The sequence below is a fragment of the Vigna unguiculata genome, chromosome 1 (genome assembly GCF_004118075.2).
Source record: "Vigna unguiculata cultivar IT97K-499-35 chromosome 1, ASM411807v1, whole genome shotgun sequence".
NCBI classification, from domain to species: domain Eukaryota; kingdom Viridiplantae; phylum Streptophyta; class Magnoliopsida; order Fabales; family Fabaceae; genus Vigna; species Vigna unguiculata.
Genome location: NC_040279.1, coordinates 27,494,886 through 27,566,368, shown reverse-complemented (window position 1 = coordinate 27,566,368; position 71,483 = coordinate 27,494,886). Strand labels below are relative to the sequence as shown.

The 71,483-nt window shown below is 31.3% G+C and overlaps 6 protein-coding genes across 9 annotated transcripts; 2 read left to right on the top strand and 4 right to left on the bottom strand.

The window, feature by feature from the left end:
• Nucleotides 1-1,464: 1,464 nt before the first annotated feature.
• On the top strand, nucleotides 1,465-9,594 carry LOC114191544 (hydroxymethylglutaryl-CoA lyase, mitochondrial-like). 2 transcript variants are annotated; one of them, XM_028080773.1, is made up of 8 exons: nucleotides 1,465-1,710; nucleotides 4,385-4,559; nucleotides 4,876-5,055; nucleotides 7,276-7,356; nucleotides 7,438-7,601; nucleotides 8,163-8,299; nucleotides 8,538-8,653; nucleotides 9,089-9,594. In XM_028080773.1, exons 1-8 carry the CDS (start codon nucleotides 1,586-1,588, stop codon nucleotides 9,335-9,337), a joined length of 1,227 nt encoding a protein of 408 aa, XP_027936574.1. In that variant the 5' UTR covers nucleotides 1,465-1,585; the 3' UTR covers nucleotides 9,338-9,594. The 2 variants fall into 2 exon arrangements, with proteins under 2 accessions (XP_027936574.1, XP_027936583.1); XM_028080782.1 differs by having other exon boundaries at nucleotides 1,512-1,723.
• A 33,312-nt stretch (nucleotides 9,595-42,906) lies between these two features.
• On the top strand, nucleotides 42,907-44,982 carry LOC114185264 (10 kDa chaperonin, mitochondrial-like). Its single transcript, XM_028072895.1, has 3 exons — nucleotides 42,907-43,167; nucleotides 43,644-43,783; nucleotides 44,673-44,982. The coding sequence occupies exons 1-3, from the start codon at nucleotides 43,063-43,065 to the stop codon at nucleotides 44,719-44,721; spliced, it is 294 nt and encodes a 97-aa protein (XP_027928696.1). The 5' UTR covers nucleotides 42,907-43,062; the 3' UTR covers nucleotides 44,722-44,982.
• A 253-nt stretch (nucleotides 44,983-45,235) lies between these two features.
• LOC114185257 (serine carboxypeptidase-like 45) lies at nucleotides 45,236-47,805 on the bottom strand. The gene is made up of 9 exons (XM_028072882.1): nucleotides 47,414-47,805; nucleotides 47,172-47,276; nucleotides 46,908-47,096; nucleotides 46,760-46,830; nucleotides 46,374-46,655; nucleotides 46,147-46,271; nucleotides 45,891-45,983; nucleotides 45,667-45,784; nucleotides 45,236-45,487 (listed from the first exon to the last, which is right to left on the bottom strand). The coding sequence occupies exons 1-9, from the start codon at nucleotides 47,658-47,660 to the stop codon at nucleotides 45,338-45,340; spliced, it is 1,380 nt and encodes a 459-aa protein (XP_027928683.1). The 5' UTR covers nucleotides 47,661-47,805; the 3' UTR covers nucleotides 45,236-45,337.
• A 2,005-nt stretch (nucleotides 47,806-49,810) lies between these two features.
• On the bottom strand, nucleotides 49,811-52,430 carry LOC114185241 (serine carboxypeptidase-like 45). 2 transcript variants are annotated; one of them, XM_028072863.1, is made up of 10 exons: nucleotides 52,099-52,429; nucleotides 51,899-52,003; nucleotides 51,727-51,822; nucleotides 51,486-51,578; nucleotides 51,327-51,397; nucleotides 50,949-51,230; nucleotides 50,707-50,831; nucleotides 50,407-50,499; nucleotides 50,207-50,324; nucleotides 49,811-50,105 (listed from the first exon to the last, which is right to left on the bottom strand). In XM_028072863.1, the coding sequence occupies exons 1-10, from the start codon at nucleotides 52,343-52,345 to the stop codon at nucleotides 49,956-49,958; spliced, it is 1,380 nt and encodes a 459-aa protein (XP_027928664.1). In that variant the 5' UTR covers nucleotides 52,346-52,429; the 3' UTR covers nucleotides 49,811-49,955. The 2 variants fall into 2 exon arrangements, with proteins under 2 accessions (XP_027928664.1, XP_027928672.1); XM_028072871.1 differs by lacking the exon at nucleotides 51,727-51,822 and having other exon boundaries at nucleotides 52,099-52,430.
• A 3,218-nt stretch (nucleotides 52,431-55,648) lies between these two features.
• Nucleotides 55,649-59,967, bottom strand: LOC114162904 (mitotic-spindle organizing protein 1B-like). Of its 2 annotated transcripts, XM_028046901.1 has the most exons (3): nucleotides 59,574-59,966; nucleotides 59,377-59,455; nucleotides 55,649-56,286 (listed from the first exon to the last, which is right to left on the bottom strand). In XM_028046901.1, the coding sequence occupies exon 3, from the start codon at nucleotides 56,274-56,276 to the stop codon at nucleotides 56,055-56,057; it is 222 nt and encodes a 73-aa protein (XP_027902702.1). In that variant the 5' UTR covers nucleotides 56,277-56,286; nucleotides 59,377-59,455; nucleotides 59,574-59,966; the 3' UTR covers nucleotides 55,649-56,054. The 2 variants fall into 2 exon arrangements, with proteins under 2 accessions (XP_027902702.1, XP_027902709.1); XM_028046908.1 differs by lacking the exon at nucleotides 59,377-59,455 and having other exon boundaries at nucleotides 59,574-59,967.
• A 1,490-nt stretch (nucleotides 59,968-61,457) lies between these two features.
• Nucleotides 61,458-64,525, bottom strand: LOC114173691 (serine carboxypeptidase-like 45). Its single transcript, XM_028058229.1, has 10 exons — nucleotides 64,036-64,525; nucleotides 63,785-63,889; nucleotides 63,601-63,696; nucleotides 63,334-63,426; nucleotides 63,038-63,108; nucleotides 62,582-62,938; nucleotides 62,342-62,454; nucleotides 62,136-62,234; nucleotides 61,935-62,052; nucleotides 61,458-61,864 (listed from the first exon to the last, which is right to left on the bottom strand). The coding sequence occupies exons 1-10, from the start codon at nucleotides 64,280-64,282 to the stop codon at nucleotides 61,718-61,720; spliced, it is 1,446 nt and encodes a 481-aa protein (XP_027914030.1). The 5' UTR covers nucleotides 64,283-64,525; the 3' UTR covers nucleotides 61,458-61,717.
• Nucleotides 64,526-71,483: the final 6,958 nt, after the last annotated feature.

Below are 71,483 nucleotides of genomic sequence, written 5' to 3'. Positions count from 1 at the left end.
GACTAAATCGAAATCATCACAATGGCATCTGATAGTGACACTGACACGTGGCATTACAATGCCACGTGGCATTGACAATGCCACGTGTCACACACAGGGACTTGACACGTGGCATTTTTAATTTTTTTTTTAAAAATTTAAAAATTAAAAAAAATTAAATTTTTTTTTAAAAAAATAAAAAAAACCACAGATTGACACGTGGCACTTTGACTAACAACGTTAGTCAACTTTGTCTGAAAGGTACCTAACTGAAGCAATTTTCAAAAGTTGGGATGCAATTGACACTTTTTTAAAACCGGGTACCTATTTGACACACTAGCCCCAAACTGGATACTATAGGATTAATTAAACCTATAATAAAATATTCCCAGTCTAAGATTCTTGAAAAACTTAAAAGAATTTATGTTCTAAAACTTGGTAGGCAAGATTACTACACTCATGCGAGAAGAGATTGATTGGTAGCACTTATTTCTATTTGTATGATGATAATTTTGGGTATGAGTTAATATATTCGCTTAAGTGATATATATATATATATATATATATATATATATATATATATATATATATATATATATATAACATATAATATATCAAAATTATCAATATTAATGAAAGTAAAATTATGCTATTTTCTTTTTCATACACTTCACATTTTTTTATATTTAATTAATATAATCAATTATTTAAAACAAATAGTTTTTCTATTTTTTTGTTGTTGCATAGGAATAATTTGTTGTGAATTTATATCATTGTTTCATTAGTTAAATGAAATATCTTATTTTTTTATTTAACATTAACAAAATATTACTTTTATTTTAAAATATTAAACAATTTAAAGTAAATAAATTAAAAAAGTAAAAAATATATATATTAAGAGTTAATTAGAAATAAAAAAATTAAGAGATGTACATGAAAAATTTTCCTAATTAAACATGATGTATTTACATGAAAAGGTTAAATAAATAGAAAATACATTATAACATATGATGACAATTCAAATTATCAATACTAGCGAACACACAGCTGCGACAATGTATGTGTGTATATATTTTTTAAATATGTGTGATATTATATTAGTATGTGATAATATTATAAGATTATTAAGTTAATATATATTAAAATTATATTTATTAAAAATAAAGTGAAATATAACAGAACAGGTAAAAGAGTAACCATTGATAAACAAAGAAAAAGAGAAGAAACAGACACATATGATTTTATAAAAAGTTTGTAAAAATAACGGTCAATCTTTAAAAATTTAATAAATTATATTTAAAAGATAAAATCGGTATCTTAAAAAGTAGACAAAAAAAAATCCCTTCGTATATTTTTTATGGATAGATAATATTAAAACTAAATTAATAAAACTGAAAAAGATCGAATCAGTTATATAATTTAATCTAACTAAAAATGCCACAGATTTGAAAGTGATTATTATAATGTTTGTCCTTATCCAATTACAAGTTCTAAGTTGTTGAATGTTTAGTTTCCTCTTGCAATAATCCAACAACGTGTTCTCATAGCCCAACTAAACCAAGTCATTGATCCAATTTCCTTCCTCTACTGCAATTCTTTCCTTTCCATGGCTATGCATAAGATCCTGCAAAGGGGTCGTCCATTCCTCAATACCCCTCTGCAACTTGCCTCTTCACCTGCTTCAGCTTCTCACACATTTCCCTCTTGTGGTGATGAATCTCTTCATGTTCGGTAATTTTTTATGGTAACCCATTTGCTTGTATTCTCTATTATGTATGCGGAAATTGTTTCACGAATTATCCTCTCACAGCAAAGTTCAAATTTTGGGTCTTGATATAATTGCTCGGATTTCGGGTTCTCTTGAATCGGACTGAGTTTGCTCTTTCCGGGTTTATTGTGTTAGTGTTGAAAGGGAAACCATTGTTTGATTATTGCTTTCTGTTTAATTAATTCTTACTGAGTTCGACTTGAATATTGTTTGGATGGTGAATGCAAAAAGTTCAGAAGCCCCTCAGGAAATTTTAGCCCATCTTAGTATACAGAAACTGATGTTGTAATTTGAAGATGTTTTGGCTAGAATTAGGATAGGTTGGTTGTTTTGTGCTTCTTCACTTGGATTGGAGTATGAACTTCATAGAAAATGGATCAGAAACTCTTACAAAAACGAATTCTCAAATGAAAAAAAAAAAAAAAGTTCTGTATTTCTTTCAATTGCACCAAATGTTCACAATACATCCACTGGCACTTCGAGGGTCCAGCAACCTCCCACAACAAAACTATTTCTATCCCCCTTTCCCCAGACCGAAAACACCTATTTATACATAACCTCCCTTCAAACCACAACTATAACTACTAACAGATTTTACAGCTATTTTAATTAAAACAAACAGCTTTATTTTCCTTTTCCTTGTTTCTTCTTTAATAGACCTTTGTAATAAGAGATTGTGTCCTAACAATACCCGGCCCACCAAGATTCACCGTGTCCTCAAGGTGGAATCGGGAAAAGTTCATCAATTATAAAAACTTCATTCATTTTTGTGCTCTTTTTCCTCATGCCCTTCTATTAAGATCATGGTGGAGAGTTGTTTGTTCTTGAAAACATGATTCACACTATATTTTTCTTCACAGCGAAAACATTCTCCTCTACTGATCTTTTCTTGAAGCTGTGATTGTATCAACCTTTTAAAGTGGCCACTGTGGTGGCCATTACTATTAGCCTTTTCCTTGTTATTGTCCTTGCTGGTAACAGATTCAGAAAAAGTATTTGCTTCCCCCGATGGTAGAGCTGCATTATCTGCTGCCAGTGATCTTGGAGGTGCCGTTGTCAATTCCTTTGTTCCTATTTGAATAAGAAAACTCCTCCCCCCTCCCGTGTCTCTATAATCCTATGCTACCTTTGCTATCGTTATATTTTTCCCTTCAATAACATGAGCTATATTCATTATTTCTGAAAGATTTATTGTTTTATACAATTTCAATTCTGCTCTAATCTCCTACTGCAACCCATTCTAGAAAATCTTCATCAAATTCATCCAATCCCTTAATGACTCAGTAAATCTTTCAAATTGAGTGATGAATTCACTCACATATTTCTCCTGCTTAAGAGCCAGCAACGACTCAAAAGGATCTCCCATCAAGACTGGTTGAAACCTTTGGGTAAGTGCGTTCTTGAAACCAACCCAAGACTAGTTTGGGTTGTACGTTTCCCACCACTGAAACTAAGATAGTGCATTAATTTCTATTGCCACCATAACAACTTCCATTTTTTCCTGTTCTTGTACCCCTCTTAGCTGAAAATAGCGCTCAACTTTTCCTATCCCACCCATAGCATCCTCTCTTTCAAAATCAGGAATACCTAGTTGCTTCCATTTATCACAATTCTTGTTTCCCAAGAATGCTGTCTCCGCATAGTCTTCTTGGTTACCTTCATCAATTGCTCTTTGATTCCCAGAATTTGCTGCACTTGCATTCTTCCCACCTCTCTCTTGCACAAATCTTTCCACAATCATTTCCAACCGAGCTATGTGAGAATCTTGTTGTAAAAATCTGGCTTCCAAATCTGCATGCCTTTCGGATAATCTTGCATGCAATCTTTCTTCAAAACATACCGGTAGCTGAAATCCTGTGGCTAAGGTTTTCTCCAAAGTCTTCAATCTTGATTCTGTCATCCTTCACCATATGTAATAACCCACATAGCCCAAATCGAGCTCTTATACCAGTTGATAGAAATTGGATCAGAAACTATTATAAAAGGAATTCTCAAATGGAAAAGTGAATGTTCTGTATATTTTTCTTTTAGATGCATCAAATGTTCATAATACATCCACTGGTACTTTGGGGTTCAACAACCTCCCACAACAAAATTATTTCTATCCCCTTTCCCCATACCAAAAACACCTATTTATACATAACCTCCCTTCAACCTATTTTAATTAAAACAAACAGCTGTATTTTCCTTTTTCTTGGTTTCTTCTTTAATAGACCTTTATAATAAGAGGTTTTGTCCTAACAGAACTGTTTGTGTGAATTGTGATCATCATGCATGCATGTTTGTGGATTGTGAGTGTTATGACTATTGATATATGTGTTGTGTTATGTCACTGGGTAATAGAAATTGGTGGTAGATGATGACAAGTTGTAGCTTTATTCATGAATCATGTTTGGGGCTGATAAAGGTCTAATGAAATATATGCTGCAGAAGGAAATGTTAATATTGATACATTATTAATGTTCGGGACAAGTGTAAAATATGTGTGTACACGCTGCAGAAAGTCTATAATATTATTATGTATTGTTTGGTTATACTCCTTGCTGATTTAATCATGTTAAATTATTAACTTTTTAAAGAAATAATGGTCATTACTTTAGATGATGTTCTTTACTTCCCCAATTTTGAATGCACTAGGGAAATCACAAACACAAGAGAAGTCAGGAATGAATTTGGCAAATATCATATAAAAGATTTATCTCAATGCCTCAACTGGACTTCAAGTCCAAATTACTGTAGTCATGGCTATGTGGTAAATCGTCATTTTGCATCTGAACGCAATGATATATGTACAAAGGGGTTCTCAAGTAAGGTGCAGTTGATCTTAATTATACTATTTTTCCTGTTTGTTATGTATTTTAACTTAAATATGTTGTTAAACAAGGAAGATAGCACATACTTACCTTAATGCATAATTATAGCTGTCATGTTGAACCTATTTTTTCTTTTTCATGAAAAGTGCAAGTCCGTTATTTGAAATTTTAATTTCATACATTCAACATTGAATAATATGATGTTTTTTTTGGTAGTTATATCTAGTTAAGCATTTCCTTTGTTCTTAAACGTTTTTTTTTTGTTATGATTGTCTTGTTGTTGGAGAGTATATGACTGACACTACAATGCTTCAGCTTCTTAAAACTATTCCATACCATGTAAAGATTGTGGAGGTTGGCGCAAGGGATGGATTGCAAAACGAGAAGGCTATTATTCCTACTAATATAAAAGTTGAGTTAATAGAACTACTGGTTTCTTCTGGGTTGTCTGTTGTTGAGGCAACAAGTTTTGTCTCACCAAAATGGGTACCCCAGGTGAGAGAATCTATTATGGAAACAATCATTTGTAATGTTCCCCTTAATATTGTCATATAATCTTTAATATTACTCATCTTTACTTTTTTGTTTGGGGACTTTTTTTAACCATATTTGCATTATGTTTATTACATTGATCTGTTATTTGTCAATTTAATGTATCCAGTCCAGAGGTCTCTGATTAATCTCACTACATTTCTCTGATAATTTTGTTTCTGGGGTATAATGAATAATGGTTCAGCCTTTTCTTTGCTTGATATATGACCTGGTGTTATTTTCTTTGTATAAATGTACCTCATCTTTAAAATTGTTCTGAAACCATTCAACAATTTGTTTGAAAAGTTGTTGGAAATGGGTGATCACGATGGTCCCAGAGTTAGTAGCTTATATCAAATTAGGGAGGGTAGTTATATTTTTTTAATATATGAATACAAAGTTGGGGAAAATGTGTCTCTTTTGTCAATTAGTGATGTCCATCTACTGGATATTTGTTAATGAATGATATTGCAATTAAAATGTGTTATTTTTTGTGAGTTTCTGTCAGCTAAAAGTTCATTTTTGAGCACTATTTATTCAATGTCTCTAAGCATGTGAGTAATAATGACCTTTTAGATATAATAAGCAATTGATTTGCTGGTTCATGGATAAGGAAAATGGACACTTGTAGATAGTGAGACATGATTTGGACTACATGGCTTGCTTGCCTCATGTAAAAAAAAAAAAATTGGTGCTAGATGATAACATGAACTCTCTCTCTCCATATGTTTATCTGGAAGAGTATACCGTCTAGCTGGGTAGACGGTTTGGTGGCTAACAACAATCTGTTATTGTTGTTTTTTAGTTAGTTAGGTTTTTATTTTCAGTTCTAACTAACTTTATACCGTTATGTCTCACTTGTATATGGGTGAGCTGTATACAGTAGAGGGTGACTGGTGACATAACCATCATATTGATTGTATCACTAGAATTAATTATATCTTGTGAATATATAAGACTTGCTTCGTCTCCTAATCGTGTGTCTGTTGTTTTGTTTCTTTCTTTCTGTTCGCTTCATTGTTGGTTTCAGTCGTTTGCATAACAGTTGGGTATCGGTGTCATTTTTATTAATATATGTATGTGTAGGTATATGTGTGTGTGACAACATGTATGTTCATGCTTGGACTGCTAGCAAATATTATTGTTTGTTGAAAGCTTGGAGAAATTATCATTTTTTCTTCAAAAGAGATTTACTAACTGCATATTCATTCAAATAGTGATTAACTTGACTAAGTTTTTGACAAGGAAAGACGTTTTGTCTTCAAGCCTTTTTTTCATTCATATAGTTGACCATTCAATTTGCACAAAAATGGACAAGCTAGCATTTCATATCAGAATCATGTTTGATTTGGGGGGTACATGCATGAATTGCTGCAATTCAATATCACCATTATGAATTGCTTAATTTAGTAATCTGTCTTTTTCTTTTTTGCTTTTCTTTCACCAGTTCTCATAAGAAACTGAAAACTTTAGATAAGTTTACATGGTTAAAATGGAAAGGAACTAAAGGAGCACTAAACCACCCTATTTGTTCATTACACAGCTCTGTTTTTTCATTCTTCTGAAATAGGGATTCACTTAGTCACTCGCATGCCTCTGCAACCTTTTTGGTTGTTCTATTGCTTTATTTTCATTCTTTTTGAAAAAGAGGCTTCTCATGATCACACACTTACTCTATCTGTACCTCACTTGGAAGACACAATGCTTTGTGACTAATGATTTCATTTGGCTATTTGCGATATGGTATTTTTATCTTTTAGCTTCCAGACTAATTGTGACTTAGTTGTGAATTATTATTTGTTTTTTGAGATGTATGGTTCTATTGAGCTTTTCCAGACAAATTGTGTATTGGTTCATTGTGTTTTTTAGTGTCTTGGTCCTAAGATTTGTGGTTCAGGACCCATTGTGTTTCTGCTATTTTTCATTGTGTTTTTGAGTGCCTTGGTTCTATAATTTTGTGATTTTCAATTCAAAAATTAGTGTGGCAAATGATGATTTGAATTGCATTTTGATAACTTATTCCCCATTTCAATTCTTCACATGGCCTGTGGCTGAAGGTTGAAGTGTAAGTTATGTATTTGTCGTGCTTTCAAAATTTTTCAATTAAACATCTTTTTTTAAAATATTTAATGAATAATGGGATCTCCTGAACAACTAATTTCTCAAATTTTTAATTGAATTTAGTTGGCAGATGCAAAGGATGTGTTGGCAGCAATTCAAAATGTTGAAGGTGCTAGGTTTCCTGTCTTGACTCCAAACCTTAAAGTAAGAGTTATATTGAATGGTAAAATATAAAACTTAAATATGTCATGGATGGACATGGTTATCTGAACCCCTCTCATCCAGGGTTTTGAGGCAGCTGTTGCTGCTGGAGCTAAAGAAGTGGCTGTTTTTCCTGCAGCTTCTGAATCATTCTCAAAAGCAAATCTAAATTGTGGCATTGAAGATAATCTTGCTCGTTGCCGTGATATTGCTTCAGCTGCTGGAAGTCTCTCGATCCCAGTTCGCGGGTATACTTTTCAATTGATACTTGTCAATCTCTACTGTAAACAATGGACAGAAAGGATCTTTGAAATATTTGGTCAATTTCTTTTATTTCAAATGTTTCCACTTTGACCCGGATTGATATGGCTCCCTAATGGCATGTTCATTTACATCTGTTACTATTAGTGAGAAATATAATTCTTGGGCTGAAAAACTACTGCCATGTTGACAGATTCATTTAGCTGTAGGATTTAATTGATTTAGTGGCATCAAATAAAATAATAGGTTTTGATTTCTATTTTATTTGAAATTGAAATAGATGCTGATTTGTTTTGTTGATGACAATATATGGTGGTATTCTCACTATCAGATTGTGGTCCCATAATATCTCCATATTGAACTTACAGAAATGGTTTTTGCAGTTAGTAGAATGTGTCCTGGACTCCTACTTGGCCTTATAATCTACTAGTTATTTCTTTAAATGATTTGAATAGTCTTCAAGCAGTCTCATCTTAATCTTCAAGTTAAAATTAAAATTCATCGTATTAAATTTTATGACCAATCACACAACCTAATGTGTATTTCAGATATATATCATGTGTTGTGGGATGTCCCCTGGAAGGAAGTATTGCCCCAGAGAAAGTAGCATATGTGGCAAAATCACTGTATGAGATGGGTTGCGCAGAGATTTCACTGGGTGATACAATTGGTGTTGGCACACCGGGTAATGTCTCGCGTTGCTGTCTCTTATGTTGTGTAAGCAAGTTTAGCTTTGATTGCAGTGCTGGCTGGTGTATCTATCTGACTTGTTAAAAGGCCATGGATCAGTTTTAACCGACTTGACTCTTATATTGTAATGTTGTCTCAACTGTTTAGATGATGGACTGCACATAGATGGTCCTCATTAGTTCTTGCGTATTATCATATTTTTTGAATTTGACTTAGTTTTACTTTCCTTACAGGTACCGTAATTCCGATGCTTGAAGCTGTTTTTGACGTTGTTCCAACTGACATGCTTGCTGTCCATTTTCACGATACTTACGGTCAGGCACTTTCAAATATTTTAATTTCACTTCAGGTGAGCTACATGTTGGGATGCTGACATCTAAGTGGTACAGTCTGTAGGATTTTGCATGTTTTTACATTTGACCCTCCCACAATCACCACAGCAAAATCAACAACTTGGCCAATTTTTTATTTAGCTTCTCTAAAAAGATGGTTAACCTGAACTGCACTCATGTCCCTTGGTATAAAAATTTGTCATGTTCATTCTGAGTTGAATAAATTGGATTAACAACCATGATAAAGCCCTGGTCCTTTTCTTCAGCCAAGCAAGAAACTATTTGTTTTTGCAGCCTAAGAAATAACTGTTCATGGTTAAACATGGAGATGCACGTACAAGTATCTTATTACAGCATGGCAGAAAGAAGTATAACTGAGGATTCACAACTTCTGTGTATCTTCCAAAACAACACCTAATTGGTTAAATCTGGTCTGGTCATTTATTTTACAGATGGGTATCAGCACAGTGGATTCATCTGTTGCTGGTCTTGGAGGTTGTCCATATGCAAAGGGTGCAACTGGGAATGTAGCCACTGAGGATGTCGTTTACATGCTGAATGGACTTGGAGTGAAAACAAATGTGGACCTTGGAAAGCTTATGCTAGCCGGGGATTTCATTTGCAAGCATTTAGGACGTGCATCTGGTTCCAAAGCAGCTACTGCTTTGAGTAAAGTTACTAGTCATGCCTCCAAACTATGAGTAACTAAAGCTAGTCATGCACCTGCATGATAGCTGCATTGTTTGCCCACTGTTGCGTATGCATTTATGTTGGTATTCCTGTCCAGTGGGCCCTGCCATTAGAAAGAGTGAGCCAGCAAAACACAGTGTAAATGAAATGCTGTTCACTTCTGCTTTGTTCTGAGCCCGTTGAGTCGCTTTGATTGTTGAGAGAGACATCACATGTTGAACATAACAAATAATAAAATGCATAGAATGTCCAAGTTCAGCTATTGTCATCTTTCACGCATTTTTTCACAATGAAGTAGTTGAAGTCACTATTTCTTCTTCTGGTTGGACATTTTTTTCTTGCAATTCCTTCTGGAATACATTACAAGGTCTGTGATCCTAATTTTATTTTCTTGCATCCTTGATTTGGAAGCTTCTAATGAAGCTTAGGTGGCACTTATCACAATCTATGATGCCCCCAGATACAATGTGCATAGTGATAAGATTATGATCAAAATATATTGAACATGATACATGCAGATACATGTCTATGTATAGAAGTGTAATTTTGTAAATCCAAATGAAGAAAGAACATCTTTTTGGACATTACTAAGACAAAAAACCATAAAATTAAGTCATCATAAATTACTTTTTTTATCACTTATAAATAGGGGATTATACTGTCTATCTCATGTCTCTTTTGAGATTATCTTTAGTTCATGCATATGAATAGACAGTGCTTCCATGCTTCTACAAGTTGATATGTCTCGTGTATTGATTTTTCACAATTTGTTTTGTAAGTTTTGGATATTACTCTTGTACTTATCCAAAAATATTGGTATGAATTTCATATTTGATGCAGATTCAAACCATATTGAAATATAGGTGTTTGATATGTTATAATGAATTGAAGTGAACTTCATAGTATCCAATTCACCACATGAAGTGCATGTTCCTAGTTTTGGCAGTTGGTGATGGCATGTGGAAGCAAAGAATTATCAGGATCCTGTTTTACTATGACACTAGTAAATTGTTTCTTCCTTTCTGTGCATCTGCTTTTACTATTGTGTATAGTGTGTTTTTGCAAGAGATATATTGATGTCATCTGTACACCTTACTTCTGGTGCACATAAAGAATCTCATTAACAGGAGTAGCTACTCACAAGTAAAGGACTAAATTAGTAAGTAACAAACTAGAAAGCTGAATATCCCATATCCCATGTCTGTCCCAAAAAATCTTAGCCCTCACCCTGCTTTTAAGCAATCCTTTTACAACTGACACAGTAATATCCATTTAAGAGAGATGTTCTGTGTTGTCTGCTTCCTCCCTTGATTTTCTCCCAAACAAAGGATCTCTGTACTGTGACAGCTGAAAATTATTAGTAGTTGAGAGTTGTTGATGACATAAGTCAGGCACTTATTATTGCACTTTTACATTAACTTCAATTCAATCTATGCTCTTTCATTAAAACCACCTTTAATGCACTCAGGACTTTGTCTCCTTAGTATGTTTGACTTGCTTACACCTCACCCTCACAAACACAGATATAGTACATGGTGAAAATTTATTTGCTGAACCAAATACCGAATTCAATTACAAAAAGAGAATTCCTGTGCTTCTAAATGTTCTTTGGGTACAATAGTTGAATGACTTTGAACAAGGAAAGGAAGAGAGAATGAAGGGAAAGAAAGTTTCTCAACAACTGTACCAAAATTCTTAAATTTTTTAGGGGTTCCGTAGAATTAAGAGAAAAAGTTCACAGGAAAAGTAGAAGAACTTTGCCTACAATACAAATTTGTTCCCTTTTCAATTTCTGATATCTTATTTCACTCCTCTATTCTTTTATAATTTTAGTTGTTACACGTTAAAAACAACTGTAATTTTAGTTAAAATTTCAATTTTGCATATGTTTATATTTTGTTTTAATTAATGGAACTATTTTTTACTGTACCTTAAATACATATGCTAAACATAGGTTTAACTGAATCATATATATATATATATATATATATATATATATATTGTTAGACAGATAGGTGCAATATTTTTTTACACCATTCAATAAAAATTTAAAAATCAAACTAAATTGAATATATTCTTTTTATTATATTTAAATATAATATTATTTACAATTTATTAATAGCTAACAAATATACATAACCATATTTTTTATGTTATTTTATGTTTTACTGTATTTTATTATAATATATTTATATTTATTAGAATAAAATAACTAATTTGTATGGTAATTTTTAACTATAAAATCATACAATTTATTTATTAATGAAAACAAAGGTTGAATTTACATCATAATAATCTTACAAAAATAGTTTACACTATATGTCTTTCAAATTTTATATTAAATTTAAATTGAATGAAACGAAATCTTCTTTAACTTTAATCAGAATCAGAAAACTAGAAAAAGTTTTTAAACTAGGAACTTTTATATTGCAATTCCAATCCACAAGTAGGTAATGTTTTCTCTTGAAAAAATCTATCTATCCCAAACTCACATACACAGCACTCACATGATTAAAATCATTCTCTGTTTTGGACAAAATATCATTATTCTAATGTAATAGCGAATGAACAGCATGTCAGTATCAAACTGTTTGTACTATTTCTTTTTAAATGGTCAGAACTCAGGGATCCAATCTTAGGAAAAATAGACTCTTATCTCAATGAAATTCTTTTTTTTGTTAACTTTAATTTCACCATCAGGTGAATACCATTCAATTCATTAAACCATGATATCAGAAATTAAGTAGCTGCACCTAATTCCTCACCCCTTTTTTTCACATTTTGTTGAATGCAGAATAAATTTCTTCTGCATAATGTGCATCAAAGTACTTTCCTGTCCCCAGCTACAAATCCATCATGCAAATACCATAAGGAGAAATTTAAGATCTCATTACTATTTTTGTGATATAGAGTTGGACCCTTCTCTCTTTTCCTTTGGGGCAGTGCATTGGGTAAAAGGGTAATCCATTTTCCACTGCTACAAGCATTGCAAAAAATTTTTGCTCTTGTGTGTCCTAATTGTCCTGAAACATGAGCCACTTTACCCAAGTAGCCTTGAAAATGAGAGTGAAATTCAACTCTAGATTCAAATGAAATGGAAAATCTCTTGTCCTCTCTCTTTTCACCATCATCAATGTTTTCTGCTTCATTTCATTAAAGATACTCAAATGAGTCTCTCTTAACGTGAAACCTTACTTTAAATGCCAGCCTTGTCGTGTGCATTTATGCTTACTGTGACATTCTGTTGCCCGGAAAATGACTTGACATGCTCGTGAGCTCTTATGATATTGCTTTCCTCACATTTGTTTTTCTTTTCTCTTTCTCTTTCAACCACACCACTCATTAGCAACGGTTAACCAAATTCCCATCTTTTCTCCACATTTAAAAAAATCTCTCTCTTGTCCCATGCATTTTTATATGCAGGTCCTATGTAACGTATATATTTCTAGATTTTTAGCCTAAGTTTAAAAGTGTCACAATTGTTCACTGACGTATCAGTTTTAACCACAGATATTATCATCGTTTAACTTTGTAACATTAGTAAAAAATTTTGAAAAAATGTTCACTACTTTTTTTAGAAAGATTGATTAGGAAATGAGTAGTAAATGAGGGGTGATGGAGTAGAGTAAAATAATTACTGTCTCAACAGCTGGTGCTGGAAATTGACCATGATTTATTTTAAGTCTGCATTAAATGTCAAATTTGGCTGTTTGTGGATTCTCCATAATTCTGATGCAATTGCAGCCAAACAGAAATTGTTCACACTGCACAAAAACAGTTTGAATGATGAAGGACAAAATATCTGCTCTCAAAATAATTGCATGCTCTGTACCCAATAAAATTATTGTATCCTCTGCAATATGGCTGGAAGGGTGTCCTTAAAATGTAAACCTATCACTATAACACTATATTTCCTTCCAAACGGTATAAATAAACTGCAATTAATTCTGGCCCCTCCTTTGACTACTGGTTTAACTTAGTTTCTAAAAATGTTTTAAACACTAATTAAATCTGATAGATTACTGTGTAACCAACTAAAAATTAAGGACTAAAAGAGCAGTAAATGTTGACACAGGTATAGTTGATTAATCGTATAAACATGAGTTCTTTATTTGTGTTTTTTTCTTTCTTTCAGTAAGTGGAAATAAGGCTGGCATAGGCAGAATAAAAAAACGAAACTAAGGTGGGACCTGAATCATAATCACCAAAGAGAAATTAAGATGACTGGACGGCTATGGACATTTGATTCTTGCTCAGCTTCATGATTAAAAGTGTTATTGTAGGTTGAAAAATTTTATGCAGATCCATGGCTCAGAATTCATCTCATCACACGGTGGATTTCACAAGAATCACTGTGTACAGAACACCTTTAATTTTTTAACTTTATCGATGAAATTATATGTTGACTAATTTTTGGGCCCCAATAATACATATCTAAATTGCCACAAACCTGAGAGCGTTTGTGAAATTAAGGTTTAATTTTTATCTGCAGATAAATAAGTGGTGTGCTACGTACCAAACCAGTTCTAGAACTATACACATTTTCTGGTATAATGCAGAATTAAGAGAAATGCCCATTAACTTAACTTTTCCCAGTGAAGACAAAAAAACAGGATCAAGTTTTTCTGTCACTAAGGAAATGGGCATTTTAGCAGAGAGGGTCAAGTTTAAAATAGTTGAACACATGAACAATGGTTAAAAGAAGGTTGCATTTTTCACATATAAACTGATGAATAGTTGTAGAAACAGAAATATTTTTTAGCAAAAGAAAAAAGGGTTTTCATTAGAATGTAATAAATGTACGTACATAAAGCTATATCACAAAATTCATTACTGAATAATGTATTATTATTGTGATTTTACATGCGGGCTAGCCATACACACTCTTTCTTCTGTGAGCCAGCAAGAGCTTAGCTAAATAGAGAAAACCTGATGATGTCTGTGAGAATCCTGAAGCATGCAAACAAACACATCCATCATCATGGCATTACCTTACCTTACCTAACCAATATTCGCTCCATCGCACCAACAACAAGCACAAAAATCATATATATGAAAACTCATCATCATCATCATGAACATCATCATCATCATCTTCATCATCATATATACCATTTCTCTTCAAAAATAGTTTTAACTATATGTTCTCTCATCATCAACAATATAATCTCAAACCTAAGAATTTTCATATACATCTGTGAACTTACCGAGGGGAAAAGGAAAACACTTATAAAGCACAAAAAATGCTTTCAAAATGTAGTAATAATATTAAGAAAGAAAAAAAAGAGGAAGAGAAAATTAAGAAATAGGATTTGACGACTCAGAAACATTGAGGATGTCTCTTCAGGTAACTTATCTGTTGTGTAGAGGATTAGGACCTGTGTACACTTTCCTTTTGTCTGCACCAAAAACTTGGTCTCCCTCTTTGTGTGCACCGTTTCCTTCAAGGTCTGCACCATGGAAGTTAAAGGGTTTGAACTCAGAAGCAGAAGAGGAAGAAGAAGAAGCACCTTTGAATCTCTGAAATCTTGCTTTCCCTGCTGCTGCTGCTGCATGACATGGGGTGGTGCTGAAGAGTAAGAGCAAGAGAAGGAGCAGGAAGAGGATGACAAAGCTCATCTTTTGGTTCTTGCTCTTCACACAAATCATTGCATAGGGAAATATGGCACTACACTGGTTGTTTTTGGTGTCCTATTTTATGTGGGTGTGTGGTTGAGAGATGAAAAACAAAAACCTTTTGGTTTTGGTTATGTTATCAAGAAAAAGAAGGCTTTTGGTGGGGATTTATCTTTTGTATAGGAGCCTAGAAGTTTGAAGAGTAGGAAAGTCAATGCAAGGAGAGAGCCAACATGCATAGAACTTGCTGCCAAGTCTCTTAGTATATAGAAAATGTCTGGTACAAATTTCAGAGCCAAGTTTTTTCTGTTTTTGTTTTTGCTGAGAAACAAAGAAACACTAAACTCTAGTCTCTAGGCAAAGACAAACACCACATACCTCAGTGAGAGAAATTGCTTCAAAAGCAAAGAGAGAAAGAGAGAGAAATTGGGTTGGTGTTTGAGTGGGAGAAAGTGGGAATGAATGAGTAATAGAAGAAGGACAGAGAGAGATGAGGTTTTCAGTTTCTTAAACTCAGTCTCATGTGAGATGAATCATTTTGTTAATCTACTTTTTTTCAACAAAAATAAACATATGTTTTTAACACGTTTTCAGACAGATTTTCTACTGTTATTATCAAATTATGGCACTCATTTTTTTTATAACACTCAATTTAAAGGTTAACCTTTTATCATTTCCATTAGAGTCAGACTAGAACTCTCTTGCATTAATTATTTTTTCTTTTACAATTTTTTAAATTTAACCATTAATAAGTAAATGCATTAACATCTTAGATTTTTTTGGAAATCTAATTTTAGTTTTATATGAAGAATATTTTGAAATGTCACTCTGGATATTCACATGTATAACCAATATAATTAAAATGATAAATATATTAATAATGAAAAAAATATTAAAAGAATTGAGGTTAAAACATTTTTAAAAGAAAAATAATTGTGAAAAAAAAAATTCTAATGGTACTATTAACTGTATCAATTATCTGTTTTATCAACTAAATTAGTTAATTGGGCTTTATAAAACTCATTAGATATAGAAAGTGGAGCTGTAAAAGTTTGTAATTTTTTTAATGAATTTTAATCAACAAGTTAATAAAGAGGGTGTTATAGAGTAGAGTGTAATCCTAACATTTTCCCTACTTACACTCCTGAAAGAAGATATTCCCAGAAAGGAAAAGATAAGACTATGTTCTTTTTTGTTTTTTTCAGAAGGTGATAATAATAAGCATATACTTAACTTAATTGAAGTGTTTAATTAATCATGTTATGTCTTGAATAATTTTATTTTTTTCTCAAAACTTTAAATTGAATATTCAAACATGTTATACCAAATGAATCATTAACTAATCTACTACCTGTCACTGATGATGAAAAGCTTTCAGATTCAATGATTTAATTCGTTTCACCAAATGCAGCTATATGATAATGCAAACATGCTGATATATAGCCACCATATTTAACTAAATTTTCAACACCACTTTCCTCTACTTTTTTTCTTAATTATATGTATAAAGCATGATGCTAAACTTAGAAATCTTATGTTTATATACAATATTTTTTGCGGCATTAATTGTAGGTATTTGACTACTTTTTAGTCAATATTTCCTGCTTTCGACATAGATATCATCAAGGGTTATTAATTATCACGCAAATCTATATAACTAATTAGTCAACAAAATACTATAAGAAACAATTCAACATATGCACTAAAACATAAAATTAGAATGTATTTAAATTAACTTAATTTTTCTACTTTTTTTGTTATAGCGAAGCGAGTTTTATTTCTAAAGAAAATAATGTTTTTAAGATCAAGTTCTGGATAGGCTAGCTATTTAATATATATATATATATATATATATATATATATATATATATACTTATTGCATGGATAATATATAGTAAATGATATAATTAAAATTTAGGATAAACTTAAATACTATGTGACTTATGGTGTTATTCATCTCCGAAAGCTTACTCGTAACTAAACAACGAAAGCTTCACTAAACAACGAATGTTGCCTCCATTAATTATATACTCTTTCTGTTGCCATTTTATTTATTGATAATTGGGATTAAGACAAAATTTTATTCTTCTCTCAGTTAATCAAAATTCTTTCATTTATCGCTCTAATATTGTTCTTTCTTGATAGGAAGAAGTAATAATAAATGTGAAACTAAAATTTTGAATGAGATATAAATAAAAGCAAAAGGTTTCTGAAGACAAAAAAAGAAAAAGAAAGAAAGAGTAAGTGTTTGCAATGATAGAAAAGTAACTTTTGTGATGAATGTGATTTATGAGTCACATTAAAGAATGACACGTAAATCTTACGATGGCATGATTTAAGCCTCTTAATTCCAATAGGAAAGATTTTAATTTCACTTTGTTTTGGGGTTTTCCAATTTGGGGGCGTTGTTTTGTTGCTGATACAAAAGGGATCGATCAGAAAAAAAAAAAAAAACAGATGAAAAGGATATTGGAAACATAGAATTAGAGTTTCGTACGTTTGATTATGTGATATTGAATTGATATTGAATTGAATCTAATCCTGGTAGAAATTTGAGCAGACAAAGGTGTGTCAGCAATGGTGGAAAAGATAATTTGTTTGACTTCTTTCACACTTATTCACCTTGCATCATTATATGCCCCTCTATGCTCATCAAAGAAATTTTATAAGTTTCAATGTACTAAATATACATAGATAAATTAACCTATAAGTTATGATAATGTTAAATAATTTAATGTCTTTTAAATATTTGTTTTTTTTAAAACTCACATTGATTATATATTTAAAATTATAAAACTATAATCAAAGTAAGGTATACTTTTTAAAATGGACTAGAACATGAATTATTTAATATATTGCTGTTATGGTTTAATTTTAGTAAATTTTGACAAAAATAATTGTTATGGTATAAAATTATAATTTAATAATTGTTTTGAAAAGGATTCCTTTTTATATATAAAATTATTAATAATTTAATTTTTACCAAATATTATATTCATCTTACAAGACTTTTACAAAAAAAAAAAAAAAAAGAGGAGTATGCTTATTTGAAAATATTTAATATTTCGTTTGTATAAATCAAATATGCTAAAACACGTATAATGTAATTATTATTGTTATTACATTTTAATAAAATTTAACAGAAACAATAATAATTTATAAGTTAACTATTGGACCAATACAAATTTTATTTATATAAAATTATTGATAATATATATATATATATATATATATATATATATATATATATATATATATATATACACGTGTGTGTTTACATGTATGTGTATATTCTGATTAATAGTTTTTACAAAATGTAAATTTTAATAGTTGAAATTTGTTATGTCATCTTAACAATTATTATGTATATGGAAATCTACATAACTTTTTTTATAGAATATCATCTAATAATTTAGCGTTTACATTTTTAAATATTAAATATTCATTCAAATTAACCGATATACAAAACTTAAAATAAATAATAAGTAGTATGAAATTTTGTATATATAATTCAATGAAGGAAAACTATTTATACATTTTACCTTTATAATTAAATTAGTAAAACTATAAAATAATAATTAATTTACTAAATGCGTATTTTATACAAAATTATTACAGATGTAATTAACATGCTATAAAGGTTAAAGACTAGTCTAACACATAAAAGAAGAAGACAAGCCACCTGCTGAAAATATCCTTGAGTTATCACTTTTTCCCTAAAGTTTCTGAAATAGTTATTCTATTTTAGCATGCTAATTTCTGAAAGATTTCAATTATTATTCTTAATAGTTGCAATCATCACATTTAGCTTTTGGATGAGATTACTATTTATCATAAACACGTCCCTTTTAAAAATGTATGCAGTAATTAAACAGAGAATTTTATTTTAGACAAATTCCGCATGTTGTTTCTGTTGAGTCTCACTTATATTAATATAAAACATTATAACGAATCAATCATAAATCATATAATATAAAATTTAAAATGTTTTTTTTAAAATCAATATATGACTATATAGTATGAAAAATTGTTTTTTATTTTTATATAATTTATTTTGTCTTAATTTGATTGAGTTCTTGTTGTTCCTGAAAATGAATATTTTTGGAGGAAAAGGTGGTGAATGGGTCCACAATAGCCTCGGGGAGAGAGAAAGTAGAAAGATGGCATATTTAAACTTTAACTTCATGCTCTGAATAAATCAAGGAATTACTGCAACAATCAAACTAAGTCAAAGGCTTGATTAAAGTTTAAACAATATTGATTATTGTATACTTCATATCACAATGTGTACTTATGTAACTCAAATAATTGATTATGTGGAATATGGGGAATGTTATTTTACTTTATTCAAGCAAGAAGAAAATAAAAAAAAAATGATGGAAAACATATATAATAATTTAGTCAAAAGGGAGGAATAAAAACTTTTGTATATAATGTATAGATTAGTCAATAACATAATAAGTACTCTTAAGATTATCACAGTTCACCATAAATTAATTGCTGTCTATTACTTAAGTGCAGACGTGATATATAGACATGATCCACTCCTCCTAAACTAATTATCATATACACTATGATATAAAAAATAAATTGTAATTTTTCTTCTTAAATACGATTTTTATTAATTTATTTTTAAAACTTAACTTATTTTAAAACACTTACTTTTGGTTAACTTTTCAATTTTCTCTATATTCACTTGTTTATATTTTAAGTAATTATACATTTGTATGGTTCTTTAAATGAATATGTAAAGTTTAAAGTTTAATTAAACCACAATAATAAATATAATTGATAATTTGAGTAATATTACATATTTTGAGAATATAAGAAGAAAAAAAAAGAGAGGAGGAGTTTGGCGTGTGGGGGCAGGAATTAAAGAGGTGTGGGGTGAATTTCAGAATACATGTAATGGCTACTTTCTTTGTGAACATGATTATGTTCTTGCTACATCGCTTTTCTTTTGGATCAAAGATCACAACATCAAACTCATGCAACACTTTCTTCATCTTCAACCAAAATATATATAACACATTGTTGGGTATTGGGCTCCCTTCCTATGTGGAGAAAAGGCCCAAAATTTGAGAAGCCCATGTCTCACTTAAACCTAGTGGAGAGGAGGCTATAAAATAAAGAGAGAGGCAGAACAATAGAGTAAGAACACACTGAAAGCCCTAACACATAGAGGGAGAGGTAGAGGGAAAATTCTGTTCACGTTTTTCATAGAGCTGTCGCAGTAAATTCGGCGCTGCGGATTCGTTCACCGTTGGATCGGGCTGAAATTTTTACAGCAGGTTCGGAACTCATTGCTCTTCATTCTGACCGGTCGGATCTTTGATACGAGGTCTGAGTTGGGAGATATTAATTTCGCACTGCAGCAGTGATTTGTAGAGGTTTTCCTCTCTTGTTCTTCTCTATTTGAAAGCTTTGTTGCTTTGTTATTTGGTTGGGTGTTGGCACTAATTTGTGCTATTGATTAAGACTCTTTTGTACTCTTGTTGATCATAGTGAAGCTATTTCTTTGGTCTGGACGACTCGTGGTTTTTACCCTTGATTTGAGGGGTTTTCCACGTTAAAAATCTTGGTGCCTTTATTTGTGCTTTTGGTGGTTTATTATTGCTGCTCTTTGATTATTGCTCCTCATAGATTCTTGCAAGTTAGGGGAAATTATATCCGCTGCATTCTCTGGTATATTGTTTGTTATTGTTTTCCCCATCAGAGTGGCATCAGAGCTCTTGGTTGGGCTATATTTACTTGCTTGAATGATGGAGGCAAATGCAAAGATGGTTGCTTTGAATGGTACAAATTATCATTTGTGGAAGGGCAAGATGAAAGATTTATTATTTGTCAAGAAATTGCATCTTCCGGTCTTTGCTACACAGAAGCCAGATTCTATGTCTGAAGAAGAATGGGACTTTGAGCACCAACAGGTATGTGGTTTTATTCGGCAATATGTTGAAGATAATGTTTATAATCATATTGCTAATGAGACACATGCCAGAGCTTTGTGGGAGAAGATTGAGTCTTTGTATGCTTCTAAGTCGGGCAATAATAAATTGTATTTGTTAAATTGCTTGATGAATTTGAGGTACAGGGAGAATTCTTCTATTTCTGATCACTTAAATGAGTTTCAAGGGCTCCTAGATCAATTGTCAGGAATGGGCATAAAGTTTGATGACGAAGTTATGGGATTATGGTTGCTTAATACTCTACCAGAGTCTTGGGAGGTATTTCGGGTTTCAATTACGAACTCTGCCTCGAATGGTGTTGTTTCTTTTCAGATGGCAAAGAGCGGTGCTCTTAATGAAGAGATGAGAAGGAAGGCACATGGTTCTTCATCTCAGTCTGAGATGCTTGTTACAGAAGCTAGGGGGAGAAGTCAGAAAAAGGAACATAAAGGTGGTAGAGAGAAGAGTAGGAGCAAGTCCAAGTCAAGATACAAGAATTTAGAGTGCCATTTTTGTCATAAAACTGGACACATTCAGAAATACTGTTTTAAGTGGAAAAAGGAGAACAAAGACAAGAAGGGCAAACAGAGAGAGAATGATCATGATGATGATGATCGTGTCACTACTGCTACAGATGGTGATCTTGTTCTTCTTCGTGACTTTGAGTCCGTTAATCTTGTATCTGATGAGAGCATGTGGATTATTGATAGTGGTGCTACACTGCATGTTACACCTAGGAAGGAGTTCTTCACATCTTACACTTCTGGTGATTTTGGAGTGTTGAAGATGGGTAATGATGGTGAGTCTAAAGTGATTGGTGTTGGTGATGTTTGCCTGCAAACCAACATGGGAGTGCAGTTGTTGCTTAAAGGAGTCAAACATGCTCCGGATGTCCGTTTTAATTTAATCTCTGTGCAGTTGCTTGATGATTGTGGTTATGACAATCACTTTGGTTCTAGTAAATGGAAGCTCACTAAAGGTAACTTGGTTATGGCCAGAGGGGAGAGACAATCTAAATTGTATTGGACTAAAGCTTTGGTTGCTAAAGACAGTGTGAATGCTATGTATATGGAGGCATCTTTGTGGCACCGGAGGCTTGGTCATATAAGTGAGAAAGGGCTTAACTGCTTAGCTAAAAAGGATGTGCTTATGGGATTGAGAAATGCAGAATTGGAGAAATGTTCTCATTGCATGGCTGGTAAACAAACCAGAGTATCTTTTAAGAAGCATCCTCCCTCAAGGAAGTCAGAATTGCTTGAATTGGTGCATTCTGACGTTTGTGGCCCATTAAAGGTAAAGTCATTTAGTGGTGCACTTTACTTTGTTACTTTTATTGATGATTGTTCCAGGAAGCTATGGGTCTATGCTCTTCAGCGGAAAGGTCAAGTACTTGAAAAGTTCAAGGAATTTCATGCTATGGTTGAGAGGCAATCAGGCAAGAAGCTGAAATGCATCCGTAGTGATAATGGTGGTGAGTACCGTGGACCTTTTGATGTTTATTGCAGGCAGCATGGTATTAGACACGAGAAGACTCCTCCTAAAACTCCTCAGTTGAATGGTCTAGCGGAGAGGATGAACAGGACCTTGGTTGAAAGGGTTACATGTATGCTTTCAGAAGCAAAGTTGCCTAAGCACTTTTGGGGAGAGGCATTGCTTGCAGCTGTGCATGTTATTAATCTCAGTCCCGCAGTTGCTTTGAATATTGAGGTGCCAGACAAAATTTGGTTTGGTAAGAATGTTAGATATGATCATTTGCGTGTCTTTGGTTGCAGGGCATTTGTTCATGTTCCTAAGGATGAAAGATCCAAGTTTGATAAAAAGACAAGGCAATGTATCTTTATTGGCTATGGTGAGGATGAATTTGGCTACAGGTTTTATGATCCTGTTGAGAAGAAGCTTGTTAGAAGCCGTGATGTACAATTCATGGAAGACCAGACCATTGAAGACATTGATAAGGTGGAGAAGACCACACCCGAGAAAGACAGTAATCTCACTGATGGTAATCCGATGAGGTTGCCCACTCACAATTTGGAGAATGTTGAAACGGAAGCTCAAGACAATGAGCAACATGGTGATGTTGATGATCAACAGTTTGGAAGTGGAGTAGAGGTTCCAATTGATGATGCTCAAGAGGAACATGATGATGATGACGATCTTGGTGATATACCTGAATCACCTCAAGTCCAACTCAGGAGGTCTAATAGACAAAAACAACCTTCTACAAGGTATTCCTGTGATGAGTACATAACCTTGACTGACGGTGGAGAACCTGAGTGTTTTGAAGAGGCTTTGGATAGTGAAGAGAAGAAACAGTGGCTGGATGCAATGCAAGATGAGATGAAATCTTTGCATGATAATCACACTTACGACTTGGTGAAATTGCCTAAGGGCAAAAGGGCATTGGAAACTAGGTGGATTTTCAGGGTGAAACAAGATTCAAATTCTACACTTCCAAGGTACAAGGCCAGATTAGTGGTGAAAGGTTTCAGACAGAAAAAGGGTGTTGATTTCAATGAGATTTTCTCACCTGTGGTGAAAATGTCATCCATCAGAACTGTGCTAAGTTTAGCTGCTACTCTTGATTTGGAGGTTGAGCAGATGGATGTGAAGACAGCTTTCCTTCATGGTAATTTGGAGGAAGAGATATACATGAAGCAACCTGATGGTTTTCTTGTTAAAGGCAAGGAAGAATATGTGTGTAGACTAAGGAAGAGTCTATACGGTTTGAAGCAGGCTCCAAGGCAGTGGTATAAGAAGTTTGAGTCTTTTATGTGTGAGCAGGGTTACATGAAGACTACTTCTGATCATTGTGTCTTTGTTAAAAGTTTTTCTAATGATGACTTTATTATCCTGTTATTATATGTTGATGACATGCTTATTGTTGGAAAAGATATTTCCAAAATTGACAGGTTAAAGAAGACACTTGGCGAGTCTTTTGCCATGAAAGACTTGGGAGCTGCTAAAAGGATTCTTGGCATACATATCTCACGTGATAGGAGAGAAAAGAAGATTTATCTATCACAAGAGCAATACATTAGGAAGGTGTTGCAGAGATTCCAGATGGAAAATGCTAAAGCTGTGAGTACTCCTCTTGCTACTCATTTTAAACTGAGTGTTAAACAGAGTCCTTCAAATGAAGTTGAGAAGACCAATATGAGTAGAGTTCCTTATGCATCTGCGGTGGGCAGTTTGATGTATGCGATGGTGTGTACAAGACCAGATATTGCACATGCTGTTGGTACAGTTAGTCGATTTTTGTCAAACCCAGGTAGAGAGCATTGGAATGCTGTGAAATGGATTTTGAGGTATCTTCATGGTACAGTTGATATGAAGCTTTGTTTTGGAGGTGATAAACCTACTTTGATGGGTTACTCAGACTCAGATTTGGCTGGGGATATTGATTCCAGAAAGTCCACTTCGGGCTATTTGATAAAGTTTGCAGGGGGAGCTGTGGCTTGGCAATCAAGACTACAAAGGTGTGTAGCGTTGTCTACTACAGAAGCAGAGTTCATTGCTATTACTGAAGCATGCAAGGAGGTGTTATGGTTGAAGAAATTCTTGCAGGAGCTTGGTTTTAGGCAAGATAACTATTCATTGTTTGTTGATAGCCAAAGTGCTATCCATCTTGGTAAGAATCCAACTTTTCATTCTAGATCCAAACATATTGATGTGAGGTATCATTGGATACGTGATGCTTTGGATGCTAAGTTGTTGGAGTTGAAAAAGGTTCATACAGATGATAATGGTGCTGATATGATGACTAAAGCATTGCCAAGAGGAAAGTTTGAAGTTTGTTGTGAGATCGCCGGTTTGGCGGTTATCTCCACATAGTTGTGAGGGGGAGATTTGTTGGGTATTGGGCTCCCTTCCTATGTGGAGAAAAGGCCCAAAATTTGAGAAGCCCATGTCTCACTTAAACCTAGTGGAGAGGAGGCTATAAAATAAAGAGAGAGGCAGAACAATAGAGTAAGAACACACTGAAAGCCCTAACACATAGAGGGAGAGGTAGAGGGAAAATTCTGTTCACGTTTTTCATAGAGCTGTCGCAGTAAATTCGGCGCTGCGGATTCGTTCACCGTTGGATCGGGCTGAAATTTTTACAGCAGGTTCGGAACTCATTGCTCTTCATTCTGACCGGTCGGATCTTTGATACGAGGTCTGAGTTGGGAGATATTAATTTCGCACTGCAGCAGTGATTTGTAGAGGTTTTCCTCTCTTGTTCTTCTCTATTTGAAAGCTTTGTTGCTTTGTTATTTGGTTGGGTGTTGGCACTAATTTGTGCTATTGATTAAGACTCTTTTGTACTCTTGTTGATCATAGTGAAGCTATTTCTTTGGTCTGGACGACTCGTGGTTTTTACCCTTGATTTGAGGGGTTTTCCACGTTAAAAATCTTGGTGCCTTTATTTGTGCTTTTGGTGGTTTATTATTGCTGCTCTTTGATTATTGCTCCTCATAGATTCTTGCAAGTTAGGGGAAATTATATCCGCTGCATTCTCTGGTATATTGTTTGTTATTGTTTTCCCCATCACACATATATAAAACAAAAAATAAACACTCAACTCTCTGCTTGACCACTTTTCAATAATTATTCTACATCTCATTTATGTATTTTTATTTAATACTTGTTTACAAAAATAAAGAGAATTAGTTGACACCAACATTGTGTGCATCTTTACTTCTTTTCTATTTTCACAATTTTCCATCCTCACTTCACCGATGAGTCTCCGAAAAGGAAAAGAATATTTTGATAATTTTTTTTTCATATAAATTTGACAAAGTTTTCATAAAAAATTAAAATAAATAAATTTTTTAATCAAAATAAAATAATAAAGTAGTACTTTTTTTTATCTAAATAGATAGTTTGTCAAAATTTTTAAAAAAAATTGTTAAATCCCCTCTACCACCATACTCTTCTATTGCCACTACGTTCATCAAGTGTAACTTCGTGTGATTCACTTTTTTTTTTTTCAGGTAACTCAATTTATAGTTTTGTGTTGTATATATTGTCTAGTTGAAAGTTTTAATAGATATTTTGAATATATATTATAACTTTTGATAGAAAACTCTAAGAACAATTTAGATCGAATTTATTTTCCATGCAATAAGTGGATTGGGAACTTAAAACTTAAGGAAAACGTCATTTTCTATAATTTTTTTAACATTTATTTTTTCTATATTTTGGTACTTGTTTGTTGGATACAAAATTATATAGATGAGGTTTATGATAATTAATTACACCATTTTTATTGAAAAAAAAATAGAAGACATTTTGTAATAAATTTTGATCAACAACTTATGTAAGTGTAGAACATACATTGTAAATGTTATATGTAAGAGTTTTCACATTGGTTGATATGTAAAAACTTAACCACTTTATAAATTTTGACATGTTCTTTATTTGATAGGGTGGTCAAGTTGTTAGATAAAAGGGAAGGGAGGGAAAAGTGAAAAAAGAAGTTGAAATTACTTTTTCTTATTCAGTATTTTACTAGAGGAAAAAAAGTAAATTATTGAATTTCTTATTCAGTTTTTCACGAGGAAAATAATAAATTATTGAAAGAATTTTATCGTCAAAAAAGCTGCAAGTAGATAAAAGATATTATCAACGAATTTTAAAATCTTACGAAATATTTATTGATAATAGGTATGTGGATAAAATGTATCCATTAAAAAATTATGTTTTTCATTGTTGATAGAAATATTGTTCGATAATGGATAAGTCAGTAATATTGTCAATAATTTATAATATTTATTATTGATAGATATTTCTATCGATAAATTTTGTTGGTAAAATGGACATCAAAGTTTTTACTTTCCATTGACAAATTTGTTGGTAATAATTTTTTTTTAAATCCATCGATTATTGAATTTTTTTTAAAATTTATTGGTAAGTTCGTTGGTAATTATTTTTGTTTGAAATTCATTTGTAATTTTGTTGATAAAATAAGGGTCTATTTTTCGCCAAATCTAACAAGATATTTGTCGTAAATTAATTAGAGATGAGTGAGAAGACAAATGAGAATGAGAAGGACTCGAAGGCAGTGAACATGGTGATAATGATAACAAACGCGACAACTACAACGACAAAGTAAGAGGAAGAAAAAGACCAAATCATGGTATTTACTGATGACCAAAATCCATCGGATACGATATGTATCTGATACGACGATACGCTAATTTTAAAAATAATAGAATAAGACACATGATATATGCATATTAAAAAATATACAATTTTTTTAAAAAAACATGAGAAATATATGATTATTCTTATATGAATCCAAATTAAAATAAAATGTATTAAATATTTTCAACATAAAAATTTATAAATTATTGTCATTATAAAAGCATTATTGGTTTATATATTAGATATTTTATTTACAAGTATCAGTAAAATATCCTAAAGTATTGAATACGGATACGTGTCAGACACAAATACATAATATAAATTGAAGTATCGATGCATAATAGATATCAACGAATATCTATCTACGAGTAATTACAATGGATTTTGACCACCGATAATTACTGACAAATTTTTTGCCATTAGTAATTAGTAATTATAGACAGATTTTCCTTTTTGTCGGTAAAATTTATCAATGAATATTTTATTGATGAATCTTTTATCTTTTATAATTTTAGTTTCTGACATATTTTTACGATTATTAGTAAATGTCGTTCGTTGATGAATCAATTTTTTTTTCTTTATAGCATTTATTTATAAACATAAAAGAGAAGAATAGATTCATCCGAAATATCATTGTAAGATTTACGTTGTTTGACAATGTAGAAATTTTATCACACTTTTTTATATAAAATATATTTACATTATTTATACTATTATTTATACTAGTATAAATATAGACGATATCAAGTCGGTATGTTTACATTTTTTTAATATATATAATATTATATTAATGAATGATGATATTATAATATTATTAAATTAATATATAAAATAAATTTATATTTATTAAAATAAAATGTAATGAACGAAGAAAAATTAAAAAAATAACTGTTAAGACAATATATAAGTAATTATTATTTTTAAAAATAAATAAATAATTTGTTATAAAAGATAAAATATGAATAGTAATTGTGGATAAAAAGAATAAATTCTCTCCATAAATAGTTATAGATAATATAAAACATCATTTATATAACAGTAAGAAGGCTTTCAACTTCTTCGAAGCTCGAAAATAAAAGAACATTGGTTTTATTTTTCATTGAAAATTTAACCTATATACATCTTTCATGTTAATAGTTTTTCGGTAGATGAATTAAGAAACATTAAGTAACAACGTCAACTTCAGATGTGTCCAGTTAACCTTCTACTTATTGTTTTTCACATGTAACAACAGAAGCATACACTTGATTAAGAATTTTCTTAATTTTTTATATTTTAAATTCACACAGTGACTTTGAATTCTTCTTACTTTTATTCTTTATTACTCATTTTTTATCTTTTTATTTTTCCTTGATTCTTTTTCATCTTTTTTGTACTACATTCTTTTTCCTTTTGAAGGGATATTAAATAGCCTATACTTTTAACCCATGAGAGTAAATGTTTAGCAAATTTTAGTTTTACTTCTAATAATATGTTTCAAGAAAGATAAAAAGAATATGGAAAGTTAGATGTGACACACAAGAATTCCCTTTTTGTGATAAAAAATAATTTTGTTCTTCATACATTTCTTTCCTTCTATCTGTAAAGAACAAACCTAATTCTCGTCTTATTTTGACTCTGGCTTTCGATGTAACCAAAAAAAGATACTTATGTCAGAGAGGAATAAATGCTAACTTGCATTTTAAATTTAATAATTATAAATAAATAAAATATCGAAAACCAGCTCACATGTAAAAGTTATACAATAGAAAAATCTAGAACCAACTAAAAATTTTTCTACTATTTTACTTTTCAAAACATAATCACTTACAACATTTTCTAAAATAATTTCAGAAACTATACTTTTCCCTGGAAAGTAAACAATACATAATTTTTGTGGTGGAAAAGTTACACCATTCACCCGTGCACAAGGTGTTTAATTCTTGCGCAGAGGGTCCATCATACATACTGGAAACACTGAGGAATTACATGAAAGATAATGTAAAATAATGAAATAGTATGAAACATAAATTTCTGACAAATTGACTTCAAAAACCTCCAATTGCCTATTATGTGTGTGGCCCCGTTTTTTATTTAAAAAATTGTAACATAAGCCAAGTGAATTTAAACATAATTTAAAAAATATTTTAATAAACTATATAAAAAAATCAGTGACATTTAATACATCGAAAAAAGTTTGGAGAATTTTCTTTAATATATAAAATACTGCATATTATTTCTTTCTTCCCTTTCATCATCACCTTATACAAGCTTCCATTAGAAGCTGATATGAGGTCCATGATGTTAATTATGTGTGTGCGTGTACGCGGAAGATATCAGAAAAAGAGAGACACAAAAATATATCAGTGATTTCGTGTGTAGGAAGTGGAGAGAAGGAGCTAGAAAAAAGGTATATATATATAGAATGAGGTTTTGCAACTTCGTGTGTGAAAAACAAAGGTAAATGTCATGATATGCTCCCTACATTCTATGGAAGAGTGAAATCATAATGCATGGATTAAAGAAAGAAAGAAAAAAAAAAGTGAAGTTGTTGCATGCTGCTAGTTGTTATTTTTTCAAGAGCTAGTTAATTATGTTCCTGACTTCAGTTTCCATGCTCTGTTGCATGATTTGCATTATTCTGAAATATTGAAAACATGCATTGATATATATATATATATATATATATATATATATATATATATATATATATATATATATATTTGGTTTGCACAAAAAGGGTTGAATAGTTTAGGAGTGTTGGTGGTGTAAAATGTTTTTGGGTTTGTTTTTATTAGGGTTAAGAGGCAGCAAGAGGGAGGGTTTGATGAGCTAAAAAGATGGGGATTGAGAAATGTTATTGAGTGGCATCTACTTTGGGTCGAAAGAAGCAAAGATGAAATGCATAGATGGGGAATGTCGTTATGAGTACAAACGATATGATTAGAGAAAAGAATTCTTTGCTCCGCAAGCAACTAGAATTTCCCACTTTTTGGTGTTACATTTTACTTTTTAGCTCTGTTGCACCTTGCTCTTCAGTCAAACCCATGGCCCTTTGCCTCTCATACCATCATTGCCACATAACTGCTGCATCAAACTCTATACACCCTTCTTTCTTCATTCATTATTAATCATATTTAAAGAGTTTTTATTCACCACAAAGTTCATGATTTCAGTTTTCTTAAATAAAATTTTAGGTTGGAGTCTTACATATGAAAAAGAACTTCTTAATTAAGGTTAAGAAAAGGATGACGGATATTTTATATCGATCAGAAACAAGACAAGTCTAAAACATATCGATAAGAGACAAAACAAATCTAAAACATATATTTTATAATACGTGAGATTGAATTAGATTTAATGTTGTTTATCTCAGAGAGATCTCAGAAGAATGATGCATGATTTGTGATCATCGGCAGATAAGGCAGGGAACTTTTTCATCCCTCATTTTACCACTAATGAGATCAATTTCCGAATTGTCAAGGTCTGTAATTTTAAATGTATGTTGAGTATAGATAGCAGATTGTATTTTATGATAACAAAAATGTTACAAGATTGTGGTTTACTGTTTAGTGTTCTTGCATAACACAGCAAGCACTAAGATATGGAACAACATGATTGAGGGGAAGATAGTATGATCGATGAGAATCGTCATAAAACTTATATTAATGAAAACCAGTTAGGTTTAAGGTGGTCAAATCAAATATGATTATGGCCAACCTGTCTGTGATTTATTCCACTTCTACTTTTCTCCGGGTTTCTTTTTCGTCCTTTCATTTCTCTTTCTGAATCATTATTGAGATTTTTAAACATGGTTTCCTCTCATCAATTAGGTTCAACCTATACATCTTATATAGCAGACAATTTTACACTCACAAAAAAGAGGGTAAAGTATTATAAGAAATGGATCATATATATATATATATATATATATATATATATATATATATATATATATATATATATATATATGACGGGAAATTACCTTTGGAAACCTCATGTTGTTCATTAGTTTTTTTTTTGTTAGGAGTATATTTGGAGAATTTTTTTTGTAAATACTTTTAAATAAAATTAAATATATTTTTTATAAATTAAAATTAGTTCATGCACAAGTTGTTAAAAAATTTAAAAGTATATATATATATATATATATATATATATATATATGAAAATTTCTTTAAATTTAATTTAATTTATGATAAAAACTTTTTTTGTTAAAGAAAAACTGAGTTAAATGCCCTTTTGTGTCAAAGTCTAGAAAATTAAATTTATAGTAACTTTACTTTTATAAGAGAAAACAAAAAACAAAAGCAAAGGTAATAACTTCTAGATTTTTTTTCTTATGGGTAATCTTTCTTTTCTCTTTTCCCTTCTTATATTGTGTGTTCGTTTGATGCGATTTGTTCAAGCGATTTTATGAAGGCAGATGGTGAAAATGAAAAGTGCTCGTATGGGTTGATTTGTGACGATATAAGAGCGTGAAGAATCCAGATTCATAAATTCTTAAATCATAAATAGATGTGAAGATTTGAAGGAATGAGATGTCACTTTATGCTTTTATCCCTGTCACGTGTGTGTGAAATAGTGTCCGTGAGGTGATGTGTGTGTGTCCACCAGTTACATAACTAGTGAGTGCTGTGTGTGTGAAATAGTATGTATACCGGTCACATAACCGGTATGTGTGTATGTGAAATAGTGTGTGCGTGAGGTGATGTGTGTACCGAAACAAGTGTTTTGTTTGTGTGTGTGAAATAGTAAAGATAAGCCATTTAAATTTTTATTACAATTTGTCAATAAATTTTTCACTAATTTAGAAGTGCAAAATAAATAGTGGATGTCAATATATTTTGAACATCAAAACCACAAAATAAGTAAATTTTAATTTCACTCTTAAAATTTTTTCCATTCATACAAAATTGTAATTGTTAATTTTCTATTTTTATTATATTTCTTTTACAATTTATTAAATTGAAATTTTAATATTTTAATATTTTTAACTCATCCAATAATCATTTCATTTTATTTTTACCATCAAGGGTATTTTGGTAATCTTCAAATTTTATCTAATAAAACAATTTTTTAATCTATCGCATCACTTAAATCACTCGTTAACTCTCACAAAATTTATCTTTAAATTCACTCATTTTACCCTCTAAATCTAATAAAAAAATACACATATATATCCAAACAAATTCATATTCACACTTTCCTCTAAATCCATCTTTTCAAAAGAACACAACCTTAGAGTTGCATGTATAGATTTTAGTTTGTTGAGGTTATTGATTTAGGAATGTTCTAAAGGGCAAAAAAAAACTACAGAAAAATCAAATTCCAACATAAAGATGTAAAGGTATAAACATTTTGTCAATATTTTAGACTTGTATATATTTCATTTTTCAACCCTATTATTTTCTTTTACTAATAATTTCTTTTTCTGGTTAGAAAATGGTTAACAGACATGGAAATATGATCATGTTATGGAGTTTCTTCGTGCACCCAACGTTTTCTTTCTGTACCCCATACTTTTGAAAATTACAATTATACCCTTCTTGAATTAATAGAAAAGGATAGTGTAAGATTTTTTTTTTGGTGTTTTAGTTATAGTTTTAAATTTTGCAATCCATAGATATTTAGTTTGTACAATTCGTAATGTAAATTTTCATTTTGAATTATACAATTCATAATGGAAATTTAGAAGACAATTCAGAATGCAAATCTATAGTACAAATTTATATTTTTGATTGTATAACCCGTAATGCAAATTTACACTTCGGAATAATTTGTAAAACAAATTTGAAAGACTATCAGAAATGCAAATTACATTTTGATTGTATAATCCACAATCAAATTTTTTATTCTAGATTGTACAATCTATAATAAAAATTTGAAAACTAATCTGGAATGTAAATTACATCTCAGATTGTATAATTCATAATGTGAATTTACATTTCAAGTTGTACAATCTGTAATACAAATTTGGAATGTAAATTACATTCCAAATTGTACAATTTACAGTATAAATTTACATTTGGATTGTACCAAGTTTATATTTTGGATTGTACAATCCATACTGTAAATTTGAGAGATGATCCAAAATAAAAAATACATTCTAGATCTTTTAATTGGTAATGCAAATTTACACCTTGGATTGTAAAATTTGTAATGCAAAAGTGCAATTTTTTAATAGAGTAACTAAATCATTTCATTAAGACTATGGGGTGCAGGAAGTAAATACGGGGTTGCAGGAAGTAAACATGGGGTTGCGGGAAGAAATCCCTCTCATATTATCATATTGAAGAAAGTGGAAGAAAAATGAGTTGGTTTAGAATTTTAGACTAGAGCCTGCTATTCTCACCTCCTTTTTTTACTCTTCAATTTTACAAAACTAGACTAAATCCTCACCCAACTTTTTGTACATAATGAAAGCGTATTTGAATTTGTGTTAAGAGACGTTTTTCCATATACAAAAAAACGTAATTTTCATATGAAAACGTGTTTTTACTGAGCTTAATTCTGTTTTTTTTTTCTTGAATGGTTTGGGCAAAAATCCCACTATCAGGTACTAATGTTGAAATTGAAAAACAATTACATTCTCATCCTGCACAAGAGTATATCTAAAGTCATTGTTATAATGTTATAATTTAATTTTTGTAACACCTATTGTCTTGTCACTTTTAAGACCCTTTTTGTAAATTTTTACTTCAATCCAAAAGTTTTATAAGACTCAACTTCTCATTAATAATTTATTTGGTTGTTGGGTGATGCTCTAATAAGTTGAAAGACAGAAGAATAAATCAAATTGAATGCAAACAAAACTTAGCAACACAAGCACACATAAAAGAGGACTAATCTCTTACCATAATGCAAAACATGTTTCCTTATACATTGTACAATGAAAGTAATCAGAGATACTTTTAAGAAAAAAAGAAATATGTCCTGTAATAACACTCATTTACCTTTTTAATAAAATCACATTCGCATCATCTAATTTTTAAATATATATTTTTTATGTTTTTATTCGTTTTTATAAAATTGATCATACTTGTACAAGAAAAAAAAACTTGACTCTACCAAAAACCTCTTTTAAGATCATATTATACTAACTAGTACAGGGAAGGGAAACGACATCGGTTATCATCCACTTTTGACTTCGGGTGCCTACTCGAGGCATATGTAGTAGAGATAAAAGGGTAGTTCTTTATGCCTCGGTGGTAAACCCGAGGCATATCTAATCGTTACTGCCTCGATTTTGCCTAACCGAGGCCTAATGGGGTATCAGAAATAAAAAAAAAATGAATATACTTTCTGCCTTAGGTTTAGTCCAACAGAGACATATTAGCATTTTAAAAAAAAGAAAATTTGAAATAACCTTTTGCCTCGGTTTTGGTTACAACCGAGGCATAAAGGTGGTGTTTTTTTTTTTTAAATTCTGGTGTTGTTTAATTCATATCTAATACATTTATCCTGCAAATTTTGAACCAAAAAATCAGAACTAGCCAAAAACAAAAGCCAAATGCTATTCAAATAGAAAATGCGGCAAATATTCATGAATATTGAGATATGTACATTAAAATAGACATATGCACTAATAAACTATTAAAAATTGATTAATCTTCTTAAATTGTCTAACTAGACAATTCAAGATTTAATACATTTAAATTATTTATATTGTCTCCTTTTTAAAAAATAAATCTTATTTCAATACAAACAACTTGAAACAATAAATAATTTTCGTATTTAATCTCAAACGGCAAACTAAGGCTAACTCCATGCAACAAAAATCTCAAATAAAATAAAATAAATCAATTTATTTAAGCATACAACAACATACACTTATTTTAGCATGTAATTAAATCAATTTATGTGACATACAAAAAATAAAAAATATACTCAAAAATTATAGGTTCAAAGTAAATTAAGAACCTGGGAGTGTGAAACGTGAGCAACAATGGAGGAGAATACAACTGTACCCATAGTCCCACAACGGGGGGCAACAGTACCTGAACACAGAGGTATCACAAATGCACCTATCAATCCTAGGATCCAAACTAACTTATGAAATTTGGAAAAACAAGCAAAATTGATAATTTTATATATACCATAATTTTGCATAATTTCAAAAAGAAAACAAAGTATATTGCATAGTTCATCACCATCATCAACAATCTCATCTTTATAAGCTCAAAAAAATTTACAAACTTAATTTCTATCAAAATGCAAACTCACTTTCTATCATAAATCATCACAATCTCAAATTCAACTATGAAAATTCAACAACATACAATAAAGAAACACAAAAAAAAAAACAGAGCTAAAACAAAAACGAAACAAAACGTAAAAATGAATCGTACAAAGGGGCAAGGTTGACGGCGATAATGGAGGAGCGACAAGAACACCCAATTCGATGGTCAACCGACATGGTGGAGGGACGAACAGAGTGGTTGCGCACTCCTTCTTTCAGTGAACCAGCGCCTCTCTTTTTTTTGAAGCTTGAAGATGCTGGAACAATGGCTACGATTTGGGGTTTTTAAACCTAACTAGCTTTACTGCCTCGGTTGATTTTTAACCAAGGCATAAACATGAATAAGCCTTGGTTGAAAGAAAAATTGAGGCATATTCTCACGCAAAATAATAAAAAATAGTGGAACGTGGAAAATGTTTGCCACTTATAGGCCTCGAGTGAAATTTGACCGTTGCATAAGGTATTTTATGCCTTGGTTTATTGATATCTAAGGCATTAAACTATCTGATGATTTTAAAATTTTTGAAAAGCGAGAATGATGGAATTTTTGGAAGAGTTACTACCTCGATTGGGAATATAACCGAGGCATAAACACTCATAAGCCTCAGTTGACCAAAAAACCGAGGCATAAAAGTTGATTTAAATCACAAAAATGTCATTGCCTCTCTATATGCCTCGTTTGCATGAGAATCGAGGCATATAGGGCATTGTCTAAATATAAAACAACATTAGTGTTATATTTTACTTAAAAACACTGTAACCAAATAGTGAAAGAAATATTGATTGCGGTATAGCATTTTATTATTTGTAGTTTGAACGACTAATCAAACATTTAGTACAAAATGTAATATGCTCTTTTAGAACATTTAGTTATTATTATAATGGGCCTATAAATTAATAGCAATTTAATATTATAGAGATTTTTTCATGTGAAAAGTCTTTTATTGAATTACTAAGAACGATAGAAAATTTTGTTGAGTTACAGAAAATAAGTTTAGGATTACTTATGGAACTAAGTATGGTTACGAGATACATATTCATTTTGGAAGAAATGATAGGTTTTTAACTTTCAAATCGTTCTTACCAGAATGGGAAGCGTAGAACTTTGTATAGGTGGTAAGATCTAAGTGGTGACTTGAATTTTCTTGATGATTGAGATCAAATTCTTTGTTGCTCCAAAGGAAGAAGATCTACCTGTAAAAGATTCTTCGATGCTCAAGTCATAAAGAGAGTTTAGATCTTTTAGAATAAGAGAGTATATGGTCTTTTAAGCCTTAGATCCATGTCATAAGACATGTAATGTCATATTAACCAATATCAATAAAATAACAATTTACCTTGAATAAATAATAACAGTAATGATAATGTGACACCTTATCCATTGTACCAAATATTCTATAAATATTTGATATTAAGGAATATTAAGACATAATCAAACTACCGAGATTTGTCATAATTACTGTTAATATGTGAAATATTTGTCCTAATAGATGTATCTTAGAATACGTTATAGTCTTTTTAGAGATGAGGCTAATTGGATCTTATTGGATCACATTATTTAAGCATCATCTATTAGGTCGGGTAGGTACATAAGCTCTCTAGTCTCAAGAGTTTGATTGGCGTGTAAGGTGTGCTAGTTGTGACACTGATTGGTCTTTTGACCGAGTTGTAGTCGACTTTTACGATATTGAAGGTGGATGAGCCGTTTGGTCGGACTATATGTGGTCATCTTTGACCTTGCAGGTGGATTGATCGTTTGGCCGGACTATATGTGGTCATCTTTGACCTTGTGGTGGATTGGTCGTTTGGCCAGACTGTAGATGGTTGTCTTTAACCATGAATGCCATCTTGAGCACTTTGACTTATTGAGTTAGGCAAGATTTAATGTTGTTTATCTAAGCAAGCTTTGTGTTGCCAATTTAGACAAGCTTGGGTGCCTCTGCAGGCTTCGCTTATGTTACTGTCTAAGTAACTCGATGCCTCGCTGGGATAACTTTATAGTGCCTCACGGGAAGAGTTTAATGGTGCCTTGTAGGAAGCGCGTTATGGTGCCTCACAGGGAGGGCTTAATGGTGCCTCGCAGGGAGGCCGAGGAGAGCTTAATGGTTGTTAGCACAAGTGAACTTGGTGCAAGGATTTGATAAAGCAAAGTGCATGTGATCATACGAGATTGATGAAGAATTGATGAAGGTGCATTAATGATCAAGTTTCTTGTTTGCTAAATCTGGAAATGAAGTGAAGATTATGAAGTTCATATGTTGTAATATATTTGTAGACTATATGACATAGGAGATGTCCTTTTATTCTTGTTGTGTCCTTTTTAATCTATTGAAAAGGTTTTTAACAGGTTAAAAGGCTTGCAACATATAGTTTTAATATGAATGTATTCAATTAGTTGAATTGTTTTTCAATTGATTGATTTCACTTAAGTCAAGTGAAATCAATATATTGTAGGAACAAATCAACCTATTGAATTCAATTACGACCAAGCTATATAAGATGGTTTTTAGAGAGATGAGACACATTTTTGAATTATTGAGCGCGAAAAACAGTTATACACTTATGGATAAATCTCTCTCTTTGAATCACGCAGTAACAATTGTAGATTAATTATCTTAGTTGATCTTGGAATCATTTTGGCTTGGTTGAAGCTTGAAGAACACGTTTTTGGTTACTTAGGGAGAACCTTAATCAAGTTTTGTTGTTCTTGTACCTCTATAGTGTTCTTGGTCTGATTCCAAGTCTGTAAGTGGGATTCTTACAGTGTTGGGGATAAGATTTTTGTGGGATTAAAAAATCTTGGTGTGTGTGCTTTATTCAAAAGTGTAATCTTGTGTGATTTTGTAAAACTTGTGATAATAATGAAAAACTAGGCTCAAGTTGTCCTGGTAAACTAGATGTAGCTTTATGATTGAGTGAACCAATATAAAAACAAGTGTGTCTGGAAAAGCGGAACAGGTTCGAGAGTCAGTTACATGTGAGGAAGGTATTAGCACCCCCACACGTCCATCCTAAGACAGTTCCCTTTAATCAAGTGTACAAAACTAATGTAATTTTAAGCTATTAGTTTTTCCCAAAAATCAATTAAAACATACTAATATGAATAAAGAAAACATTTTTTAAATTTTATATTTGGTCCCGACAAGGTGTTTGACTTTGCTCCTACAAGGTGTTTGACTTTGCTCCTACATATTGTCATTCAAAATAAGAAATCAGGGTTACATAGTTCTTTTTTTAAAACAAATAATTAAAAAACTTCAATTTGATTAATATCCTTTTTAATTATTTTTTTAATTTTAATTTTAATATATAGGTATTATTAATCAAGTGAATCTGAGACTCAGCATGATAAAGATTTACCATCAAGCAAGTTCGAAACTAGACATGATGTTTAAAATTTATTTAAGGGAAATATTTAATTATCAAGTAAATCTAAGACTTAACATAATAATAAAAAATTATTTAAGAAAGGAATCTAAGTATCAAGTATATCTGAAACTTAACATGATAATTAATTTTAGTTAAAAATGAAATATTTAATTATCAAGTAAGTCTGAGACTTAACATCATAATTAATTCTTTTATTTAAGAATGAAACATTTATTTATCAAGCAAATCCAATACTTAACATGATAATCAAAAAATTTTAAATTTTGAAAAAATGAAAATTCTAATTATCAAGTAAGTCCAAGACTTAACATGATAAAAAAATTTATTTAAGATTTTAGATTTAATTATCAAGTAAGTTTTAGACTTAACATGATAACAAATTTTATCGCTAAGCAAGTTTGAAACTAAATATGATAATTAAATATTTTTAAAATTTTAATTTGTAACATATTCTAGTTTTATAATTTTGAATTTAGAAAGATAAACGGATCTATCTACAAAATCATGAAGCTCAAATAAAACATGAAGCATTGGTGTGGATAACTGAAACAGGGGTGCAGGCAGTAGTAAAGGTGCATTGTAAAATATGTGGGGTACACGAAGTAAAATCTGAAAACTGACGCAATGAAACTTCATAATATGAAGCTTTAAGAATGATTCATACATTGAAATGCAAAGGCATAAACTAATTCTCTGCACATCACCAATCTATACACTATGCAAGCATTAATCAAAATATGAACCCACACGAATACCCCAAAACATTAATATGGTTATATAATTCAATTTTATATTTGAATACCATGCAAATACATCCAACAATAATTGTTTATAAAAAACGTGAGACCGATCATCAAGATTACGCGTGGTGCATATAATTACTGTCATGTCTATATTCCAATTCATGTAATTTGGGTCAATATGATTACTCACTGAAACCGAAATTGAGGCAGCGACAACACATTGCTTCACATTAATCCAAACATTTTAGAACAAACAAATAATCAGATTATACAAATACATTCAATGATTTTTCAAATTTCCGACCCCGGAATTTACGAACACCTCGTCCAACTCCACCACAATTCCCTTCATTTCAAGATTCAATTCCTCTATGTTTCTAACCTGGTTATCAAACAAATAATCTGTGAACTGCGATTAAAACCTAAGTTCTAGGGGGGGGTGAGGGAAATACAAATAAGAAAGAAAACCAGAAGCATTGTCTAAAACCATAAAATCATAAAAGTGCACAACGAATTTAGCAAAGGAACAGTAGTAACTTTATACTAACATCGATGAGAATGAAAGTAATGGTAGAGAAACACAAATTGAATCAAAGGTGAATTTCAGCAAATAGAATCTTAAGCAAAAGAGATGTAAACTGAATGCATTGAGAGATGACCAGACCTTGTGTACCCAAACTTTAGTCCTGACACCCTCCTTCTCCTTCTCTTTTCCTCAACTTCCACCTTCCTATTCGGCCTAACATTCTCTTCCCTCAACACATCCATTTCCTCCACACTCTTCTTCTTAACTCTTGCTGCATTTTCACCTAGGCTTCTAGGATTGCCGCTATATCAACCCATGAGGCTCCTACTCCAACCATTTTGCTTAGGGTAGACATCATAAACTTCTCTCTCCACAAAATATTAATCCTGCTACTCCTCCTTTCGGATAGAGTTGTACACATAAAAAGACACTTCGACGCTCAAATTATTTAAGTAACAAATAATTAGATAATGAAAGGACTATGATTCTTTGACAAACTTTTTTTTAACAAAGTTTGACAAAGTTTGCTTTTTAACACATACTAAACATTTTTCTTTTCTTTCCAAATCATATCAAACCTTTATTTCATCCATTAAAATATTGTTACATGTACTTTGTCAAAAGTTTCTTACTAAAACTTTGTCAAAACATAATTTTCCTTAATGAAAACATAATTATTTACCTCGTTTGACATGTTATTTATATTATTATATTTTATAGATTTTTATTTGAGTAGGCATGAACGAAGAGATCCAATTACTTGAGAGATTCACATTACACGTAAGATCCAATTATTCATAGGTCCAAAAATTTGGTAGAGATTCACATTACATGCAAGATCCAATTATTCATAGGTCCAAAGATTTGGTAGGCAAAATTACATGTGAACCCAATTACTTGATACATGATTGATTACCTTAGTCGGATAAGAGGAAATTAGATACATGACGACCCAATGTTCGACTAAAGAAAATGATTGTCGAGTTCGAGGATGACTTGGCCATATAAAGTACAATAATGTAGGAAAAATAAATTTGGTCTACCATTAAGTCATTAAAAATATAACCGAATAGAAAAATATTAAATGATATAAATTTAATAAAAATTACATGGGATAATTTAAAGATGTTAATATACAGGATTCAATAATTTTTTTTTTGCACTTGATGAATCTAGTCACTCATTTTTCAATGAGTTCATGATAATGATAATTTTTTCTTTAAGTTAAACATTAATGTGTGAAAAGTCAAAAGACCAAATGACAATATTTTACTTATATAAGATTACAATTTTTTTTATTAAAAAGGTCAATAAATGAGAAATATAATACTAGACTGTGTAGTTAAATAAATAGATAATAAATATTTGAATAATAAAACTATTAATAAAAATAATAATTGATAAAAATAATAATAAATTATTTGTTTAATTTGCATTCTTTGTTTATTTCAATTAAACATCCTCATAACAATCATGTCATTGTATAAAATTGGAAACTTTTAGTCAATGAGACCAATGCATTGATCTAATAATTTAAAAAAAAAATATTATTTAATTTTGGTAACTTTTTCTTACAATTTTAAGTGATATTTTTTAAGTAATTTTCTATTTTTTTATTTTTTCCTTCTCAATATTTCAAAATCACTTATTGTATAAGAAAAAGTTGTCAAAATTTAGTAATGAAAATTGTTCTTACTAGATTCTGAATCTGCAAGAATGTAACGAATTTCTAGAAATAACTTTGCAAGATTTGTTGATTTTGATAGGAGAAGATTCATCTGTAAAAGACTCTCCAATACTTAAATAGGTAAGAGTTTTATGAATTTATTTAGAGTATAAGTAAAGTATGAAGAATGAAAATATAGTCCATGCTATATCATCTTAAAAATAATAATGAATAAATATCTCATAAATAATGTCACAACTACTATATATATATATATATATTAAATATGTCTGTTTATTAATGAAAATTGTTGAACTTTAATGAAAGTCTCTTGTTTGAACCGGACATGTATAAAAAAATATTTTAATTTTTAATATTTAATTTAAAATTTTAACATAAATAAAAATTCATTTAGTTATATTTACAAATTGATACGAACTATTTTATCAAAATTTCCCCCTAAATATAATGTTGTCTTTTATATAATTTTTCTAACTTTTTTATAGTTTGATATTATATTAAATTGTCAATTTATTTTATTTTATTTTGCTATAAATAGTGAATAATACAAATCTACTTTATTATAAGATACTTTAAATGAAGATCTTCAAAAATTTTGTATTTAACCAAAATTATTCTAAAAACAAATTATAATTATAAAATGAATATGAAAATAAAATATAAAAAATTTATAAAATTATAAAATATAAAATTAGATAATAATAAAATTATTAAATATAAAATAAAAATATAATTTGATAATTTTAATTTCTTAATTTTTTAATTATCTAATTTAATGGTTAATATTTCTATATTTTATATTTAAACCATAACAAATTTTTAAAAATAAAAAATTATAAGATTATATAATTATATAATTAGGAAATTGTACAATTACAAAAATAATAAAATTACAAAAATCCAAGATTATAAATAATAAATTTAAAATTATGATATTATAACGTTGTAAAATTACAAAATTACAGAATATAAAATTATGAATTGTGATATTAAATAATTAAAAAATTATGAAATTAAAATTATAAAATTATATATTTTTATTTTATATGTAATAATTTTATTATTATGTAATTTTATATTTTAGAATTATATATATATATATATATATATTTATATGTATTTTTTTAATTTTAATTTATTCTAAAAATTATTTTTGCAAATAGTAGGTTATTATAAATTATTAAGGAAGATCTCATCATTACAAATTTTTAGTATTATTTGATAATATTTATGCATAATATAAAATTCATTCAGCACAACACAAACCTTAGTGAAATATATATATATATATATATATATATATATATATATATAATAGAAGATTCTAGAACCCTTGTATTAACAAAATAATGTAAAATGAAAGTTTAAAGAGGAACATAAACCCTTTGTAAAACCCTAACAAGTGACCTCAAATTTTTTCCCAAGGTACTCTCCGTGTTCTGGTACCTCCAATCCTGGTGTGTGTCGTGTGGTGTGTTCCAAATGGCAAAGCGTTTGATTCCACTGTTCAATCGTGTTTTGGTGGAGAAAATCGTGCCTCCATCAAAGACCAACGCTGGCATTTTGTTACCAGAGAAATCCTCCAAGGTTAACTCTCCGAATCTACTTAATTCATACCCTTTTCGATTTCTCTTTTGGGGTCTTTGCTTTTCATGTCAAAATTTCATAAACCTCGATTTTTCCCTATTTTACCTATTCAATTTTAACACTTTTTTTTTTTTTTTTTTTTTTTTTTTTTTTTTTTTTATCTCTAGAGGTGTCTAAGTTGTCCCGTTTTCTGTATTTCCTACTGTGATATGATCTCGTACCCTGATGCTTACTAAGTTAGCTGATGCATGCTGTGCAATTTTTTACGGGATTAGCCCTTGTGTTGTTTTCATGTGTTTGTTTGTTTGTTTTGTAGACAATCCTTTAGTGTATTTCCAATAACCTTTTAAATTTGAAGATTTAGTTTTTTTTTTTTTAGATTCAAAGTCTTCGTGTTTCAATTCCTGTAGAGTGATATAAGTGACTATTATATTCTTGATTTGCTAAGTTGGTGTATTTCTACATGTTTGCTTTAGCTGAATTCCGGAAAAGTTATTGCTGTTGGCCCTGGCATTCATAGTAAGGATGGAAAGCTAATTCCAGTGGCTGTAAATGAAGGTGACACTGTTCTTTTGCCTGAGTATGGGGGAACTGAGGTGAAGCTTGACAACAAAGAGTATGTATATTTTTCTTGTAACATGTTCTATTTATTACATTATTTTTTAGGCTCACGGCACACACAATTCTCCACTTTATCCTATAGTTTATTATGGTAGATAGAAATGTTTGGACTAGGATTATTCTTGAGATCCTTTTATTTTTGTAAAGAAACTGCTTATTTTGATAGTTACACATGAACTTCGGTAGTTTTTGTGTACTAATACCTCAAAGATTACAAAGATACATACCTCCAGCTCTAAATACTATTGGGGACTGCTTGCCAATGGTATAAATAACTTGAAACTCCGTGTGTTATTGAAAATGTATAATTTGAACCAAGCAGATGTTGAAAATAGAAATTTTACTCGAAGTTATGAGAATGGTAAAATGATCTATAAATGATATTGCTATGGTTTCTATCATAGTACCTATTACCGTCCTCCCCCAAAATGAAAAAGAGAAAAAATAAAAGCAGGGAGGTTATATTAGTTGGGAGTTAGTGATTTTCAGTTTGTGCATCTTATTATTTACTTATTGACCAAATTGCGTTGTTAGTCACAATCCAAAAATCAAGTGTAAGTGAAGATGATATGTGTCTTGATTTTTATTTATTAACTTGTCATTCTAATACTTAATAAAACTGTGGGATTTGAGTGTGATTAGTAAAACATCAAGATAAGGTTTGGGGAATTTGCTAGATCTTGGAATATTTCTCATGGCCACCAATTAATTCCTCTTTTCTTGTCCTAACTCTTACATTGACAGAGTATAGTATATGCTATACCCACGAAGAACTATATTGGCTGGCTATGTGAATGATTATTTGGGATGGATTATGCAGATTTTTGTTTATCCAAGTTGCAACTATTTCTCAAGTCTTAGCTAATTAGATGCTTTTTGTGTAGGTATCATCTCTACAGAGACGACGATATTCTCGGGACACTGCACGATTGATGTTAAACTCATTGGCAAATGTTGCTGTAGCAATTTATATGCTTGGTGTTTTGTTACGTTTGAACTAAACAATTTCTTTCTATGCTAGTTTAATTAGAATTTGTGGAGCCAAACACATTTAATTTTCTTGGCTGAAAACGAATCAAGAACGTTATTTCCTGCTATAACAGAGGAAAACTATTTTGTTGCTGCTAAAATGTGTTGTCTTACATTCTTCGGTGTTCTGTTTTGTGGCTTGGTTAAAAGAATTTATTGTTGTCACGTTTTCTGCTGCATGCTTGTTGGATAAGAGGGTAACATGTATTCTGTGAAAGTAACAATTTTTTAAAAATTCCTTTGACATTTGGTTCTGGGGACGTATCATGCAAAGAATAGCTACTCTATTCTTTTTTGACAATGTTAAGGATTTAAACAAACATTCATCGATGGACGGGAAATTGACAGGAACAGCATCCATTAACAAGTTGAATGGAAATAAAATATAGAAGAAAGTGATACAGCAATGCAAAGGAGATCTAACAAAAGTAGTAAGTTTTGGTGAGGATTTTAGAAGGACCTATGTTTTATTGTGGTAAAAGGAATTAGAAACACCTCTGTAATTAAATCTGTTCATAATTTATTTAACAGCAGGAAGGGGCTTTCCTTCAAGAAATGCTTTAAGTAGCTGCAGTGATCTTTTTGGTTGACTAAAAGGAGCTTCATGAGATGCTCCTCTTATGGTAGCATAAGATAAGATATCTCCGTACACTTGTGTCCATCCTCCTACCTGAAATTTGCAGACCAAATCAAAGTTGATGAAATAACACCTTTAAGATTTTTTTGCCATTCATTAAATCATATCATCTTTATAATTTTGAAATCTCAACTTAAATTATAGAAAATTTTGATTAGTTTTCAACCGTTGAGATAAAATGTTGTGTTATATATTGCATTGTATGTACTAACCTGTTTTCCTTCAAACCAGGCTCTGTAGGCCCCTGTTGTATTCAGTCCAAGTTCCTTGGCCAATCCATTCACCAAAGATCGAGATCCCATTAATGGAATAACTGAATCTTGATCTCCACTGCACATAGATTAATGATTTTAATTGTTTAAAAAATTAGGGTAGGTAGGTGGGTAATGTATGGTGTTAGGTAAGTAAATGCAGAGGATCCATTAAATTCGCTTACCTATACACCAGAACCCTGATTTTGGAATTAACCAGTGATCCTAAAATAGAAATTGTTGGTATCTCTAGATTTGTACGGTCATAGTGGAGAACCCTATAATACAAGGTAGATGGGTTAGTTAATAGCAGGGATAGGTATAAAATGTGTCAAAGTCAAACTATGAAAACATATCTAGAAGTTTAACATAACATGTCTGCATCTTTAAGCCTAAATGCACTCTTAAATGTCTCATCCTTGAAGCAATAAGTAACCTTACTTGCTGCAAATTGACCATTTGGATACTCCAACAAGCTTAGCATGAAGAGCCTCCTGCACATCTTTCCTGTTTAAGTAGTTCACTGCTTTATCATCCACACAAACATCTATCTTCTGTATCTTTTGCTGCATTATCAAGACATGGAAATGAAATGAATAGAACCACAAAAAGCAGGGAAAAAAATCAAAGCAGTTATGATGGTTATTCATGTAACAAATGAAGCTTACCATTTGATTCAGCACATAGGCCTGTCCATTCACTGATGACAAACACACATCAAGAGTGACATCATATTGGTCTATATAGTTGCTAACCTCAGTAAACACCAATGTATCTATGTTTTCACAAATCTCACTAAGATTCCCACTTATCATTTGTCTCCTAATGGTGGAGTAGTTGCAGACTTTGGTGAAGAGATCATAAGTTGAATCTGAGATCAGTCCGTGGGACCAAAAGAATTCAGCTTTGGAGTTCAAATCAGTGTCAAATTCCATGAGAGGATTCCCAATCTGCAGGTATTAACATATATATTTTGATCACATTATTATACTTACTAAATATACCATATCATTTGCTATGTTACAGTTATCCAAAATTTCCCTTTTGTACTCACTGCTATTCCCTTGAGATTGATTTTGCTCTTGGTTTGAACAATAAGTTGTGCAAGTTGTGGAGCATAGTGACCTGCAAAACAAGTTCGTATTACCTATTGCAGTTTTGAAAGGAATACATTGTTAATTCATTTTAACTATTTCTTATACCAGCATAGCTCTCCCCTGTAATGAAAAAAGCGTTGTTTGAGTACTCAGGGAATTCAATGAACCAGCGTTGTAGGAAAACAAGATTATCCCTAGCTGTAATTTCATCTGTCACCAAGGTATAGAAAGATTTATTGCTAGAGTAGGAAAATCCAACACCAGCCGGTGATTCCAAGTATAGCACATTTGCCACTGAAAACAACGAAAAATCAATCAGCTTTAAAAACATAGCATAGGATTTACAAAGACATTGGATTGTTGGTTCACCTATGTTCCAACTATAATGATTCTTTTCAAGAACATTATTGTCTCTTGGTCTGAAAGGGCCATTCTCAATTAGAGCTCCAACCCCAACAGATGAACAACCAGGACCTTCATACATCAAAAGCAACCACCTTAATTAGTTGCTTTGATTAGTTTAAATAGTTTAAAGACTATGTCAAAGTAAATAAACAAACAAAATCATGTATGTGGCACAAAACAATGTATATAAATATATACATATACACCTCCATTCAACCAGAGGACTACTGGCTTGGAAGTAGGGTGTTTTTGAGCTTCAACAAAGTAATAAAACAAAGCTCTCTGATGTTGGTCATCCACTGTAATGTAACCAGAATATTGCTGAAACTTAACATGTGGCTGCCCTGGCAAAGTGCTAATTTTATCAGCTTCAGGAAGTGAAGTCACCCCCACAAGTGTTTGTGCAAGAACAATAATTATTGTTGCAATCATAGTAAATGAATGAGATAACATGTCACATTGATGTGTTTAATTGGAGGATCAAGATGAAATGCTAATGATTGTGTGAAACATGGAACATGGTAGTGTCGTATTAATATAACGTTTGTGTTTGTAGTCCACGCCTGGAACAATGTTGGTTACACCAATGTGGAATTAGTTGTTAACCTGCCTGCCTTCACAATTTGGGTTATATATATGCTTTGCTTCCCTTTTGTTGTTTTTTCATGTGTGGATGCACTCTATGTTTGACTTCAAAAATTAATAAAAATGGGTTAGGAAAATCAGTGCAATTTAAATTACAACAAAAATAATTTAAGTACACCAACCAAGAGAGTTAAATAAGTGCCAACCAATAATAGTATATATGAATACATAATTAACTTTGTAATAATTATTTATAAATATTTAGTGATTTTTTAATAAACTTGGCTGTCATATTGTTTTATTTTTGGATAAAATATCATTAGAGAAATCATAAAGCAGTGTCACGTTGGCTTCTGAAATTGAAAAAGAAAAAAGAAATCCAAGAAAAAAGTCTCATTTATTTTCTTCTTCAGTTAAAAGCTCATGAAAATAATTTTAGGGCTAAGGGAAGAGAAGAGAACCTTGTCCCTAATACAGATAATGAGGTAATTAAGTTTCTTTTAGCCCAACAAACCTAACTAACTTAAACATATTTTGTAAAGTCACTTTCAAAGCTGATTATTAAATTTATAAAATTTTGATAGGTTCTTATACGGAATTCAACATTTCCAAATTTTGATATGTATGACATTTTGATAGGGACCCTTTTAGTACGACACAAAAGAGACAGTTATATGGTATTTTATATTTTTTAAAGACTATACATTTTGAATTCGTCAACCAAAGTTTATGGAATATTTAATGTAAGAAAAATATTGACTAATAATTTATTATAGTTAGGATAATCACTTATGGAGGTGTAGGAAGGAGATATGGGGTGATAAAATAAATACCCTCCCACTTATTGTGTAAAAAAGAAGGCCCAGCATTGATTGAACATGTTCATATTTTATCTAAAAATAAGGAAAGACTTTCCTTTCAGAAATGCTTTGTTTTGAATCACTTGTAATTTTGTTGTTTTCCGGAATTATTTAAATTTTCCACTTTTTCTCCTTAAAAAATATTAAAATTACTCAATCAATTATTGTATTGAACAATAAATAGAATCATATTCATATTTTTTGTAGTTTAAATTAGACATATCATTTCCTGAAATTTTATGAAATTATACCAGCGCTTTCTGTTTCTTTCTTTTATAATTTACATTAAGAATTAAAAGATATTAATTAATGTAATGTATAAGAAATTTCAAAATAATATTTGTTACATAGTTGGAGAAAGTTAGCAAAGGTGTAAAAACAAAATATTTGCGTAATTTCACTATGTGGAGTAATTAGTATAATTCATAAAGTGAGATTTAACTCTCACTTATTCATATATTAAGTCATTTAAAAATAGTTTTTTACATCGTGTTTACTTAATTTATAATTTTATATCAGGTAAAAGTATTATATCACCACTTTAACAATCATTAAACCTTTAACAAAATATAACATTTCAAATATATTTTTAAAATTATGTTTTTACTTAAAGAACACATTTTACTATTACCATTATATTTTTGTATATTAAATTGTAAAACACTCGTTAAACCTAATAATAAAACTTGTTTAACCTGTGGAGTAAATGGATTACATTAAAATAAAGTGTAAATAAAAAATACTTAAAAAGTTCATCAATTCTGGGGATTATAAATTTTGTAGGTGTTCTGAGTCCAATTGAAATACCCACCTTTAGTTATAAAAATTCACACTAGTATTAATTTACCACTTCTACACCTTCTTTTAAAATTAACAAGACAATTATCAATGAGAAGATACTACAATTATGCAACCAATAATAGATGTTGTTTATATTCCTTTACCTTCATGGTACTTTATAGGGACGAAAATATAGTATATTTGAATAAAAAACAAAAAACTAAATCAAATCAAACAATGTTTAACTTTTACTTATTTTAAGTGACTTCTTATTAAACCAAGTTGAGTAGTGAATTTATTTAATTACACATGTAATTCGAGTTTAAATATCTCGTTTGAATTTTATTTAATAATCCACACCAAGTTTTCGCCAAAGAATGCAATAGCAATAGTGACATCCTCATTGAATAATGAGTTTTTTTGAAGGAGAATTATAGGTAAATAAGACTTAAGACTCAACCTTAAATTTTCAACACTTAGTGGTAAATAAGAACAGGTAGTGTTAATTAAAGCAGTTCATATTTCATTTAACACTGGGTAGTTGCTTTCCTTGTAGAAATGTCTTGAGTAGCAGTAGTGATCTTTGAGGTTGAGTAAAGGGAGCTTCATGAGATGCTCCTCTTATGGTGGCATATGATAAGATGTTCCCATATGTTTGTGTCCATCCTGCTACCTGAAATATGTGTATCAAATCGAGGTTAAGTTAATGCCAATGCATAGAGGAATTCAATTTTGCAAAGATATATTGCCCTCCAAGTATTTGATTTTATTAACCTGTTTTTCCTCAAACCAGGCTCTATAGGCCACTGTGGTCTCAAGTCCAATTTCCTTGGCCAATCCATTCACTAGATATCTAGAACTTGTTAATGGAATCACTGAGTCTTGATCACCACTGCAGAAAAAAATGATTTTGATTCCTTCATAAGTGCTATGTGGAGTTAGCTAAATGTCAGTGATTAAACAAATTCAATTACCTGTATACCAGGACCCTGATGCCAGACTTGGCAAGTGACCCTAGGATAGGAATTGTTGGTATTTCTAGATTCCTGTAGTCATAATGCAGAACTCTGTCACACAAGGAAGATATTGTTAGCAGAAGATCAAGTCTCAGAGAAAAGGGTCACTAATTGTGCTTGAGAATGCAGAACAAGGAAATTAGATAAGAATTGGTGGCCAAAGGAACCTAAAATCAGATGGTCATTTTTTGTGATCATAAATATTTGCATCTCTAAAGCACTAATGGGATCTGTCATCTTTGAATCAACAGAACTTACGAACTGCAAGTTGACCATTTGGTGACTCCTACAAGTTTAGCATGTAGAGCTTCTTGGACTTCTTTCCTGTTCAAGTATGTGGTCGTTTTATCACCAACACAAACATCTATCTTTTGTGTCTCTTGCTGAACCAACGACGAAAGCAAGAAATTAAGCAGAACAAATGAAGAGAATAACAACTCTGAGGGGAAAAAATCACAAGGATTATTAAGATGGGTATGCAGAAAGTAGAAGAAGCTCACCAGTTGATTCAGCACATAAGCCTGTTGATTTACTGATGACAAACAAACATCAAGAGTAACATCATACTCATCTACATAGTCGCTAACCTCATCATACAATTGCTTGTTTGCTTTTGCACAAACCACTTCAAGATTCCCATTTTGAAGCTGTCTCCTAATCGAGGAATAGTTGCAGACTGTGGTTAGGATTTCCAATGTTGAATCTGATATAAGCCCGTGAGCCCAAAAATACTCAGATCTGGCGTTGAAATCAGAATTGAACTCCAGAAGAGGATTCCCTATCTGCAAGTATCATCATATATATGAACACATGTATGTTTCAAATAAACCAAATGATTTTTATAATGATATTTTTCAAATGTTCCCTTTTGTACTCACTGCTATCCCCTTGAGATTGAAGTTGGTCTTGGTTTGAACAATAAGCTGTGCAAGTTGTGGAACATAGTGACCTGAAAACAAGTGTGAACTGTGAAGGGTGCATGATTTTCATTACAGTTTTCAAAATGGATATGTTATGCATTTATATCTGATTCTAACCTCCATAGCTCTCCCCAGTAATGAAGAAGTCGTTATTTGAGTACTCAGGAAATTTAGAGAACCAACGTTGTAAGAACACAAGATTATCCCTAGCTGCACAACAAGACTATTGTCACACCTTGCTGAAAAATATCATGAAAGCAATGATAAGAAGTGATAAAACCTAGAAGCCTTAATCAAACTATTGTTCTAATGTTACTAGTTCAAAGCCATTGTGGACAAAATGAAGTGAAAAAAAAACCTGTAATTTCATCTGTCACTAAACCATAGAACGATTTATTGCTAGAGTAAGAAAATCCAACACCAGCTGGTGACTCCAAGTATAGCACATTTGCCTCTGATAAGGATGAAATAAGTAATCAACTAAGAACGTATTTGATATTTGGTTCAATGATGTTGGGTTGAAGGTTCACCTTTGTTCCAACTATAATCATTTTTCTCAAGAACATTGTTGTCACTCGGTCTGAAAGGGCCATGCTCACCGAAAGCTCCAACTCCAATCGATGAACAACCAGGCCCTTCAAGAATAAAAACCAAGAAAACATCTTAATTACTTTGATCAGTTTCAAAGGCTCAAGCAAGACTCTGAACCAATAAAATAAACAAAATCAACCTCCATTCAACCACAGGACTAATGGCTTGGAAGCAGGGTCTTCTTCTGCTTCAGTAAAGTAGTAAAACAAAGCTCTCTGATTCTGATCATCCACAGTAATGTGGCCAGAAAATTGCTGAAATTTGACCTGAGGCTGCCCCGGCAAATTGCTTATTTTATCAGATTCGGGAAGTGAACTCACTCCCACAATTGTTTGTGCAAGAACAAAAAATATTGTTGCAATCATAGTAAATGACTGAGGTAGCATGGTCACATGTGGGAAAAGTCTGGTTTTGAATGCTAAATCCTTTGCACCAGTGTTCGTGCAAAAAGGATTATGATATAAGCGTACTTCACTAGTGCGTGTAGCATAGTGGATCTTATCTCACTGTCACCTCAACTTTTACATTTAAAATAGGTTTAATTAGTCGGATGGTATTCAGTTTCATCTAGATATATCAGTTTGGTACATGTTTTTAAAAAAGTGTCAATTAAATCTCAACTTTTGAAAAATTGTCTTAATTAGATTTTTTTCAAACAAAAATTATTAACATCATCAATTTTATTCATTACTTTTATCACTAAATTTTAATATAAATATTAATACTTAATTTAATAAGTCATGATATAAACATTCAGGTATTTAGTAGTAGAAATAATGAATAAAGTTAACAGTGTTAATAATTTTTTTTTTAAAGAGACTTAATTAAAACATCTTTTCAAAAGACTTTAACACCTTTTCAAATACGGATATCAAACTAACGCATCCGAACCAAAGGACTAATAAACCTTTAAAATACTTCCACAAAATCTAATATTTTCGGTGCCTTCTTTTGTCTCCTTTTCTAATTCCTTTTACCACACTCATAATTTCATCTTTCGTTGTAAATTTCATGTTGCAAATGCTTCTTTCATCCATTTACATTTTTCTGTGACATGTTAATATATATAAATTTGATTTTGTTGTTTGATACAAGATTATGAAATTTATAGCACTAACCAATCCAAGGAAAGTTGAAAACAATCACAATAAAAAAAAAATTCCACTTCCCAACAAGACTATCTTGTTATTTTCGTAGATTAACATTATAGTTAAGTTAAAAACAAGTAATAAGTTCTTGATTGATCAAGTAAAACCATGGCGTTATTATGTTGAATGTGATAATAATACAATAGCAATCCCAATTATGATTTTATATTTACGTTTCATTCACTTGTTACTTTATGTTTTAAAAAGATTCTTCAATAATTGATTTTTTTTTATATTTATGGTACCATATAATGCACGAGTTTAATCACTATTTGTATAATTATAATGTGTCTATGTGAAAGTGGAAATTTGTTGTTGATGTGTGTGGAAACTGATGTAGCTTTTCACACCTATGTTTGAATTTTGAGGATTGGTGTACCTGTTCATAGATTTCTGATTTCAAATCGTGCTGGATTTTGGTGTTTTCTTTGTTCTTAATCGTTTTAAATTGAGGTGGTCCCTTCAATATGTCTTACTATATGATACATTTAGTCATCAAACTTTTAGTTAATAAATTCAATGGACATAAAAAACAAAATATTAACATAAATTCTGCAGAATGATAGTGATCTTAGACCCCATTTCACGGTGTTGAATTGAAATGTTTAAATAAAAGCAGGACACAAAATCAACCTTAAAATATTCATTTCATCTGGTCGGGTATTTATATAGAGAGAGAATCATACAGAAATAATTATCTCAAATCAGTGTATTAAAAATACTAATTAACAATACTGACTTATATAAATATGGTGATTAAAAAATTATCCATTCAAAAAAATACTGCATCTTTTTTAGTTATTTTAGTTCATTAAATAATGAAAATCGGATTTATTCATAAATGGAATGAAGAAGATACATAGGTATTAAGTTTCATAAAATTATTTTATTACTAAATTGTAGTATTTGAAAACTAATCTAACACTGAATTATAATTTCTGAGAAATAATTTCTCATTCAAAGATAAAGTTTAGGAATTAACCTGTCATCAAATTACACAATAAAATAGTAATTATAGCAACTTTTTATATTTTTAGAGATAAAATTTAAATTCATCTATTTACAGTAAAGAGCTAAAATGAGACTTAAGAAAATGCGACGTTGACTGAATATTCGGTTGTGATAAGGTACCGATCAGATTTTTGTTTTGAAGTGAATGGATGATCACGATGTGATTCGAAGTTGAAAATGATATAAAAAAATTCCACCAAAAAGAAACCACAAATTCAAAAAAAAGTTGTCTGACTTGACTTCAGAATAACGTCATCGAGACGTTGCATTCAAAATTAATAATTAATTAAGTCGTTAAATATTAGACATTTTAGTCAATATAATTCTTTCTTAACTAATTAAATTATGTATACTAGTTTCAATTATTTTTAATATTTAAGAGTTGAAGTTAATAAGAATGTAAAAAGACCTTTTTTCTTCATTGATTCTTTTAGAAAATTATACTGGAGTTTCGAATTTTTAGCAAAACCTTAATAATATTATTAGAAGAATTTAAACGTGATTTATTATAACAATTTACAAAGAAGAGTTTTGTTGGTAGATTTGTAAATATGTCTAGAAGATACATATTAATAAATTATAGTTTTACAATTTTTATTTGAATTATAAAGATATAATTATATAATTCGTATACATTATAGTTTAACTAAATAGATAAATGTTAGCAATTTTCATTAAACTAAATAAAGCTGATTTTATTTTTTTAATGTTATTAAGTTGAAAAATATAATTAAAAATATTTAAAAAAATAGTTAATCAATTTCTTAAAATGAATTATTAATAAATAAATAAGTAACATTCAAAATCAATCTAAAACAATTAAAAACGAAAGTTTCAAATATAGGGATTGCTTAAATTTAGGTTTTGAATGAGCCACGAATATCGTGTAACATGACAAAGATGGTCCAACCAGACCAAATTAATTATGAAGTGGTCTGTTTCAAAGCCAGCATGTGGAGAACCACTAACTAAGATTATCCAAATAAAATAATGGAGACAAAGGCTAGTTACCACTTTGATAAGTGCATTAACTCAGCACAAAAACTTAATACTTAATACTCATACTATTTATTTAGCACTAGGCGATTTTGCTGTTGTATTGTAATCCACCTGCCTATTTAATATATCACCAGTTTTTTTTTTTTTTTTAACAATGTTCTACATTTTTACATTACCAAGTTTAATTTACATGCACTATTAATGAAGATATTTAACAGAAAATGCTGAACAAAAACAAATGGAAAATTGTTTTATTTATCACCACATCATATCAATAAATATAAAGTGACAAAATGATCACATATTATTAAATACCTCTAAATATTTAATAATATTAGTAGAACTGAATACAAGGAGCTCTGATTTCATCTTCAAGTTTTGACATTTCCTTTCACCAGTCATGGAATTGGCCTAATTAATGTCTCAGTTTAAGTAAAATGGAACATAATTTTCCTATGACTTACGTTAATTTATTTGTAAAAAATGGTCAAACTTTTAAGACATTAACTCATACATGAGACAGTCAACTAGAATGATGTAATCTGATTCAGTGATAAAGAAAAGTGCCCCGAAAGAAAAAAAAAAAAAAGACCTGCCTTACCACATTATGCTTGTCTTTTATTTTTCTTTAATGTTGATCGGGAGGTTAGCAACATAAGATTTGTGAACCAATAAAGGTTGCTCCAGAAAATGGAATGTGTCAAGATCTGTGTGCATGAAGGGAGGCCACTCTTTTAGCCAAGTGAAAATTTTATCTCAAAGATAAACCTTCAAATGAGTTTCTATTTGCAACCCATCAACCTTGTACTAAAACAATGCCACTACTCATACAACAGAACAAGAAGCAATTCAATGAACCAGATGAGGAACACACAAACAGGATGGATCAAAGAACTTCAGCACACATAGAAGAGATCTAACAAAAAGAACCATTTATTTATGGAAAAGAAGGAGCCTCAGGAAGTGATGATGATAACGAGGGCTTCTCTTTTCTTAGTTCCTTGACAACAGCAGCAAGTGCTTCAGGATTGACTCCAAGATCACAAAGTGCAATTAGAACAGAAAGTGTGTGACGGTCTAGACCCGTGTCAAGTATATTGGACATATGGAAAGCCAGGTCTAGAGATTCTCGTGCAGCTCGAGCAGCCTCCGGATCCATACTTTTTAAGCTGAGAAATGGGCAGAGAATGTCCAATTCATTAGTATCACAAAAATTAAATCACCTGAACACGGCCCGCAGTTCAGATATAACAAAAGTCAATAGATTGTTAGGAACAAGCATTTCAAAAAAGTTGTGATTAGAAAATACAAGGTGTTAGGATCGAACGCCTGCCACTAGGCTAAAAGCTATAGTCATTAGTCAGGGTGCAACTCTTTTTACTTAAGAGCGTAAGATGTTACATGCAACAATCTTCCCCTCAACAATTATCCTACCAGGAATCCCACTTAGATTGTGACTGGGCCCACCTGGCCTCTGCCACGGGACAATTGTACAACCCACAACAATCTCTCCCTCAACAATTGCCCACCAGGAATCGAACTCGTGACCTTGGCTTTGATAGATACCAATTGTTAGGATCGAGCGCCTACCACTAGATAGTCAGGACGTAACTCTTTTTTACTTAAGAGTATAACAGTCCAAGTGCCACGATTTGATTATGGCTCGACCCACTTGGCCTTCGCCACGGGACAATTAATGCCACATGCAACACAAGGTTCTTCATTTTACAAAGTCATAATTTCCTTTTTTAAAATTCTCTACTTAGATGATAAATTTTGACAATTACCACAAAAATAAGAAGAGAACTTAGAGCTCAATTGATTTGAACTTTAACAATGCAAATTCGAGCATGAGTAGAAGCCAATCTTGAAGAAATAATGATCTTCGAGATAAATATAATGTTAAAAAAGTATACTCCTTGATTGCCTCAATTCTAAATCTGAGGCAATTCCTTAACTCCACAGGCATGCGAAAAGGCTTGACATAAAAAGAAAAATCCTAACATTCCATAACTAGTAGAATTATTTAAATTTTCTTCAATCTAGAGAAACAGAAACTGTCACTTTGGTAGTCTTGAGGTTGGTTTTCTTCTATGTTGTAATCTTTAATCTGTCACTATTTTGAAGTTCCTAGTGTGCCAATTTCCAACTTCCAAATTACAAAGCTATAATAGCATTAAAACTCAAGTACAAGTCCCTTTGAGAAAAATCATACTTTTTTAAAAGAAACAAAACTTGAATTATTTTGTTAGATGTCAAATGACTATTTCTTCTTCCTCAGCCATTAGCTTACAAACTAGTTTTAGCGAAATTTCAACCCTTGAATAATTAGAGCTCGGAGAAAGTAACTTAATAATTTCTTATAGAGTGACAATCAATTTCTTCCTCACACAGTTGTTCTTGTTTTTTTTTTCTTGTTTTTACAGTAGAGTGGAGGCAAAGCGTATTTGACTTTACCACATAGATCTGCTACTCTGTTTGAATCCCAAACAGCATAGGACAGCCAAAAAGTAAAAAAGAACAAGCATTGGCATCACTGGCCCAAAAGAAAGATGGATGACGTATGACTGTCTCAGAGGGTAGATGAGAATGCTCTTAAAGGTTTTTTGTGACACTACATAGTAAAAGAATTGCCTAGGTTATTGTCTTTCATAAGAGTTCAGTCTGAACTCGGAAGAGAAGTTACATACGATAAGATGTCTTCTAAGACTTAGAGAGTGCTTGGGTTTGCATCCTCAATCCATATTTTCACGTCAACGTAAAGATGCAGAAGAAACTTTCTGCTAGTTCAGAGTTGATGCACATATGCTGGTGCTAAACACAGGGCAAAACCCAATTTTAAGACATTCTCCAGTCTCGGTAAACATCAGCAATAGAAGGGCCAAAGGCTGAATGTCAAGGAGAAGCCAATTCTGAATTTGACACTGCTTAATCTGATGAGCTCAAATGATCTTCAGCATTTTTAGATACGCTGTAGGATACAGATTCAATTGAAGATGTATTTCTTCGGGCAGAAATGATTTTGAAAAGGAAAACAGAACTCCAATTTTGTTGTCATCTGAAACAGAACTCTCAAAATACATAATAGTACTGTAAGGTTAAGTAAAAGTATTGTCTTCCTTAGTCATTGTTCTCTGTCGCCTTATTTTTTTAATGAAACTCAAATTCGGATATAAATTCTTTGTTGGTTGTTATTTTTTTAAACCCTTCTAGTTAAAATTAGTTTTTTTTGTGCCTATTTGGGAATTAGCTTCCATTTCGTAGATGTTAAGGGAAACAATTTGATTCTGTCTGCCAAAAGCTCTCTATTATTAAACATGCTCAACAAATTCCTTCAAATTTCAATCAGATTCAGCCTAACTCTGTTGTGAATGTAAGTGATGATGTCTATTGACTAATGATTATCTTTTGTTGTATAACTTTAATAAAGCTGTTTTTCTTTATTTAGAATGTTATAGGCAGTGAAGCTATGGAAGTTTATGGAAGAGAAATAAGGATTAACTACTACTCACGTGCTCCAGACCTGGCCTATAAATTGATCAAAATTTTAACTTTATGTTGTACTACTGGGAAGTGGCAATCTCTCTCTATCACTATCTCCTTTCTATTTTACTTTTACACATGAAAGATAGAAAATGGTAGCTGGAGCCAAGTTAGAACTCCAGAAGAGGAAAAGAGGGGCCAAACATTATAAATTCAGTTTTCTTATTTTCTGGCATCCACAGAGTTCAATTTGTTAATCAAGACAAACCCAATTATCTTATTGCAGAAAAATTAAACCCATTTCAGTCTGACCCGCAGGCGAGTTGGAACATTCAACCCGGCCCGCAGGGGGGTGGGCTGGCCCGCCAGCTTTGCATTTTTTTTTTTCAGATTTTGTAATGCAGGCCCAAATCAGGTACTGGAGATGGAGGCAAATATTCTATAGTGAATCAAAGGTATCTGATAATACATTTTCAGACATAAATATATGTTAGAAATATAATTACTATAAATGGCATAAGAAACTCAATTTCAAAATAAAATATGTAACAGTCATAAACCCAAAACTTAAACCACCATTAGCAAAAATATGAATTAATGCTGTGTTATATTTTTATTGTTTTGATTCAAAGAATGAAAACTTGAACACCATTAACACAGTGAGGGCCCAACACATCATAGTTATTCCAGAAATGAGAATAGAAAGACACATTCATGGCAAAATAAGGGAGCAGCTATCACGGCACCCAGAAACAACAATCAATCAGAGAAAGAACCTATTATCGAAATTAGGGCAACTTCAACAACAATTACAGCAGCACCAATTAGGGCAACATCAATCAATCACAACAACACCTTCAAAACCAATTGGGGGAATAGAAATTAGGGGGATTTCGAAATTAGGGTTAGGGAATTCGCAAAATAGTGTTAGAAATCGCAAATTAGGGCTGAAAATGAGAAATTAGGAACGAACCTGTTCGTGGTGGTCGCCCTTCGACGGAATCGCCGCTGTCCGTCGCGGCGGGCGCGTCCTTGCGTGGTGCTGCTTCAAATTGTGTGGTTGGTCGCTGCGTCCAGTCGCCGTCTGTGCTGCGTTCGTCGCCGTCGACTGTGGCGGTGAACGGTGGCTAGCTGTCAACGAGAAGAAGACGGAGGAGAATGAGAGTGTTGTTCGTGAGAGAAGAAAGACTCGTGTCGTGGCTTCTGTAGAGTTGTTCGTGGTGCACTCACTTGCAGTGACACATTATTTTTTTAAGTCAGAGCGGGCCACCGGCTGGCCGGTTGTGGCCTGCGCACCGGGTTGGCGGGCTGACAGATTACATTCTCCGTCCCGGCCTGTTTTTTTTATATGGGCCAGGCCTGGTCCTTATTCTAATCCCTCTCCACAACACAACCATAACCTTAATCATATAACTACTCTTACAAAAGTCATATATTATTATATTCAGTAATTATTTTATTCTAAGAATGATGAATATAAAAGTATTATTATAAAAGAGAATATAATATAGAATCTAAAGGATAAATATACTCAAAAGTTTAAATGAAATAATCAAAAAATGTAAAAACAAAATTTGAAAGTAAAATATCAATAACTCCAAAACGTGAATTAAAAAATACGAACAACGGTACTAATAGCATAGCATATTATACAAATATGAGCTTAAAATATAAAATAAAAAAAAAACAAGATAAAATAAATTAAAACAATTTCTTACATTTTTTTTCAAATAAAACTTCCCTGTTTATAACTATAAATATAATTTATAACTAAAATAAAACTACTAAAAAATAGCAACCGCTTACTTAAAACTAGTAAATATAAATGGAATCTAAGAAACTAACCAACAACTACTATAATTTGATTTAATATATAATATGATTAAAAAATCATATATAAAATAAAAATTATGTATATCAATAAGAAATTATTTTTTAATAATTTGATTAATTGATTTTAAAAATTTCTACATTTATAAATTTTTTATATAATCATATATTTTCTAAAATGTTATTAAAATTTTTAAATTATTAAAAGAAACATCTTAAAATTAGAAAATGTATTTAGAAAATCATATATAAAATGATTTAGAAAATATATTTAAAAAATCGTATGTAAAATAAAAATTTACGCATATAAAAATATTAAGAAATTATTTTTTAATAATTTCATTAATTAATTTTAAATTTTACATTTTAAAACTTTTTATATAATCTTATCAAAATTTTAAATTATTAAAAGAAACATCTGAAAATTAGAAAATATATTTCGAAAATCATATGTAAAATGATTTTAATATATAAAATATTTAGAAAATATATTTAGGAAATCACATCTAAAATAAAAAAATTATGTATGTCAAAATTTTAATAAATGAAAAAAGTCAAAAAAAATTCAATGAATTTTATCAGCACGAATTTGGAGAAGTTGTCACACCTTGGGTTCAACTATATTTTCGCAAAAGTTGCATCCACCTACACGAATTTAATATTTTTGAATTTTGAAAAAAAGTTGGATTATCCATTTATGATTTTGATTTAGTGTACTTTAGGTGATATCAATTGATCTCGTGATAGAGGTTAAGTGAGTTAGGTCACAATCAAATACATTTAGACTTGTGTCATACTCTCAAGTAAAGAGTTATATCTTGATTAATGAATTTAAAATTTTTAACATAGTGATAAACGCTCATCTTAACAATTGGTATCAGAGCCAAGATCAGGAATTCAACAATTTTGGAAAAAATTGCATTATCCTTGTCCTTTTATGATCTTGATTTAGATTAATCTTGTTGGATGTCATGTTTGAATGTATGAGTTCAACATTAACAAATAACTCATACTCTTGTTTCACAACTTCATCATAAATTTCTCCAACTTTTTTATAATTGAATTACGACAAACAATTAACCCTCTTCATGATTATTTAGAAAGTAACTCAAGTATATAATTTCAAAAATAAATGAACCAAAATGGTAAAATAACCAATAACTACTCCTAGCAACAAAACATAGTTTTTATAAATTGAAAAGGGTATCTATACTTTTTCTTGGAATAATAGATCAATATGGCCCTTCTGCTCGCATGAGGCATTTATTCACCAAGGCATTGAAATTTTCATGCTCTAGGCAGTGGTTTCCCATGGAGAAAAGCATCAAATAAAACAAAAGATCTCTTTGGTTGGGTAGTTGGAGTGCCATGTGAAGCTCCTCTCACTATGGCATAGGTAAGGTGATTCCCAAAAACTTGTGCCCATCCTCCAACCTTAAAAACAAAGTAAAATGTGAGCAAAACGATTCATATCAAACAAACCCACCAAAACAATGTTATTAACCTGTTTGTCCACAAACCAGGCACTGTAAGGCACTGTGGTTTTAAGCCCTGCTTTCTTTGCAAGTTTATCAACTAATCTTCTGGTGCCCATGAATGGAATCACAGAGTCTTGGTCCCCACTGTCAAATACATTAAATATGGATTAACAACGAACGAGATCAAAACTTGCTTAATCAAATGTTCTAATTTAGATATTATTAACCTGTAAACGATGACTCGAAGGCCTGATTTTACAAGGAAGCCGACAACATTAATTGTCGGTATCTCTCTGTTGAGTGGGTCATAATTTGCGAGTACAATCCTGACATTGGAAGAAGTGTCAGCACCAGAAACCATTCCTACCATACCCTTAACAATTACTACAATCAGTGTTTATTTCAAACATAATAGAATTAGAAGTAGTTTTACTTGCTGCACAAACGATAATTGTTACTTCCCACCACACGGGCATGAAGAGCCTTCTGCACATCTTTTCTGTTCAAGTACTTCTCTGAATATTTCAAAATACACTCATCAACTTGCTGCACCATTCAAATTCAAGGACCAAAAATCCAATTAACACCAATTATGAAAATAAAAATGCTGCACTTTTAAATGTAGGAACAGAGAATGAATCAAAATTGTAGTATATTTTAATAGAAATCTCACCTGGTCTGGTTCTTGGGTTTGAAGCACATCATGGGAGTTCCTAAACTGAAACATCCCTGAACTTAGCATCTCCTTAAGAAAACCTGCCTGAGAAACATTGTAAGAAAGACATCTGTCGCCAATGACGTAATATGGATCAATGAAAGATGTAAAAGAATATTCTTCTGAGACTTTTTGAGCTGCAAGAAGACAATCGTTGGAAAGTTGACGGCCAGTGAAGTATTCTCTTAATAATCTGGACGAGTTGCAAATAGAGGTCTTGATTTTGTAAGCATGATCAGTGATGATTCCATGAGACCAGTAATATTCATCAACTGAATTCATATCAGTGTCAAAATCTAGAAGAGGGTTTCCAATCTGCGACGCAAATGCAAAGATAAATTAGAAAATGCCAGAACATGAAAGTAACATAAAGACAAAAAAACAGTGAAAAGAAAAGTCTCAGCCTTTACTTACTGCTATGCCCTTTAGGTTAAAATTCAATTTAGTCTTAATAATGAGTTCGGCAAGTTGAGGTACATAGTGACCTGCCACCAAAACCAACACTGTCAGAGTTACCTAGTCATGGATTAAGATTCCTCTAGTTTAAAAAAAGTAACTGCATGAAGTCATGATTTAACTGTTCAATTCTTTGATCATATTAATTACTTTTTGTGATCATAATTTCATGCCATTGTAGAGCATCCATGCCAGCAAACTATATAGTTTTTATATGTAAAATTCAAGTGTGTGTGTGCGTGGTGTGTCCTTACCTCCATAACTCTCTCCCATTATATAAAAGTCTCTGTTTTTGAATTCTGGGAACTTGGCAAACCAACGCTGCAGGAAAACTAGACTGTCTCGGGCTAAAGAAACAATTAATATTAACAGAGAAAAGTGTTAATTTTATGTTCAACATGTGAATGGAATCTAAGATAAACAGAAGGAGCACCGACTCTGACAGAAGAGATAAGCACTTGAAAACAGAATAAAGAAAAGAAGAAATTGATTAGGTGTGTTGCATAAGAGAGTGAATAAACCTGTGACTTCATCGTTCAGAGTCTTATAAAACGACAAATTGAGAGAGTAAGAGAATCCAACACCTGCTGGTGAGTCCAGGTACAAAATGTTTGCCTCTGAAAAAGAAAGGATTCAAAGGAGCTGAAAAGATGAGCTTGGTTAAGTTTGTGGCAAGGAGAGATAAGGTTGTAAAAATTTCAGCACCTTTGTTCCAACTATACTGATTTTTCTGAAGAGCCTCTCCTTGGTTTGTAACAAAAGGACCATGTTCGGTGAAGGCTCCAATTCCAACAGATGTGCAGCCAGGCCCTACAAAGCTCAAAACAAAAAGAAACATAAACTCTGTAAAAAAGTGTCAGATTCTAAGGCTCGTCACAATCCTAGTTGATGAGTGCATTAGCTTAATACAAGTACAAAGAAAGGTGTTTGATAGAGAAAGTTGAATGTGGATTAACCTCCATTGAGCCAGAGAACCAGAGGCTTTGAAGAAGGGTTGCTTTGTGCTTCAACAAAGTAGTAAAAAAGAGCTCTTTGATTATTGTCATCAACGGGTACATAGCCAGCAAATTGTTGGAAGGAAACTGGTGACTGTTGAGGCAAGTGTTTCACCTTATCAGCTTCTGGAAATGGCTTAACCAGTGAGGACATGAGCAGTGAAGTTGCGATGATTGCGGGTATGAAGATCCATGGCTGGGGAAACATGGCGTAATGGATGAAAAAATGTAGTGAAATGTGTAGTGTAGTACAGGGAAAGCTTTTTCTTATCCTAGATCAGTAGCTCTAGCAGGTTCCTTGTGATCATAGAGGTCCTACAAAACCTCACTTTCTGCTTGCTATGTTGGAACTCAAATATAAATTTGAGACCACTTTATGAACAACTTAAGTAACTTAAACTTTGAAGTTGTAAAAGATATCCCACTATCCAGTGCTGTCTATTGATAAAATTTTCTGTGTTATTTTTGTCGAGAATGCTACTTGTGTCGGCATCGAAAGCATAGTAGAATGAAAAGGATGTTTCATTAACTTATGTTTGGTCAATTGTCGTCATACCATAAAAAGAAGTGTAAGATGGCAGTGTTAAGTGAATTGACCTATAGATTATTATTGTGAATTGTGAAGAAGGGTTATAAAATTGGGTCTACGAAAGGATTGTATATTGGGCTGGTCAAATGGCCCGTTAATAAGATATAGAAATGGGGTAGTTGCTTTTGGCACTCCTATAGTTTCTCCTGCACTAATCTGGAATCCTTCCTACCCTTTATATTGGTTAATTTCAAAGTCATGAATTCTGCATTGTTAATCGTGTTTGGATAATTGATCACAAAGGTAAAAAGTTGCGGGAAGATTTTTCTTTTTCAGTAAGAAATATTTGAAGTAATATATGTTATTAGAATGATTTTCTCTAGGAAGTTATTATTTTTCTCCATTATATTGGATGTATTCCAGTAATACTTACAAATACACTCTCATAATTTAAGTATAGAAATATAAAATTAATATTTAATTATTGTTTACATAACTATTATCTTTGTAAAATACTTAAATTTAGAATTAAAAATTTATAAATTATTTTCTAAATTTCTTTTATAATTTTTGCGAATCGGCTTGTGGACTCATAAACTCAAAATTATATGAGACACTATTAATTTACAAAGGGAGCTTTTCGCTGCACCCCCAACCTTTCTCCTGTGTCTCCAATAATTACCCTTTTGACCCTAATAAATTTTTACCTATCTGGATGGTTGAAAGAATTGAAAAGGCAATTTAGTGTGTCTATTGGTACTCTTGTTTTTATCTCTGCGAGCTGCACCCCCAAATATTTCCTCGTTTTGTTTTCTTCCTTTCGTTTTCTTCTTTCCGTCTCTTCCACAATTTTTTTTGCTCTGTGAATTGTGGTCTCTGCCTATCTGTCTCTGTTTCATTTCAAGCTCCCAATAGTGGTCCATGTTGAAGCTGTTCTAAGCTCCCATACGTGCTTGAAGCTCTTTCTGACCACCAGTTGTTTGATTACCCTCTGAAAGGTTTTCTCTTCAAAGCTCTTCTCTTCCAAGTTAGTTTTCTTTCCATTTTAAGCATATTACATTTGTTGTTATGACTAGAATGTTGGAATGTTGTTTGTTATTTTGATATTTAATTTTGTGATCATTGCGGATGTCGACACCCGTTTCAAAAATTTGTGAAACGGATGTCGACATTCGCTTTAGAAAAGTGTGAAACAGATGTCAACATTTATTTCGTTATCTTTTTCTTTTTGTATTGTAGATGTTAACATCTGTTTCAGAGAAGTGTGAAACAGATGTCAACATCCATTTTATTATTTTTATGCTTTTTTTATGTATTGTAGATATCAATATTCGCTTCAGAAATTTGTGAAACGAATGTCGACATCTATTTTGTTATTTTTCTTACTTTTATTGTCTTGCGAATATCGATATCTATTTCAAAAATTTGTAAAGAGATATCAAAATCCATTTTGTTATGTTTTTAATTTTTTTTATTACGAATATTGATATCCATTTCAGAGTCAAACGGCATGCGTTTTGTATTATGCAATTGTAAGCCATACATACGGCGTCAAAAATTGTGAGTAAAGAGGTTTGAGAGGATTCTGAAACTGGTAATCGTCGTCGTCCTCGTAGTCTGTGGCGAAGGTGAGTGCGATCTGGTACTCCTTCAGGAACTTGTTCGAGACGAACACTTGCTCGAACGAGTCTGGGAAATTGTCTGGGAAAGTAGCAGCTACGTTGTCTGACGCCGCGGTACCTAAATTTGTTGTTGTCGGGGCCACCTTTGCCTTTGCATTTACGAGCGGTTTTGGTGTCATTGGAGGGCGTGGCGGTGGTGGCGGTGGGTTTGGTTTCTTGGGGTTGAGGTTGGAGAGAGGCCATTGGTTGGGCCCAGTTTTTAATCTGAGGGGAAAGATGGAGAACCTTGGGTACCTCGTTCAGCGTTGATGTTGATAAGTCCAAAGACCTCTGCTGCTGAAAGGGGTTTCGATGTCAATGTCATCCCTGTCAATGGTGGAATAGGGCGGTGTAACATGCAATTTATATAGGAGAGAGAAAAAAGTAACCCATCCAATAAATAAACACACACACACTTTCTTTTCTTCATTTTCTAGTCAAGTTCTCTTTCCACACTGCTCCATGTTTTTACCACCTTCATGCTCATTACTGTTCACCAAACTTATTACTGCTACTTTCCCAGACAATTTAACTCATCACTAAACTGCAAAATTTTCACCAACTTGGCTAAGTGAAAAAAAAAGAAGTTCATCTTCATTGGCTGCTTTTGGATATGTAGTCTTAGATATCCGAAACCTTTAGTTTGCCTTCCTTTCATGGCTATCTCAAAATGGAATACTATCTAAAAATACAAGGTTGAATATTTGAGTGGTGAACAAATTATTTGAGTGGAAGAAAAAAGAGGGGTGCGGGAAGAAATGCCCTAATACTTTTGCGTGAGGATGGAGATATGTGATTGGCATTTTATTTTGCTTTCGTTTTTGAATTTCAGTTTTTCGTAGAGGGCAAGCTTGTATGGTTGTGAATTTTAAACTGATATATTCTTTAATTTGCAATTTTGAAGATAGTCTCGGTTCTTAATCTTTAGGTTTAATTATGTATTTGAGTCACAATCTCAAAATGGTTTCCAAATTTTTAAAAGTCTCAAATTGATTCATTTTTTGTTAAAACGTCTCAAGTTTGTCCTTTTTGTTAAGTCAAGGTTGACGTTGTCAGAGGGAGTGTCACGTGTCAGTTCCTAATATTTTTGATTTTTTGATTTTGAATTTTGAATTTTTTAAAAAAAAATCAAAAAAATTGCCACGTGTCAAGCTGTCATCGTGCCACGTGGCAATGATAGAGTGATGTGATAGTGACACGTGTCAGTATTATGCCAGTGTCATTTCCTTAGTCTCAATTTGGTCCTTTTATTTTAATTTTTGTCTTAATTTAGTCTCAATTTTTGTAAAAATTAACAATTTTGTCCCTCTCCAAATTGAAATCAAATTTAATTTCTATAAAATTGATATTTCAAATAAATATTTTTAACCAAATTAAGTTCATTTAATTAATATTTTACATTGAACTTTATTTAAAATTGTTTTAAAGTTGTTAATAGAAAATAATGTTAATAGAAAAAAATTTATAAATTAACTAATTCATGTAACAATAAAAAATATATAAATTTAAAATTTGAAAACAATTTTAAGTAAAGTTGAATGTGAAACACAATTTTAAATAAACTTAGTTATGTTAAAAATATATAATAAAAATATCAATTTGAATAAAAATATCAAATTTAATAAAAATATTTGTATAACATTTATATAAAATTAATTTTTGTTTTAATTTGGAGAGGGACGAAATTGAATTATTTTTACAAAAATAGGGACTAAATTGAGATAAAATTTAGAATACAGGGACCAAATTAAGACTAAGGAAATGACACCTGGCGTAATACTGACATGTGTCATTGTCACTGCAACATCACTCTGTCATTGCCACGTGGCACGACGACAGCTTGACACGTGGAAAATTTTTTTATTTTCTAAAAAAAATTCAAAAAAGAAATAAATAATAATAAAAAATAAAAAATAAATTCAAAAAATCAAGGAAGGCACCCCATTTAACGTCGTCTAGCCAGACTTAACAGAATGGACAAACTTGAGATGTTTTAACAAAAAAAGGGACCAATTTAAGACTTTTAAAAATTTGGGTACCATTTTGAGATTTTGACTCCAAAATGGGAACCAAAGACATAATTAAACATAATCTTTATTACCCTATATTTATGTTGAAAACAAAAAATTGTGTTATTATTTCAACTTTCTAATGGACATTCTCTGGGTTTTATTTTCTACACAGGATTCTCTCTTGTTTTAAGCTGAATCCATTTGAATATCTAAACTAATCAATTAATGATGTGAAAAAACAGTAACACAAGGAAATGTCTTCCTCGAGGACTATTTCAACCCTTCTCCTGGCTTCTCTCATAATGTCTTCCTCGACATCTACAATGCATCAAAAGAAATAAAAAATTAAAATGGATGTCGACATCTGCTATTGAAAAATATGAAGTGGATGTCGATATTCGCAATGAATTTAGAAAATGAAATTTTTAACAAAATGGATATCGATATCTGCAGTTATATTTTTCTGAAGCAGATGTCGACATCCACAACGCTGGAAAACCTAAAAAATAATAAACGGATGTCGACATCTGCAAGTCTATGGACTAAAATGGATTTTGACATCCATAATAGAAGATTGAACTGAAAAAAATATGGGTCTCGAAATTAAATGGGTTGTGGATTAAACTGATTAAAAATGGATCTATGGCACACACAACAACATTCAGATTCATTCAGATGCATGAATCAAGTTGATCATTCACGAAAAATCAATAAAAGTATGAATAGAAAACTTAATTGGATGCATCTGGATAAAAACTTAACGAAAAATTTGGAGTATAGGAGAAATTATTGAGGGTATAAGAAAAAGTCCCCTTTACAAATCTTATAAGAGTAAGTTGTTTTTAACTTACTTTTGACACATCATATATAAGACAAATCAAATTGGAATGGATCGACATATATTATCATATCAATAAAAATAATAGGTTAATCTTGATATATACAATCAAATTTAACAAAATAAATAGATGTATACAAATATCTTTATTCTTTTATTTGTTTATTATTATTATTATGAGCATTATTATATCATTTAATTTGATATATTTTTAATCGATATAAATTTAAGTATAAATGCATATATAACCTAATTTACTTTGACGTGGTCATACATACAAATCACAACAAATAAAAAAAACAAAAAAAAAATGGTGGCTAATGAGAAATTTGAGTTTTACTTCATGTATTTAAAACTCATGAACTTTTGAGGTCTTCTACGAATGTACATGAGACCAGTTAACTTCTCTAAACTTTACTTTCTTTTACAAATAGCTTAAATTTTAATTTTTATCTGAATTGATTCTTAAATTTTATTTCCTTTATAAATATACACCTTCAACACTAGTTTTATTCTAATTAATCGTAAAATTTATATTTTTTATAAATCGTTTAACAGGTTCGATATATATAATTTATATTAAATAGCAATAACTAATGAATTTTTTTATTCTTTTTATTGCAATATATTTTTATACATTAACATATAATACAAAAAAAATGATAGAAATAAAGAAAATGAAAAAAAAACATTAAAACGCCTATTTGTTTTTTACTTCTAAATATTATTATGTTTTAATATTTGAAAGAACAGTTCATCTATAACAATTAATAATAGCATATATATGACGATTTTTTCTTAGGATTTTGCCTTTAAAATAATAAATAATAATACTTACAAATAGTAATATTTTTACAAGTAATTATTTTAATTTTAGAAAAGTATTCAAAGAAAATTGAAAAACAAATGTGGACATAAAAAAGAGGAAGATTTTTTATGTAAATATAGATAAAACTACTAAATAATTGAAATTTAAAGTATATAAAATAGTTTACATATTTTTTCTTAGTAGTTTAATCTCAATTTAATATAAAAATTATTTAAAAAAAAATTAAGGATTGATTAAGGAGTTTAAAAGGAAAAAATGTAAAATGTAAGGACTGATGAAGATAAATTGAAGGTATATTCACAAAGAGTACAAAATTTAAAAATTAATTAGAAGAGGTATAAAGTTTAAGAATGTTTGGTTCTCTTCCTTAACATAAAAGAATATACAACATTTGTAAGGCCCCTTTTTATTCTGCTTCTCTTTTAAGGGCTGCCCTATGGCAGTGGGCCTAAAGACTGGCCCATAGGATAAAAGTCCTTCGTGTTGTCCTAATTTCACATTTCCATTCACTTTCAGAAACGTAGCCGTCATCTTCCCCATGCGCCAAAGTTTAGCTCTGCTAGGGTTTAGCTCCCGCTCACTCGTACCAGCTCAAGAGTCCTCTTCATTTCACGTAAGTTGGCCTTGAACCTTGTTTTCCTCCCGAGCTGTCTTTCATGGGTTCAGTAAAGCCCACATAGTAACCTATTGTACTTCTATGTCACTGTTTTCCAGCTCCTAAGTCTCTGCTCGGAGCTGTTGTGCTCTACGCTGCTTGCCAACCCTGTGTTAGACCCTTCCAAGTAAGGGAAGCTGTCGGTACAATAATGGTTGTTTTGTTGATATTCCGTGATTTTGGTGCTTATATGTGACTGTGAGTGTTTGGTATGAGTTGTTTTGTTGTTTGGGTATGAAACTATGCTGATGGCAGAGAGGAACAGTGGCGGAGTCTGATAAACTCGCCTAGGCGAGCCTGTCTCGCCTAGGCGAGAGTTACAGGGACTCGCCTAAGTATTTCTTCGCGAAGGGTCGCCCAGGCGACCTACTGTACGTTTTGGGCGAGCGAACGTCTCGCTTAGGCGAGGAGGTTCTCGCCTAAGCGAGAACGCGCGCAGGGTTCTCATGCTGGAAGTCGAGCTCTCGCCTAGGCGAAGGGAGCTCGCCTGAGCGAGGGTCCTCCTCGCCTGGACGAGACCTTTCTGCTTGAGCGAGATGTTGGGCAAGAAAGGGGTTGGTCTTGATGTTTCCTTGATTTCAAAAAGTGAACAACGTGCTTGTATGAGTTTTATCTTTAAATTTATGAACTAAATGGCTTGTATGAATGAGGTGGTGTATGAGTTGTGATTTGTGAGTTTTAACATGACGTGAACATGATAATTGCATGAGATGATTCATGAAATTGAAATGATGAGTTTGGTATGAGTTCGACATGAGACATGAAGGGGTTAGTATCAATGTGGCATGGTAATGGTGTGAGACAGAGCTCCACATTCTGGGTTCGAGAACAATGAGTGGGCATGGTTTGGTTGGGATCACTAAAGAGGTGGATTACGAGAAATTC

Excerpts from the sequence above, each read along its gene's own strand:
- LOC114191544 (XM_028080773.1), top strand. The coding sequence starts at position 1,586 with ATGGCTATGCATAAGATCCTGCAAAGGGGTCGTCCATTCCTCAATACC. Across the intron at positions 7,602-8,162 it reads CTCTCGATCCCAGTTCGCGG|ATATATATCATGTGTTGTGG; the intron begins GTATACTTTTCA and ends TGTGTATTTCAG. Across the intron at positions 8,654-9,088 it reads ATATTTTAATTTCACTTCAG|ATGGGTATCAGCACAGTGGA; the intron begins GTGAGCTACATG and ends TTTATTTTACAG.
- LOC114185264 (XM_028072895.1), top strand. The coding sequence starts at position 43,063 with ATGGCAAAGCGTTTGATTCCACTGTTCAATCGTGTTTTGGTGGAGAAA. Across the intron at positions 43,168-43,643 it reads TACCAGAGAAATCCTCCAAG|CTGAATTCCGGAAAAGTTAT; the intron begins GTTAACTCTCCG and ends TGTTTGCTTTAG. Across the intron at positions 43,784-44,672 it reads GTGAAGCTTGACAACAAAGA|GTATCATCTCTACAGAGACG; the intron begins GTATGTATATTT and ends CTTTTTGTGTAG.
- LOC114185257 (XM_028072882.1), bottom strand. The coding sequence starts at position 47,660 with ATGTTATCTCATTCATTTACTATGATTGCAACAATAATTATTGTTCTT. Across the intron at positions 46,656-46,759 it reads TCAATCTCAAGGGAATAGCA|ATTGGGAATCCTCTCATGGA; the intron begins GTGAGTACAAAA and ends TAATACCTGCAG. Across the intron at positions 45,785-45,890 it reads ATCAGGGTTCTGGTGTATAG|TGGAGATCAAGATTCAGTTA; the intron begins GTAAGCGAATTT and ends ATCTATGTGCAG.
- LOC114185241 (XM_028072863.1), bottom strand. The coding sequence starts at position 52,345 with ATGCTACCTCAGTCATTTACTATGATTGCAACAATATTTTTTGTTCTT. Across the intron at positions 50,325-50,406 it reads ATCAGGGTCCTGGTATACAG|TGGTGATCAAGACTCAGTGA; the intron begins GTAATTGAATTT and ends TTTTTTCTGCAG. Across the intron at positions 50,106-50,206 it reads CCTGGTTTGAGGAAAAACAG|GTAGCAGGATGGACACAAAC; the intron begins GTTAATAAAATC and ends CACATATTTCAG.
- LOC114162904 (XM_028046908.1), bottom strand. The coding sequence starts at position 56,276 with ATGGATCCGGAGGCTGCTCGAGCTGCACGAGAATCTCTAGACCTGGCT.
- LOC114173691 (XM_028058229.1), bottom strand. The coding sequence starts at position 64,282 with ATGTTTCCCCAGCCATGGATCTTCATACCCGCAATCATCGCAACTTCA. Across the intron at positions 62,939-63,037 it reads TTAACCTAAAGGGCATAGCA|ATTGGAAACCCTCTTCTAGA; the intron begins GTAAGTAAAGGC and ends TTTGCGTCGCAG. Across the intron at positions 62,053-62,135 it reads CTTCGAGTCATCGTTTACAG|TGGGGACCAAGACTCTGTGA; the intron begins GTTAATAATATC and ends TGTATTTGACAG.